Source organism: Notamacropus eugenii, chromosome 5, assembly GCF_028372415.1.
Source record: "Notamacropus eugenii isolate mMacEug1 chromosome 5, mMacEug1.pri_v2, whole genome shotgun sequence".
Lineage (NCBI taxonomy): Eukaryota > Metazoa > Chordata > Mammalia > Diprotodontia > Macropodidae > Notamacropus > Notamacropus eugenii.
Genome location: NC_092876.1, coordinates 6,961,795 through 7,029,594, shown reverse-complemented (window position 1 = coordinate 7,029,594; position 67,800 = coordinate 6,961,795). Strand labels below are relative to the sequence as shown.

The 67,800-nt window shown below is 37.3% G+C and overlaps 1 protein-coding gene and 1 pseudogene across 1 annotated transcript; both read right to left on the bottom strand.

The window, feature by feature from the left end:
- Positions 1-28,506: 28,506 nt before the first annotated feature.
- Positions 28,507-53,835, bottom strand: LOC140507304 (vomeronasal type-1 receptor 1-like). The gene is made up of 2 exons (XM_072615422.1): positions 53,810-53,835; positions 28,507-29,431 (listed from the first exon to the last, which is right to left on the bottom strand). The coding sequence occupies exons 1-2, from the start codon at positions 53,833-53,835 to the stop codon at positions 28,507-28,509; spliced, it is 951 nt and encodes a 316-aa protein (XP_072471523.1).
- Positions 53,836-67,068: 13,233 nt separating this feature from the next.
- On the bottom strand, positions 67,069-67,682 carry LOC140508267 (receptor expression-enhancing protein 6 pseudogene; annotated as a pseudogene).
- Between the last annotated feature and the right edge of the window lie 118 nt (positions 67,683-67,800).

The following is a 67,800-nucleotide window of genomic DNA, read 5'->3' as shown; positions in this document are numbered from 1 at the left end:
TGATTTTGCTTGTTTCCCCCCTTGTATCCTGAGCCCTTAGCCCAATTCCTCGAAAACAAGAAAAAGTTAGCAATATTCTTAAAATTGAAATTAATCCCCAATGAAAATGTCATATCACATCACCATTCTATTGAGTACAATTAATGATTATGCACTACCTGCCTGTCACCTACGTGTGAATCTTAGGCTCTATCCTTGAATCACTTCTTACATTCATTCCTATATCTAATTTGCTACCAATTCCACTCATTTCCCTTGGCTCATTTCTCCTATCCTACACCTTCTGTCATATGACACTGCCAAAACGTTGGTATTTGCACTAAAAATGTCACATGAAGAGTATTTGAAATAGCCTGCTGGTTAGTCTCTCTATCACAAATTTCTGTGTACTTCTATTCATCATCCACTAGACTTTTAATATGATTATACTAAGTTACAAGTCAGACCCTATCAAAACAAGATCAAAGAATATTTTCTTTGACTTGTAAAGCGTGCTTGACTCCTTTTCCACCTTTCCAGTGTTCTCATATCTTTATTCCCCCATTTCTACTCGGTAAGCTATTATCACTGGTCTCAGTTCTTTTCCTTATACTCCATCTTGCAAAAGAGAGTACTTCCCCTGAAGTTTCCCCATGTCTTGAATTCTATTATTCAAGAAGACATCTACTTTAGATCAAGATTCCCATAGTGGTGGTGAAATATGAAAAAGTCAACCAGGAAGTTCAGAAATAAGCTATTTGAAAATTTGTTAAAAAGGTTTAGTAATAACCTCAATCAATTACAATAATTTTAAATATCTTTATTGCTTATATTTTTTTCCAATGTGTGGCAATAAAAGTCTTTTTCAACAATGATTCATATAAAACACACAATACATATACATATATGTATACATATACATATACACACCACATACATGTGTGTGTATTTATTTATGAGAGTTCTCACATTACTCATACTTTCCCTATTTTAGTGACACTGGTTATTTTGTGCCCCCATTCAGACAATAAACAGGTATAAAGCACCTAATATATGCCAAGAACTCTTCTGATTGCTAAATATACAAAAAAGGAGTCAAAATATATTCCCTCCCCTCCAGGAACACACAATGAAATAGGGAAAACAACCAATATTTATTTTGAAACAAATTATATACAGAGTAAATACGAAACAATTAAAAGATGGGTGGAGTGCTTAAGAAAATCTTCCTACCTACATAGTATTTTATTTAATACTTAAAGGAATTCAAGGAAAACATAGGTGGAATTAAGGAGGGAGGGCATCTCAGGCATGCAGTTAGAGACAGAAGATAGAAGAGGTGGAGTGTTTTCTTTTTTTGGGGGGGGGGGATTCAAGTGGGTCAGTGTCACTGAATGTGAGAGTACTTCCAGGAAGAAATGGGAAAGACTATAAAGCTTACAGGAAACTAGAGTTAATATTTGATCTTTGAGGTGAGAGGTGATATGGTGAATCATGTGCTTTAGGAAAAAAGTAGCTGAATACGAAATGGATAGAAGAAAATAGCAACTTGAAGGAAGCAGACTCATTAACAGATTCTTCCAGTAGTCCAGGTGTGAAATGAAGATGGCCTGCATCAGACTGAGTACAGTATCAGAAGGGGAGAGGAAGTTATTTGTTCAGTTTCAGTTTGAATACACATACACACACGTTATACACATATACAGACACACGGAGATCAGCAGAAAGATTAGGCAAGATAAGAATATTTGAGCATCTTCAGCATGGAGATGGTCATTACTTTCTTGGGATCTCATGAGATCAGCATGACACAAGTTATAGCGGAAGAAGAGAAGAGGGTTCAGGAATGAATCCTGTGGGACACATCTGATTAGAGAGATTGATCAAGATGAGCATAGAAGTATCACTTGAATTGGTGGGAGCAGAACCAGGTGGTGGTGGTTCCCTGACAGGCTAGTGAGAGAGAGTATCCAGGAAGAAAAGGTGATTAACTATATCAAAGTCTGCAAAAAGATGAAGGAGAATGAGGATTGAGGAAAGTCTGATATCATTTTTGCTATTCCTGCCTTTTTTACTGGACCAGAAGAGTAATAGAAGTGTTTTCAACCCTTACCTTATTTCGGCTTTCCACTCTGTTTCAAATGTTTCTATTTTATTTTATATTTATTGTATTTTAAGTATTTATTCATTTTTAGTTTTCAAAATCCACTTGTATAAAGTTTTGAATTCTACATTATCTCCCCCTCCACTCTTGCCTCCCCAAAACAGCATGCAATTTGATATAGAGTATACATGTACCATCATATTAAACATATTCCAACATTAATCATGTCATAAGGAAGAATTAGAATGTGAAGCCAAGATGATGGAGTGATCAAAAATTCCTATCTCCTGGTTGACCTTCATGAGCCCAGAGAATATCTCTCCGGGAAAAAATCTGGAACAGTGGGAGCAGTAGAAGGGTCAGCTCATGAGGCTAGAAAGATAGATAAGGAGGATCCCTTTTGCTGTAGCTGAAGGCAACCAGTGCAGGATCAGAGCTGTCCCAGACAGCAACACCTAAAGAAACTGGGAGAAGATCCTGAATCCCAGGGTGTTGAAGCCAGCAACTGCCAACAACAGGACCCCAGGCATGCCTCAGGACCCCAGGGAAATCAAGAAGACACCAGCACATACAGCTGAGCTTGCTATGCTCTACCTCAGCAGAGAAACCTCCAGCACCAAGACCACCCCTCCCTGACACTTAACAAGCTAGTTCCAGGGTAACTGCAGAAAAAACCCAAAAAGGCCTCATCTGACTTTTGCTTTCAAACACCAGCCAGCTCAGCACCAGATAAACTGCAGCATTTTAGGTTCTAACTGAAATAACCAGAGGTTACAACACACAAGTGCTCAAGTTTTAGTCACAAGACCTGTGGCAGAGAGCTCCCTGTATCACAGACACAGAGATCTTCTTTAAAAGCCAGGAAAAGGGCTATTATCATGAGTAAGAAACAAAGCAGAAAAAAAGACCACGGAATTTTTCTGTGGGAAAAGGAGCAAAACGTAAATGCCAAAGAGATCAACAATGAGAATGTATTCCTATCTGAAACTTCAGAAAGGAATGTGAAATGTTCTGAAGGACAAAGAGCCTTCTTGGAAGAACTCTGGAAGGATTTTAAAACCCAAATAAGAGAAATAGAAGAAGAACTGGCCAGTGATTTTAAAAATCACTGAAGAGAACAGTTCCTTAAAAAGGAAAATTGGACAAATGGAAAAGGAAGTACAAAATCTAACTGGTGAAAATAACTCCTTAAAAGGAAAAATTGGACAGACGGAAAAGTAGATGCAAGAGTTAATTGAGGAAAACAATTTGATAAAAAATAGAATCAGGAAAGTATGAAACATCAAGAATCAGTCAAAGAGAATCTAAAGAATGAAAAGATAGAAGAGAATGTAAAATATCTAATTGCAAAAACAGCTGACCTGGAAAATAGATCCAGGAGAGAAAATCTAAGGATTATTTGTCTACGAGAAAGTCATGTTGGGAAAAAGAGCCTACACAATATCATCCAAGAAATCATCAAGGAAAATTTCCCAGAAGTCTTAGACCCACAGGGCAAAATAGTCAATGAAAGAACCCACTATTCACCTCCTGAAAGGGACGGCAAACTAAAAACACCAAGGAATATCGTTGCCAAATTCCAGAAGTATCAAGTGAAGGAGAAAATAATACAGGCTGCCAGAAAGAAACAAGTCCAATATAAAGGAGCTACAGTCAGGATCACACAGGACCTTGCATCTTCTACATTAAAAGATCCAAGGAATTGAAATACGATATTCCTTAAGGCAAAGGAGATGGGACTACAGTTAAGCCTCAATTACCCAGCAAAACTGAGCATAATATTTCAGGCAAGGAGATGGACATTCAATGAAATAAGAGATTTCCAGACCTTCCTGATGAGAAGGTCAGAACTCAACAGAAAATCTGATCTTCAAATATAGGCCTCAGATGAGCATAAAAAGGTAAACAGAGCAAAAAAAAAACCTGTTTTACTCAATATGGGCAACTGTTTACATCCCTATAAGGGAAAATGATACTTGTTAATCTTGAGAATTGTATATTTATTATGATATATAAAAGGGATATACATAGATAAAAGGAGGGGTATAAATTAAATGATATGATGATAACAAATGTGATTTAAGGGTACAAAGATGTGAAAAGGAGGCAGAAAAAATAAATTACAACAAAGGAAGAGGCACAAAAACATATTGCAGTACAGGGAAAGAGGGGAGGGAGATGAGCACTGTTTGAGAGGTACTCTCATCTGATTGGATACAAGTAGGGAACAACAAACTCAGTTCAGTATAGAAATATAACTCGCTCTATAGGCAGTAGGAGGGGAAAGGGGAAAGAAAAGAGAGGGGAGGCTAAAAAGGAGGGAAGTAGTCATAAGGGAAAGGGGGATTAAAAGGGAGGAGGACTGAAAGAAGGGAGAGAAGACTGAGGGAGGCAGTCGTCAAACATTTAAACTCTATTGTGAAGGGGAAGGGAGAAAGGAGAACTAAAAGCATAAACAAGGGGAAAGGGGATGGAAGGAAAGATACAGATAGTAATCATAACTGTGAATGTGAATGGGATGAACTCTCCCATAAAACAGAGATGGATGCAAGAATGGATTAAAAACCATAATCCAACAATATTTTGTTTACAAGAAATACATTTGAAAGGGGGAGATACACATAGGATAAACGTAAAAGGTTGGAGTAGAATATATTGTGATCTGCTGATGTAGAAAAAGCAGGGGTACCAATCCTAATTTCAAACAAAGCAAAAGCAGAAATAGGTCTAATCAAAAGAGATAAGGAAGGAAACTATATCCTATTCAAAGGCACCATAGACAACAAAGAAATTTCATTATTTTACATATATGCTCCAAGTGGCATAACATCCAAATTCTTAGAGGAGACGTTAAGGAAGTTACAGGAAGAAAGAGACAGCAGAATTCTACTAGTTGGGGTCCTCAACCTCCCCCTCTCTGAACTTGATAAATCTAACCTCAAAATAAACAAGAAAGCAGTTAAGGAGCTGAATAGAACTCTGGATAAGGTACATATGATAGATCCCTGGAGAAAATTGGATGGGGATAGAAAGGAATATACATTTTTCTCGCGGTAAATTGCACATACACAAAAATTGACCATGTACTAGGCCATAAAATCCTCCTAATCCAGTACAGAAAGGCAAAGATAGTAAATGCATACCTCTCAGATCATAACTCAATGAAACATATGTACTCAAAAGCCATGGAAACATAAACTAAAAACTAATTGGAAACAAAATAATCTGATCCTGAAGAATGAGTGGGTTAAACAACAAATTATAGAAACAATCAACAACTTCATTCAAGAGAATGACAATAATGAAACAATCTACCAAAATCTATGGGATACTGCAAAGCAGTTCTTAGCACTTTAAGTGCCTACATGAATTAAGTAGAGAAAGAGGAGATCAAGGAATTGAGCATGAAGCTGAAAAAGCTCTAAAAAGAACAAACTGAAAATCCCCAAGTAAATACCAAGTTAGAAATACTGAAAATCAAAGGAGAGGTTAATAAAAATCGAAATTAAGAAAACTATTGAACTAATAAATAAAACTAGGAATTGATTTTACAAAAAAACCAATAAATTTTATAAACTTTGGCCAATTTGAGTAAAAAAAGAAAGAAGAAAACCAAATTACCAATATCAAAAATGAAAAGGGTGAACTCACCTCTAATGAGGAGAAAATTAAAACAATAATAAGAAATTACTTTGTCCAATTGTATACCTATAAATTCAACAATCTAAATGAGATGGATGATTATTTTAAAAGATACAAATTACCCAGACTAACAGAAGAGGAAGTTGAATACCTAAATAACCCCATCTCAGAAAAAAGAAATGGAACAAGCCATCAATGAACTCCCTAGGAAAAAATCTCGTGGATCAGATGGATTCATAAGTGAATTCTATCAAACATTTAAGGAACTGTTAATTTCAATACTATATAGATTATTTGGGAAAACTGGGAAAGAAGGAGTCCTACCGAATTCTTTTTATGATACAAATATGGTTTTGCTACATAAACCAGGAAAAGACAAAACAGAAAGAAAATTATAGACCAATTTCTCTAATGAATATAGATGCAAAAATTTTAAGCAAAATTTTACCGAAAAGAATGGAGCAACTGATCATGAGAATAATACATTATGATCAGGTAGGATTTATATCAGGAATGCAGGGCTGGTTCAACATTAGCAAAACTATTAACATTATTGATCATATCGACATCAAAACTAACAGAAACCAAATAATTGTCTCAATACACGCAGAAAAAGCTTTTGACAAAATACAAACCCCATTCCTATTGAAAACACTGGGGTACATAGGAATAAATGAAACTTTTCATAAAATAATATGACAGACCAAAAACTGATGAACATAATCAAGAAACTATGTAGTGCATCCAAAGCCAGAAAACAAATTGGAAATCAAAAGCATAAAGAGATCTTCTTGAGGGAAAACAATAGAAAAAGGAAAAAAAAAAGATAAAAACACATCTAGTGCTGCAAACCGAATAAAAATGGTGGTTAAATACTAAAATTACCATGACAATCAGTAAATTCTAGAATCGACAAGGAAAAAGATTTCAAATAGAAAGGAAATTTGATATAAACATCAGATATAGAGAATGTTTATTAATGATGTCACATTTTCTTTTAATGTTTTTTGACTGGCATGTCTCTGGTATTTTCTCTAATTTGTGGGCAATACCTCTTCCCGAAGAGATATAACACACACACACACACACACACACACACACACACACACACACGTGTGTGTGTGTGTGTGTGTGTGTATAACTATGTATGAAATGCAACTTTTTGTTATATTATTTCAGACAAAGTTACATCATTTTGCATAATTGTACATCATGTCATGTCACCACATAACATCTCATGACATATGAAATTATATGTATTATTATTCCATGTTATCCTATATTATTTGATTCTTAAGTCCCTTTCAAAGGTGCAATAAAAGGAGACTGAGGCTTTCAAAATATTTTATTTGTTTTCAGTGTTCCACAATCGCTTCCAAATAACTTAGATTTTTCATCCTCCCTCCTCTTAATTCCCCCCTCCCTCCCCTCTCCCTCCCTGAGACAACATACAATTTTATGTAGATTCTACACATACATTCCCATTAAATACATTGTCACTTTATTCATGTTGCATAGAATAATTAAAATGAATGGGAGAAATCATAAAGCAAACCAAAACGTAATACAAAAGAAAATGATCTGCTATATTCTGCTATTGAATTCCATAGATTTTTCTTTGGATGTGGAAGGCATTTTGCCTTAAGAAACCATTGGGAATTTCTTAAGTCCTTGCATTGCAATGAAGTACTAAGTCTGCCAGAAAAAAACCCTCTCACACTCTGGTTGTTGCTGTGTATAAAGTTCTCCTGGCTCTGCTCCTTTCACTCAGCATCAGTTCATATAAGTATTTCCAGGACTCTCTGAAGTCTTCCTGTTCATCATTTCATACACCACAATAGTATTACATTACATTAATATGCCATAATTTATTCAACCATTCCCCAACTGATGGGCATCCCCTTGATTTCCAGGTTTTAGCCACCACAAAGAGTGCTGCTATAAATATTTTTGTATATGTGGGACTCTTTCCAATTGAAATCTCTCCTCTGAGCAGGAAGCACTGAAAATGAGCTGATGCTGGCCTTTTATATGATTTCCCCCAGGGATCTCTTGCCACGTCTATTGACATCAAGAAGTTGTAAACTCCCATCCACCAACTGAATGGCACAGGAGAAAATATCCTTCTGTTCCCTTCACCCCTTCTTCAAGATTCACACCTCAGTGCTCTCTTCTTTACCACCCTACTCCCACCTTCCACAATGATCTTCTGAGCACTACTGAATGACTTTTTGCCTTGAGCCACTTTCCAAAGATATCCAACAGTTCCCACCTCAAAAACAGTTACTCTTGTTCTCTTAGTCTCAGGAGTCCCATGAAAACTGTTCAAGTGTCCAGGCACTAGAGACGGAAGGATTCCTGTCTTTGGGCATTTAAGAGGGCTTTCACATCAATTGTTCACTGATATCCCTGCCAGCCTCACAGTAGCATGCCAACACACGTGGAGAATTCAGTTAGGGCTTTACTTTACTTTACAAACTTTACTTCTGCTTAACTTTGGACTAGACAACTCACACTTGCTGGATAGAGGGAGGGAAATCATCCTTAGTCATCCCAGTCCCAGAACCCATACTTCTTTCTGTTCACAGAGTGCAGCCATGGCATCAAGAAACATGCTGCTAGAGAGTCAGCCAGAAAGAAAGCGGCTTCCCTAGGCTTAAGATGAATGCTTGAGTGTTTTGCCTAGGTCGAAAAGAAGTTTCTAGGAGAGGTGAGGGGATTCCACAGAAATGAGTAATTTACCTTGATTTCTAGGAAGCTAGGGAACAGTCAGAATGAATGGGACTAGGCCTGAGGGTGTGCCTTCTGCTAAGTGCCTTGATGATCTTTGATATCCAGATTGGGGAAAAGACCATGGAAACCACCAAGAAATGAAAAACATAAACTCCACTTCCATGAAAGGTGGAAACCTGGTCATAGTGAGCTCTTACAACTCCTGATTCTGCCACTGAGTAGGAATTTGGATGCTGTCATTAATGAAAGCCATAGTGGGGACACATTACCAATATGTGACTATTACACAACCTTCTGTTTCAACCTTTACCCATCAACTTTTGCTTTACATGCATGTTTGGAAATGAGCTTATGACGAAGAAGAATTCACAAATATGCACCAATTAGTAATGATGTGCTCCATAGTTCTTCCTCCATTCCTCTATTTTCTATCATTATCATGTGGCCTCTCTGGGCTATCTAAATGGAAATATTTGCATGAGATTGAGATGTTTTTTTTTTTTTTGGTTTTGGTTTTTTTGGTCTGGGAGTCACTTCAAATTGGTACTTTTGATTTATGCAATTCTGTTGATTCAATGGCTATTTCTGATAATCAATCAGCACCACTCAGGCTCCTTGTTGATAACCAAATTGACTCCTCTAATTAGGTATGTGGAGAATATCCCAGTCCATGGGAATATTGACATTTCAGAAGGTAGAGAATTCCCAGACAGGGGAATTCTGGGCCTTGCATTGGGTGTAGTCATCTGAGTACAAGAGAAATGCCCAAGGGAACAGGCCAGAGAGAAGGGCAAAGGCCTGGATGATCTATGACCTCCATGTGCATCTGGAGGTGGTGGCTATGCTGTTGGACATCTGTGGGACAGAAAGTGAGTAGGGGAATGCTAAAAATGTACCAAAATGTGTCTGTTTCCTAAGGTTTGGGTAAGAAGGGAAGAGGATAGTGGTAGATGAGGTTTGGTCCCTTCTCGTAGCATTGAGGGAAGCCGCTATCAAAATACTAGAATCAGAAGTTGAGATTACTAACATGCCAGATGAGGTGCATTTAGACAGGAAAATGTGAAAAATAACTGCTCTCCTGGCTGCAATTTGAGTGATAAGGTGGAACAAAAGCAAGAGCATGTGGAAACTAAGGAGAGCAGGGTCCTCAGGCTGGTTAGCTAAGAATGTTGACAAAATAGGTGATAAGATGTGTTATTGTGAGAGTGGAGGTAGACCCCAAGGCGTTGGCTCTCAAACAAGAGGAGGGAGGATGATATCTAGGAAACAGAGCCTTTTTTTTTTTCTCTTTCTCTCCTTCCATCCCTGCCTGAATTCATGCAGCCTTGCTGGGTGCATGGGGGACAGAGAACAAGAAAATACACCCAGAGCAGAGAAGACAATTTGAGTTATGATTGGTATAAGCAAGAAGGATGTAGGAAGAAATCACATTTTTGATCCCCAAAAAACAAAACAAACAAGAAACTTGGCTGGCCAAACTCTTTTTGTGTAAATTAATGGAAACTGTTATATGTTTTCAAAATGATTCTTTCCTTTTCTCTACATTTCTGAACTTTGGCCAGGATCTGAAATGTAGAAGGACAAAGGAAGGTTTATTTAACTATATAGCCAAATATTTTGACATGCTATGCCAAAGATGTCATTTAGGGGACTGGTTTCTATAATGCTTGTCCTTATGAAGCATATATGGAAGTGTTTGAAGTCTTTCAGGGAATTCACTTTTGCAATCTATAACAATTCTCTTTGTACTTCTATTCATCTTCCACTAGACTATTGATATAATTGTATTAAATTACAGTTCAGACTCTATCAACAACAGGATCAAATAAAAAATACTTTCTTTGACTTTTAAAGCCCTTCCATGCTTGACCCCTTTGCCATCTTTCCCGTGCTCACATACTTTAATTCTCCTTTTTTTACTCTGTAATCTATGACCACTGTATTCCATTCCTTTCCTTAAACTCCATCTTGCAAAAGAGAGTACTTCCTCTGAAGTTTCTCCATGTCTTGAATTCTATTACTCAAGAAGACATAGACTTTAGATCATGATTCCCATAGTGATGATGAAATGTGAAAAAGTCAACCAGGAATTTCAGAAAGAAGGTATTTGAAAATTTTTTTAGTTTAATACTAAACTGATTTTTTTTTTAGTTTAGCAGTAGACTGAATCATTTACAGCCATTTTAGACATCTGTATTGCTTATAATTTTTCCCAGTGTATGGAAATAAAACAGTCTATTTCATATACGATTCATCTCATATACACAATATATATGTATATATATATATATATATATATATGTACCTGCAGACATTTACATATATACAAGACACACATGCACACCAACACGCAAGCACATACACATACACACACATATATACATTTTTTTATTTATGAGAGTTCTCACATTACTCATACTTTCCCCATTTTACTGACACTGGTTATTTTGTACTCCCAATCAGTCAATACACAGGTCTTAAGCACCTACTACTTGCCAAGAACTATTCTAATTGCTGAATAGACGAAAAAGAGGCAAAAGATAGTCCATACCCTTCAGGATCAAACAATAAAATGGGGAAATAACCAAGATTTATTTTGAAAAATGTATACAGGGTAAATTGGAAACAATGAAAAGATTGGTGGAGTGCTTAAGAAAAATCTTCCTGCATAACATGGTATTTTATTTAATATGTAAAGGAATTCAAGGAAGCATAGGTAGAATTAAAGAGGGAGGGCATCCCAGGCTGCAGGTAGAGCCAGAAAAATGCACAGAGCCACGAGATGGAGTGTTTCTTTTGTGGGGGAATTCAAAGGGGTAGGTGTCACCGGATGTGAGGGTGCTTCAGGGGAGTAATGGGAAAGACTGGAAAGGTTGGAGGAAGCTAGAGGAGTTAATATTTGATTTTTGAGGTGAGAGGTGATATGGTGATGAATGTGCTTTAGTAAAATTGCATTAGTAGCTGAATAGAAAATGGATGGAAGAAAATAGAAACTTGAAGGAAACATCAATTAACAGGTTCTTTCAATAGTCCTGGTGTAAAATGAAGTGGGCATGTGCAAGACTTGGGACAGTGTCACAGGATGAGGGGAACCTATGAGTCCACTTTCAGATATGTTGAATACACATACACACATACATAAACACATAAAGACACACACAGACACAGACACACACACACACACACACACACACATATATATATATATATATTTCATGTATTTGAAGATTTCTGAAAAGCAGTTAGAAACTTAAGATTGGAGATCAGCAGAAAGATTTGGCAAGACAGGAAGATGTGAGAATCTTCAGTATAAAGATGGTCATTACTTTCTTTGAATTTCATGAGATCAGCAAATGACACAAGTACAACGGAAGAAGAGAAGAGAGTCCAGGCATGAATCCCTTGGGACACATCTGGTTAGAGAGACTGATCAAGATGAGTATAGAAGTATGAGAAGTAGCATTCTAATTGGTGAGAGCCGAACCAGGTGATAGTGGTGCCCTGATAGGCTACTTAGAGAGAGTACCCAGGAAAGAACAGTATAAGAAGCTGCAAAAAGATAACAGAGAATGAGGGTTGAAAAAAGACCTTCGGTTATGCTGACTAAGAGATCTTTGGTTGCTTTGTAGAGAGTAGTTTCAGTGGAATGATAAGGTCAGAATCCAGATTGCATGTGTTGAAAAACAGAATGAGAAGGAAAGGGGGACGGACTTTTGAAGGATTTTATCCATGAATGACGGTTTGTGATTATCTCTGAAAATATCTTCATGACCACGATCCCCTTGGCTTTTCTAGATGGAAGGCTCTCTCCAAATCCCTGTGATCCTGAAAGTCTAAACTCAGCTGTTAGTCTTCATGATTTGATTGTCTCTAAGTGGAAGAGATGCTCCTCTGCAAATAGCTACTAGAGAGTTGGAAAATTCTCGTTCTGAACAAAGGGCACAGGAAAAACAACAGACCGACTTCCTATCATGTTTTCTTTTTTCTCCAGTATTCAGGGACACAGCATTCCTTGCACACGGATCATACTGATTACCCTTTCCACCAATCTGCCCTCCCTTCTAACACTCCCTCTCCAAGAGTGTTTACTTCTAATTGCTCCCTCCTCCCATTTGCCCTCCCTTCCATCATCCTCCTCACCTCACTTTTCCCCTTCTCCCCCACTTTCCTATAGTGTAAGATAGGTTGTCATACCAAATAGAGTATGCATGTTATTTGTTCCTTGAGCCAAATGTGATGAGAGTAAACTTCACTTTTTCCCTCTCATCCACTCCCTTTTCCTCTCCATTGAAAAATCTTTTTCTTGCCTTGTTTATGAGAGACAATTTGCCTCATTCCCTTTCTCCCTTTCTTCTCCCAATATATTCCCCTTTCACCTCTTAATTATATTTTTTTAGATATGATCCCTTCCTATTCAACTCACCCTGGGCTCTCTGTCTATATGAATGTGTGTGTGTGTGTGTGTGTGTGTGTGTGTGTATAATCCTTCCAACCACTTAAATATTGAGAAAAGTTTCAAAACTTACAAATATTATCTTTCCATGTAGGAATATAAACAGTTCAACGTTAATATGTCCCTTATGACTTCTCTTTCCTGTTTACCTTTTCATGCTTCTCTTGATTCTTGTATTTGAAAGTCAAATTTTCTATTCAGCCCTGGTCTTCTCATCAAGAATGCTTGAAAGTCCTCTGTTTCATTAAATGATCATTTTTTCCATGAAGTATTATACTCAATTGTGCTGAGTAAGTGATTCTTGGTTTTAATCCCAGTTCCTCTGACTTGTGAAACATCCTACTCCAAGTCCTTCAGTCCCTTAATGTAGAAGCTGCTAGATCTTGTGTTATCCTGATTGTATTTCCACAATACTTGAATTGTTTCTTTCTAGCTGCTTGCAATATTTTCTCCTTGACTTGGGAACTCTGAAATTTGGCTACAATATTCTTAGGATTTTCTCCTTTTGGATCTCTTTCAGGAGGTGATCAGTGAATTCTTTCAATATTTATTTTGCCCGCTGATTCTAGAATATCAGGGCAGTTTTCCTTGATAATTTCATTAAAGATGAGGTCTAGGCCCTTTTTTTGATCATGGATTCCAGGTAGTCCCATAATTTTTAAACTGCCTCTCCTGGATCTATTTTCCAGGTCAGTTGTTTTTCCAATGAGATATTTCACATTATCTTCTATTTTTACATTCTTTTCAGGGTTTTTTTGTAAGTTCTTTGTTTCTCATAAAGTCTTAAGCTCCTATCTGCTCCATTCTAATATTTAAAGAACTATTTTCTTAAATGAGTTTTTCAACCTCCTTTTCCATTTGATTAATTCTGCTTTTTATAGCATTCTTTTCCTCATTGGCTTTTTGGACCTCTTTTTCCAATTAAGTTAGTCTATTTTTAAAGATGTTATTTTCTTCAGTATTTTTTGGGGTCTCCTTTACCAAACTGTTGACTCATTTTTCATGATTTTCTTGCATTGCTTTCATTTCTCTTCCCAATTTTTCCTCCACCTCTCCTACTTGATTTTAAAATCCTTTTTGAACTCTTCCATGGCCTGAGACCACTGCATATTTATTTACTTTGGAGGTTTTGGAAGTCTTGACTTCCCCTAAAGGTGTGCATTGTTCTTGCTCATGTGAAAGGATTAGAAAAAAAATACCTGTTCACCAAGAAAGTAACCTTCTATACTCTTATTTTTTCCCCTTTTTTGAATGTTTTCCTATATAGTTACTTGACTTTTGAGTTCTTTGTCAAGAGGAGAGTATACTCTGGGGACCTGTAAGTTCTCAGTTCTTTCTAGAGAAAGAACTTTACTCCTTTACTCCTCTCCTGGCCTGCACACTGGTCTGGGAGCAACCAAAACCTTTTCTGCCCAGCATCTGCGAGTAGTAGAATTCCCTCTCCACAACCGCCTCCAGTTCCACCAAGCTAGTCTTCCTCCTCACCCCAGGACAATGCTCAGGAATGAGACTCAGATCAACTGTACTATTCCCCAAGGGACTTTAGGCTAAAGATTTCACAAATGGACACTGCTGCTGCCACTCCACTTCTGCTTCCCGGGGCTGGGGCTAGGGGAGGACCCTGCTGCTTTCTCACCCAGTTGAAAAGGCCCTCTCACTGACCTTTGGGGTTTGTGGTGTGAGGGATATGAGAACCTTCACTGCTGCTGCAGATTCCTCCTGGAGCCCTGTTCTGATCCTGTTCCTCCCAGTGCTGTGCAGGCAAGGCTAAACTGCGTTCTGCTCCTCGTCCAGTGAGATAGGTCTTAAAATAAACAAGAAAGAAGTTAAGGAGGTGAAAAACTCTGGATAAGCTAGATATGATAGATCTCTGGAGAAAAGTTAATGGGGATAGAAAGGAATATACCTTTTTCTCAGAAGTACATGGCACATATACAAAAGTTTGCCATATTCTAGGTCATGAAAACCTCACAGTTCAGTGCAGAAAGGTAGAAACAGTCAATGCATCATTCTCAGATCATAATGCAATAAAAACTAAAAAAAAAAGGCCATGGAAAGATAAACCAAAAATTAACTGGAAACTAAATAATCTAATACAAAAGAAAGAGTGAGTAAAACAACAAATCACATAAACCATCAACAACTTCATTCAAGAGAATGATGATAATGAGAAAACCTACCAGATCTTATGGGATACTGCAAAAGCAGTTCTTAGTGTAAGTTTTATATCTTTGAATGCCTACGTGAGTAAAATACAAAAAGAGGAGATCAATGACTTGGACATGCAGCTAAAAAAGTTAGAAAAAACAAATTGAAAATCTCCAAATAAATACCAAATTAGAAATACTGAAACCAAAAAGAGACAAATTAAAAATATTATTGAACTATGAAGTAAAACTAATAGTTGGTTTTATGAAAAAGCTAATAAAATTGATAAAACTTTGGTCAATTTTAATAAAAAAAGAAAGAAGAAAACCAAATAACCAATATCAAAAATGAAAAGGGTGAACTCACCTTCAATGAGGAGGAAATTAAAACAATAATTAGAAATTACTTTGCCCAACGTTATGCCCATAAATTCAACAATCTAAATGAGATGGAAGAATATTTTTAAAAAATATATAAATTGCCTAGATTAACAGAAGAGGAAATTGAATACTTAAACAACCTCATCTCAGAAAAAAAAAATTGAAAAAGCCATTAATGAGCTCCCTAGGAAAAAATCTCCAGGGTCTGATCGGATGGATTTAGAAATGAATTTTTTCAAACAATTAAAGAACAGTTAATTCCAATATTACATAGACAATTTGGGGAAATTGGGGAAGAACAAGTCCTTCCAAATTTTTTTTATCACACAAGTATGGCTTTGATACCTAAACCAGGAAGTGCCAAACCAGAGAAAGAAAATTATGGATCAATTTCCCTAATGAATATAGATGCAAAAATTTTAAATAAGATTTTAGCAAAACCAATGCAGCAACTTATCACAAGAATAATACATTACGATCAGGTAGGATTCATAACAGGAATGCAGGGCTGGTCAAATATTAGGAAAACTATTAGCATTATTAATCATATCAACAATAAAACTAACAGAAAGCGTATAATTATCTCAATATTTGAAGAAAAAGCTTTTGACAAAATACAACACCCATTCCTATTAAAAACACCGGAGAGTATAGGAATAAAGGGAACTTTCCATAAAATAATAAGCAGTATCTACCTAAAACCTTCAGCAAGCATTATATATGGTGGAGACAAACTAGATGCATTTCCAATAAGATCAGGGGTGAAACAAGGATGTCCATTATCACCACTGTTATGCAATAAGGTAATAGAAATGTTAGCTGTAGCAATTAGAGAAGATAATCAAACTGAAGGAATTAGAATAGGGAAAGAAGAAACTGAGTTAGCACTCTTTGTAGATGATATTATGATATATTTAGAGAATCCCAGAGATTCAAGTAAAAGCTATTTGAAATAATAAACAAATTTGTCCAAGTTGCAGTTGACAAAATAAACCTGCACAAATCTTCTGCATTTCTATATATTGCTAACAAAGCCCAACAGCAAAAGATAGAAAGAGAAATCCTATTTAAAGCTAAGGCAGACACTATAAAATATTTGGGAGTTTACCAGCCAAAAAAACCCAGGGACTATATGAACACAATTACAAAACACTTTTCACACAAATTAAGTCAGATCTAAGTAAGTGGAAGAACATTAGTTGCTTGTGGATAGACCTAACCAGTATAATAAAAATGACAATTCTACCTAAGTTAATTTACTTATTTAGTGTCATACCTATCAAACTACCAGATAATTATTTCTAGACCTAGAAAAAATAATATCAAAATTCATCTGCAAGAACAAAAGGTCCAGAATATCAAAGGGACTAATGGAAAGAAATGCTAGGGAAGGTGGCCTAGTGCTACCACATCTGAAATTGTGTTATCAGGCAGCAATTATCCAAACCACTTGGTATTGTCTAAGAAACAGAAGGGAAGATGAGTGGAATATGCTAGGTACTCAAGACACAGTAGGCACTGAATATAGCAATCTACTGTTTGATAAGCCCAAGGACTCCACCTTCTGGCATAAGAACTCATTGTTTGACAAAAATTGCTGGGAAAACTGGATAATACTGTAGTGAAAACTAGGCATAGAACAATGCCTGACACTGTACACAAGAATAAAGTCTAAATGGCTACATTATTTGGGTATAAAGATTGATGCTATGGACAAATTAGTGCAGCAAGGAATAGTGTATTTATCATATTTATAGAGAAGGGAAGAAATTTTGACTAAAGAAGAGATAGAAAGCATTATGAAGTGGAAGACGGATAATTTTGATTACATTAAACTGAAAAGTTTTTGCACAACCAAACCAAATGCAACCAAGATTGGGAGGGATGCTGAAAACTACAAAATATTTTTTTTCAGCTAGTGTCTGATATACAGGTCTCATTTCTAAAATATATAGAGAACTGAGTACAAAATACCAGTCATTCCCCTACCGATAAATGGTCAAAGGACATGAAGAGGCAGTTTTCAGAGGAAGAAATGAAAGATATCTGTAGTCACATAAAAAATGCTCTAAATCACTATTGATTAGAAAGATGCAAATCAAAACAAATCTGAGGTACCACATCACACCTATCAGACTGCCAAGCATGATAGAACTGGAAGACGATAAATGTAGAAGAGAATGTGGGAGAGTTAGAACACTAGTTCATTATTGGTGGAACTGTGAGCTGATCCAACCACTATGGAGAGCAATTTGGAACTATGCCCAAAGCTCTTCAAAAATATGCATTCCCTTTTACTCAGCAATATCGCTTCTAGGACTGTATACCCAAGAGATCATAAGAATGGGAAAGGGCCTCACATGCACAAAAATATTTATAGCAGCACTCTTTGTAGTGACCAAAAACTGATGCCCATCAATTGGTGAATGGTTGAATAAATTATGGTATATGAATGTAATGGAATACTACTATGCTATAAGAAATGATGAACAGGAAGACTTCAGAGACACCTGGAAAGACTTATATGATCTGATGCTGAGCAAAAGGAACAGAACCAGGAGAACTTTGTGCACCCCTATGACCACAGTGTGTGAGAGTTTTTTTTTTTTTTTCTGGTAGACTTGGAACTATGTAATGAAAAGACTTAAAAAAATTCTCAATGATCTTTGAAGCCAAAATGCCTTCCACATCCAGAAAAAGAACTATGAAATTCAATCGCAGAATGTAGTAGATCATTTTCTTTTGTATTACATTTTGGTTTGTTATATGATTTCTCCCATTCGTTTTCATTCTTCTACACAGCATGACTATAGTGAAAATATATTTAATAAGAATGTATGTGTAGAACCTATATAAAATTGTGTGCCATCCCAGAGAGGGAGGGGGAATATATGGAGGAGAGGGGAAAAAATCCAAGTTATATGGTAGCTATTGTAGAACATCGACAATGAATAAAATTAATAAAAAAATTTGAAAAATAAAAAATGGTAAAATGAGCTGGAGAAGGAAATGATGAGTTTTTCTAGTTTCTTTGCCAAATTAGAAACTCAAATGGCTTCATGTACATGCACTTCAAATGAATCAAGAGCAATGATGTGACATAATTATGAGGATAATTTGACATCCCTTACTCTAATCAACTGTTCCTCACTTTATAGTGATTTGATAGATACCAGTGATTGTATTACTGACTTAAACAGAATAGGATGAAGGTTAAGTTAGTCATACATGTTAACACTGCCATGATAAGAATGATATGTTAAGACCAAATAACTTGTTTTTATATTTGTGATATTGCTATTATATATTAGTGCAACAGCAAGCACCTCAACATACAAAGAGAGGCTAGCTATCAAAAGTTCTTTGATTTACTTTTCTAAAAGCCAAAGCAGTTTTTGAGGGGTTAACAATCTCTTTTAATCAAGCACATATATCATTCATCAATGGAGAAAAATACAAGAGAAGTAAAGACAACTAGACAGGCTTTCAATTGTCTGACCATTACATACATACAGAGTTACCAGAGAGGGAAGCAGCAACATCTGGGTTTTCAAAGTCGGGGAGCTGCTTAACAGCTTCCAAGAATCTCATCTAGCACACAAACATTCTTCCACAAACTATGGCCCAAAGTAAAACCGCACTTCAGAATCTTTATACACTTTTTAGAACCAACAAGCATCACAATCCTTGAGAACCAATTCCTCCTTAAGGAAAGTTGTGGGCCTTCCTAAGAATCTTCCTAGGCCCATTAATGGGTGAAGAAGACCTTCTTTAATCACATTATTCAGTCAGAAGACATCATGAAATTGATGTAAATTGCTGATGAACTTCCCCGGGCAACCCAATTTGACATAATTTTTCATAACTAATTTCTCACAACTAGCAATATCAAAAGCCTTGGTCAGACCTACAAACATTGTGTGCAGACTTCTGTTCTGCTCCTGGCATTTCTCCTGGAGCTATTGGACAGCAAACATCAAATCGACTGTTCCTCAACCCTTTCTGAAGTCGCACTGGCTCTCAGATATATGACCATCTTCCAAGTGAAGGATCAGCCTATTAAAGAGGACTCTAGCAAAAATGTTGCCAGCAATGGCTAAGGGAGAGACCCCCTTTGTGACTGTTGCAGGGCAATCTATTTCCTCATTGGTGTTGCATCTCTAGGGGTATCTGTCTTTAGAGTTCTTAGTGTTTCCATATGTGAGATATTTGGCATGTTCAGTGCATTAACAGGGTAACCTTAAGTACCTTGGTTTTATTTTCCTAGTTGGTCGTGGCTTATAGTGGGTATCTAAATACCTTGCAAATTATGGATAAAATTCTCTTATCAGGTACCAGTAGTGTATGAGATGCTATAGGTGCAATGGCAATCAAATTAGGATCTTTTGCCTTTTTTGTTTTACTAAAAGTGTCTCTGATTGAATAATGTGATTGGGGAGGATTTTCCTGCTCATTGTGGGAAGCTTGATTAGGGGAGTTTTTTGTAGGAGGGTCATGCCCTCTGACTCTGAGGGTGAGGTTTTACTTAAGGGCTTACTGACTGGAAGTGTTTCTTTGATTAGAGAGACTCTGGGGAAGCCCTTAAGGAACCCCCTGTCTTGGATGTTTCCCTCTCTGGCAACTGTTTATGTATGCAATGGTCACACATATTTGTATATGTAATGGTCAGGCAGTTTGGAAGCGCTGTCTGTTGATTTATCTTTTACTTCTCTGAAACTTTTATTTTTATTTTCTCTGATACCTGTGCTTGATTAAAAGGATTGTTGGCACCTCAAAAGTGCTACTTTATGTACAACTAATTCATCATCAATCCTCTCAGGAACATATTATTCCTCTTTAACTGATGAAGAAACAGTAGCACAAGCTTTACTGACCTAAGGTCACACTGTACAGCCCATAGCAAAATTGAGAACCAAAATTTGACCCTTAAGTCTGCTACCTTCCAATTCAGAACCCATACTACCCAGAGAGAAAATATTTTTCTTGATTTTTCTCTTTATCGTGTTGTAAAGATTGCTCCTCTTTGAGGAAAACAAAATTTGAAACGAAAAAAATAATTAAAGCTATCCATTTTGCACTTCAGTGATGGCCTCACCTTATAATATATTTTAAGGTCTAATACTACTACATCTCTTTCCATTACATCTTTTCCCCTCATTTCTTTGAAATTCCTGATGTTGCAGTAATCCATATAAATGTTTTGTTATTTTTTCTAACTCAATAAGGTGACTATGAAGAAACAGATTAATTAGTTTTTTTTTTTAATTTTTATACTGGCTTTACCTGTCCATGAGCAATAGATGTTACTCTAATTATTTAAATTTGACTTTCCTTGTATAGAAAGGGTTTTATGTAGTCCCTTTATCTGTTTTGTCAGGGATACTCACAGGCATTTTACACTACCTAATAATTTTATATGGTCTAAAATAATATTGGATAATATAGGTGAGATATAATGTAGTGACCACATTTTTCTCTTTTGATTCAATCAGTTTTAGCTTTAACTATGTCTGAGATCATGATAACCATGACTACATTTTTACATAAGTATTCTACTCCAGTCGTTTATTTATCGTTGTGTATGTCTCTCATTTTATGTTGTTTCCTGAAAGCAACACATTGTTGAATTCAAATTGTTAATCTTCAGTCCATTTCCGTTGTATGAGTAAATTTGTCCAGTTCATATTCTGAGCTACCATTTTTGTGGGATATTTCCCTTCTTCCAATTCTTCCTCACTGTGCTTTTTACGGTATTTTCCCTATCTGTGCTCACTTCCATTTATTTCTATCCATCCCTTTTTACTCCTATTCCTTCATCTCCCCACCCTCTGAAACTCCTTTCCTGATCCTCAACCCCACCCTCTTCTCTTCTTGTTTCGTTCTGAATTGGAAGACTTTTACAAGCTTCTAGAACTATGTATTTTTCTTGCTTTAACCCATTCCCATTGAAATTTAGGATCCAGCACTACCCACCTGCCTCCCTCCTGGCTTTTTCTCTATCAATTTCCCTTTATATGCACTTTTGTATAAGACAATTATTCCTTTTTTTCTCTACCTACCCAATTTTATGTTTTCTAATTACTCAATCACACAGCTTAGCCCAAGTCTTTCTTTCAAGCTACCTGAATCATGAGTACCTTCATAAGAGTGCCAATAACATTATCACATAAAAGAAGTAAACAATTTGACCATACTGAGACACTCAGGTATACTAGGTGGAGAGTCATGTACCTGTCAACTCACAGACAAACATTGCTAAGGCATCATATTCAAAAGCAAAGATTAAGCAAGATTTTCCTTTTCCTAGAAAAAATTCCTGGGAGCATCACAAATAAAATCTATAAAATATGATGATGTCTCTATTCCAAGGAGTTTTTCTGTTGTTGTTATTTTTTCCTGTTCTCATATTCCTCAAAGGGTAATGTCCTTTAATTCTCAGTCCCTAAATGTCAGGAAGATTGTTATTCTTCTCATGGTATAATTCTTCAAAGACTACTTTATTTTAAAAAAAGACCTGTAAAGGAATACACTGTGATGTGTGTGGCTAGCTTAGGGCACTGGAGTGAGAAATTAGTAAATGGAAGGAAATACAATTCTGATTTAATTCATTCAGAGAGAAATCTCCGAGAGATTGCTTCTGGTCACCCAGGTATTATAAGAATGGCCCTTGCAAAGTATCTGTCAGTTTGTACTTTTTCTAGTATAAGGGACATTTGGAATAGTCTGCATGTAATGTCGGGGTAACTTTATAAGACCTCAGTTAAAAGTCAGTACATGGGAAGTAAACACCTTGGATTCCAAGAGCATGAGTGTTTCCATGCTTTCTGCTGGAACAATGTGGGGGGAAACCCTCCACTTTCCCCCAGTTCCTGACACTGTCTCTGTCATCTCACACAGACTTCTACCCAATGTAGTATCTGTCAACTCAGAGTCATTGTAGGAATCCTGATTTTTGACATAGGGTCACACAGGCTGGGGTACAACTATGGTTCAAGTCAAATTCATGGGAATCCTCCCTTCTTCCTAAGTGCACTGCTGATAATACCTGGACAGGTAAAGAGAAAAACATGTTTATCACTCAGACATGGGAAGTCAGGTGCAGAGCCCCAAAGAAGGATGGTCCCAGAGCACCCATTGGTTTTGCTTATCCTCATTGCACTAGGGGTAAGAGGAGGAGAGTGGTAAGGATCCATCTCTTACAACAAATATGCCTGATGCAATAGTTATGCAATATCAGATACTAATAAATAGCCCCTGCTTCTTTCTTGCCTTGGTCAAGGATCTGAATCATTTTCCATTTGTCTTCATAAGTGTCAGGAAGAAAAGTGGAATTCAGATTTTAGAAAAAAAAGAACATTTGTCCGCAGAAGAGTTTTAGCATTAGAAAGTTCTTCACAATCCTAGTTCTACTGTGACCAGGGCTGACCTAGGGTACAGACCACCTTGGTCTGTCTGCTCTTTGTCCAACTGTTAGAAGTGGAACAGAGGTGTTCCTGATGCTCCTTTCTTTTTCCTATTTTTGTGGCTGGAACTTTCTCAGTCTATGGGTCATAAAGAAACCCCTCTCTGTTTCATGAAAAGAGATTTAGGTCCCACCCACTACAGGGATGGGGATCTTATTGTAGGGGTTTTCCCTTTAATTATATGTGAAATGAGCATACAATAGAAATGGAAATATTTTTATACTCATTTTGAGAATATGCTGAAGGATAACAAGTAATTTTTTATTTTCATTTTAAGAAGCATTTTTCAAGGAGAGTATGATTAACAAGAACTTTTAAAACATTTGCATGGACAGAGTTTCATTTCCTGTCCTATTTTCTGCTTTTAATGCCTTCAGCGTCTCAGACCATTACCTTTTAAAATTGTATTGAAAAGTCTCTCTTTCCTCTCCCCCACATAGACATATACACACACTCTCACCCACAGAGTAATCAACCAGGTTCTTACTTCTTTTTTTCTGTTTCTGTAAAGGTCCTGACAGAGGACAATTTGACTGCTCTTTCCCTTGTGAAGGTCAAGTTCCATCTTCCTTCCCTGTCCTTACATTAGTAACTGTTGATGTTTTGGGAGAAGTTGGAGGCCAGGTAAATGCTCTGAATATATCATTTATTTTCATTTCATTCCCATGTGGATGCTCTGAAGAAGGCCGTACAATTGTCATTCACTATAGCTGTTTAATTATGCCATGTGGTCTATAAAACATACAGAGAGAGCCACATGTGTGTATATTTTATGTGTATGGTTACATGTGTATACATATATATATATATATATATACAAAAATATATGATTGTATCATCTCATATGCAGTTATTATATAGTTACAAATATTTGATAGTTATGATGTATTTATTTATAACTATATATTAACAATTTCTTATTAATGTATATAAGTATACATGATACAATTAAAGGTAACTATTTATTACATATAAGTTGTATTGCAGTATGATCTAAGAAGGATGCATTGACTATCTGCCTTTCTTCAGTGGATTGTGAGGTTTTTATGGCCTAGCACATGGTCAGTTTTTGTATATATGCCATGGACAGCTGAGAAAATGGTGTATTCTTTTCTATCTCCATTCAATTTTCTCCAGATTTCTATCATACCTACCTTATCCAGACTTCTATTCACCTCCTTAACTTCTTTCTGGGTTATTCTGAGGTTAGATTTATCAAGTTCAGAGAGGGGGAAGTTGAGGTCCCCAATTAGTACAGTTTTGCTGTCCATCTCTTCTTCTAACTCCCTCAAATTCACCTCTAAGAATTTGGATGCTATAGCACTTGGAGCACATATGTTTAGTAATGATATTGCTTCATTGTTTATGGTACCTTTTAGCATGATAGTTTCCTTCCTTAAATCTTTTGATTAGATTTATTTCTGCTTTTGCTTTGTTTGAGACTAGATGGGTGCTGAGATGCCTGGTGTGAGAAAGTAGTGGCCAGGTGAATTCTTTTTTGTGTGTTAACTTTTGCATCTCTTTTTCATCTGTCCAATTTTTCCTTTCAAGGAGTTAGTTTCTCCAGTTAATTTTTATATTTCCTTTTCCATTTGTCCAATATTCCCATTTAAGTTTTGTGCTTCCTTTTCCATTTGTCCAGTTTTCCTTTTTAAAGAGTTCTCTTCTGTGAATTCTTTTTTTCATTCTTTTAAAATCATTGGCCGATTTTTCTTCTATTTCTCTTATTTGGCTTTTAAAATCCTTCTTCAGCTCTTCCAACAGTGCTCTTTGTGCACGCGACCAGTTCACAGTCCCTTCTGAAATTTCAGATGGGAGTACAAAGTCAGTGCTGACCTCTTTGGTATTTGTGTTTTGTTCCTTGTCCCCATAGAAAGATTCTATATCTTTTTCCCTGCTTTGCTTCTTAGTCATGATTATTACACTTTCTGTATTATGGCCTCTTGTTCTTTCAGCTAGAAGCTAAAGAAACAGGTGTTGAGATGGTTGGTGTGAGGAAGCAGTGACCAGGTGAATTCTTTTTTGTGTGTTTCCTGAGATTAGCCCTGGAGCAAGCTTGCTAAGTGTGAGATGGGGTGGTCTGGTCACGTGAGATATCCTCAGCTGAACTAAAATTCACTCATTCTTTAAGATTAGTTTGTTTAGTTTCCAATTAGTTATTGATTTATATTTCCATCACCTTTGATTACACATAATTTTTATTGCATTATGATCTGAGAAGATGCATTGACTATCTGCCTTTGTGCTCTGGATTGTGAGGTTTTTATGAACTAGTACGTGGTGAATTTTTGCATATGTGCCATGTACCACTGAGAAATTTCTTTCTTCATTCAATTTTCTCCAGAGATCTTTCATATTTGCCTTACTCAGAGTTTTATTCACCCCCCTAACTTCTTTCTTGTGTATTTTGAGGTGAGATTTATCAAGTTCAGAGAGGGGGAGGTTGAGGTCCTCCAGTAGTATAGTTTGGCTATCTATTTCTTTCTATAATTCCCATAACTTCTCCTCTAAGAATTTGGATGCTATACTACTTGGAGCATATATGTTTAGTAATGAAGTTGCTTCAGTGTCTATGATACCTTTTAGCAGATTTTAGTTTCCTTCTTTATCTCTTTTAATTAGATCTACTTCTGCTTTTGCTTTATCTGAGATTAAGAGTGCTTTTTTTACATCAGCTGAAGCATAAAATATTCTGCTTCAACCTTTTACCTTTACCCTCTGTGTACCCCTCTTTTCAAATGTGCTTCTTGTAAACAACATATTGTTGGATTAATGTGTTTTTAATCCTTTCTGCTCTCCGTCTCTGTTTTATGGGAAAGTTCATCCCATTCCCATACACAGTTATGATAACTATCTGTGTATTTCCCTCCATCCCTTTTCCCCTTTTTTATGCTTTTAGTTCTCACTTCTCCCTGTCCCTCCACAATTGAGTTTTAATTTTTTTGCCACCCTCAGTCTTCCCTCTCTTCTTTCAGCCACGCTAACTTTTAATCCTCTTTTCCCTTCCTATTTCTTCCCTCCCTTTTATCCTCCCCTCCCTTTTCTTTCTCCCTTCCTCTCCTACTGCCTATAGAGCTAGTTGTATTTCTATACTTAACTGAGTGTATTACACTCTCCTTAAATCCAATCAGATAAGAGTACCTCTCAAACAATGTTCATCTCCCTCCACTCTTTCCTTCTACTGTAATATATTTTTGTGTCTCTTCCTGTGATGGAATTTATTTTTTTCTGCCTCCTCCTTTACACATCTCCCATTACAATCCCTTTGCACCTTTAAATCAAATTTGTTATCCCATCATTTACCCACTCCCTCTATCTATGCATATTCCTTTTACATTTCATAATAAATATACAATTCTCAAGATTAACAAGTATCATCTTCCCTTATAGGGATGGAAATAGTTTGCCCATATTGAGTCACAAGTTTTTTTTTCTCCTGTTTACCTTTTTATGCCTCTCTTGAGATCTGTGTTTAAAGATCGAATTTTCTATTGAGTTCTGGCCTTTTCATCAGGAAGGTCTGGAAATCCTTTCTTTCATTTAATGTCCAACTCGTTGCCTGAAATATTATGCTCAACTTTGCTGGGTAATTCATTTTTGGTTGTGGTCCCAGTTCCTTTGTCCTACTGAATATCATATTCCAATTCCTTTGATCTTTTATTGTAGAAGCTGCAAGTTCCTGTTTGATCCTGACTGTAGCTCCTCCATATTTGGATTGTTTACTTCTGGATGCATGTAGTATTTTCTCCTTAACTTGATAGTTATGGAATTTGGAAACGATATTCCTTGGTTAGTTTGGGGTACCTTTCCAGAGATGAACTGTGTATTCTTTCGATGACTATTTTGCCCTCTGGATCTAGGACTTCTGGGCAATTTTCCTTGATAATTTCTTGGATGATATTGTCTAGGCTCTTTGCTTCATCATGGCTTTCTGTTAGACCAATAATTCTTAGATTTTTTCCCCTGGATCTATTTTCTAGGTCAGTTTGTTTTTCCAATTAAATATTTTATATTTTCTTTTATCTTTTCATTCTTTAGATTCTGTTTGACTGATTCTTGATGTCTCACAGATTCTTTAGTTTCTACTTGCCTGATACTAATTTTTATTATGTTGTTTTCTTCAGCTAACTTTTGTATCTCCTTTTCTATCTGTGCAATTGTCCTTTTAAGGGGTTATTTTCTCCAGTTGGGTTTTTTTTTTGCTTCCTTTTCCATTTGGCCAGTTGTCCTTTTAAATTCTTCTCTTTTTTATTTTTAAAATCATTGATCAGTTTTTCTTCTATTTTTCTAATTTGACTTTTAAAATCTTTCCTGAGCTCTTCTAAGAGGGCTTTTTGTGCTTCATACCAGTTCATTTTCCCTTCTGAAGTTTCAGATGGTAGTAGGGTCTCAATGCTGACCTCTTTGATATTTGTGTTTTGGTCCTTGTAACCATAGAAAAATGATCTTGTCTTTTCTGCTTTGCTTCTTGCTCATCATAATCACTCTTTTCCCAGCTTTTAAAGTAGATCTCCAATCTGGGGCACACGAGGTTCAGTCCCCCAGTTCTTGTGCCTAAAACTTAAGGCTTTGTGTGCTGTGGCCTCTGGTTCTTTCAGCTAGAAGCTAAAATGCTGCAGCTTTCAGGGTGGTGATCTGGCTGGTGTTAGAAAGCAGCGGCTAGGCGAGGTCTTTCTGGGTTTCCCCACAGTTATCCTGGACCTAGTTTGTTAAGTGTGGGGGAGGGGGCTTTCTGGCCACAGGAGATCTCCTTTGCTGAGCTAGAGCATAGGTAAGCTCAACTGTCTGCACTAGTGTCTTCCTGATTCCACTGAGGTGCTGAGGTATGCCTGGGGTCCTGGTGTTGGCAGTTGATAGCTTCTTCACTTCCCTGAGACTTAGGATCTTCTCTGGTTTGTGAAGGTATGGTTTTCTTGAACAACTCTGATCCTGCACTGGTCCCCTTCAGCCGCAGCAAGAGGGACCTTCCTTAGCGATCTTCCCAGTCTCATGTGCTAAGAGTCTGTTTACCCCTTCAGCTGCTCCCATTGTTCCAGGGTTTTTCCCAGGGCGATATTCTCTGGGCTTGTCAAGTCAACAAGGGGAGGGAGATAGCAATTACAGATCACTCTGTAATCTTGGCTCGAAGAACCATAAATCTAGACATTATTTTTCTTTGTAGAGCACATGTGAAACAAAATTTGTCCCTTACTTAATATGTAGAAGCAATTGATAGACATTTCTCAGTGCCACTGTCAGCATATGCTCTTTTTCTCAATGTTTCATTCAATTCCATGACAAAAATAATTTCTCAAACAGAATAAGCATTTCAAGTATGAAAGTACAAAATAGTCTGAAGCAAGGGAGATAGGGAACTAAAGGATTAAAGGATGCCAAGATAGACTCAATGGAGCTATATGCATTTTTCAAACTTTGAAGTTCTATACAAATGCTAGACATGATGATTATGATGATGATTATTGTTACCATTAACGTCCCTTCTAGTTTCTAAGCCATATGATTCATTGATCCTCGTGTGTCCTGACTGCTTTCATCAGCTTCTTAAAGATATCTGTTTGTAAGAGTGGAAATAAAATAGTGGACAGGTAAAAGAGAATCTTGAGATCAATTCTTTCCCCAGAGTGAGTAGAAAAAATGGAGAAATTTGGAATCCTGGCTAATAAGCACAAATGGGCTGATGGCTGGAAAACATGCAGCCAAGAAGGCTGATGTGGGAGTCAACCACTGATAATATTTATCAAAAATAAAGAGAAAAAATGACAAAATAGAATTGACTGAATAGAAAGAGACATAGGTGCTCACCAAGACTAAAATGGTGTGGGTGGCTCTAATTTCAGGGGACCTTCTTGACAATTGACCAGAGGTGTGAATATACTGAACTTGCTGATGGTGTCTTTGCAGGAGAAGTACCAGGTGTCCACTGGCCATGACCATAAAACCCACACACAGGAAATCAGGAATGTTGTACAAAATTACAAATATGGATAATTTGAATGATGCTGGAATGAAATTTGAACAGAATCCTGTATTCCATATCCTTGTCTTATCACTTTTTTGCACAATCTTCTGCATATTCACAAGCATGAAGGTATTTTTCAGTATGTGAAGGATCCAGCAAGAAAGACATAAGAATATAATGTAATCTGAGGCTAGAGTTTTGAGTCTTGACCATCTGGAAAAGATAGTGGGACTGATGGTGATAATCTGAAAACCACTCAGAAAACAAGTGATGGCAAGAGAAACTTCACGGACGACTCGGTGGAGGAAAAGAATCAGTCTACATTCAACCTGAAACAGGAAACTTTTCAGCCCCAATCCATCCATTGCCTGAGGAACTCCTTTGGAAACTAGGACTATGGAGTTGGCTAAGGCCAAGTGGAAAAAAATGGAGTCTATGGGCCGCAGACTGTTCCTATTTAGGAAACTGGTAGTGTAATGGCAAAGTAGAAGGAAGTTTCCCAGTATACCTGCTACTGTTTGGATGAAGAAGACAATACCTAGAACTAAATCAAGAAAAATAATTTTCTCACTAAATCAAATAGAAGTGTTATTAGAGACAGAAAGAGAAAAAGAAAGAAAGAAGGAAGGAAAGAAGGAAGGAAGAAAAAAGAAAGAAAGACAAAAAGAGTTTTCCAACATTTTTCCTGGAGATGATTTGCTATTGAGAAATTAAGAATAGTCATGCTCAACCTGATTGTGCTTCCTGAATTTTCCTTTGGTAGTCAGCAGAGAACAGATACCCAAAAAGTTAATAATAATAATAATAATAATAATAATAATAATAATAATAATAATATGGTTGAGGCATTACAATTTACTTAGGCCATCAGGAGACCTTTTTTTCAGTCACTAACAGTGATCACTGAGGCTTGAAAAATGGATGCTCAATTTCAATAGAAAAGTCCTGAATGGAATGAGAGTTAATGAACTCTACTATTGAAACAAGCTAAAATTCAACAAAATTAAAATGGACAGACCTGAAAAAATTATTAAAGAACTAGGTCTAGCATCTATATAATAAAAATCTTAAAGGAAAGAAAACACATCATTTAAGTAAAGATGAAAGAAAAATATGCATTATTCATATACTGGGACTAAAGTATATAGATTTTTGGGTTGGTTGTTCTTCTTCTTTGAAGAGCACCAAAATGACATCACCATGATAAAGTGAAATTTTAGTGTGTCCGACTGTGGCTGACCAGACTAATAGAAGTGTGGAATGCTCTACCACAGGTTGGGGACAGATGGTCTGTGTGTATATTTGGGGAAGATATCCCAAATTTGTGCATCCTGCGTTTAATTTGTGCTGTCTCAATTCTACTTTGCTCAAAAAGCACAGCACCCTTTCTCATGTGGGCACGCCATGCTGAGTAGTCCTGTGCCAGTATCCCTCATGTTGCACAGTCAAATCCAAAATTCTTGAGAGAGATCTTGTGTCATTTCTTCTGGCCACCATGTGATCGCCTGCCCCATGCAAGTTCTCCATAAACTAGTCTTTTTGACAAGTGTACATTTTGCATTCGAACAATGGGGCCAGCCCATGAGAATTGTGCTCTCTGAAAGATAGTTTGAACACTTGGCAATTCAGCTCTAGCAAGGACTTCAGTATCTGATACATTATCCTGCCAGGTGATCCTCAGAATCTTCCTAAGATAGTTCAATGGCAGCTATTCAGTTTCTTGACATGGTGCTGGTAGACTGTCCATATTTCACAAGCATATAACAATGAGGTCAGCACAATGCCTCTATAGACCTTCAGTTTGATAGTCAGTTTAATACCTCTTCTTTCCCAAACTTTTCTTTGGACCCTCCCAAACACTGAGCTAGCTCTAGCAATGCGTGTATCAACCTCATTGCCCATGTGTACATCCCTGGAAAGTACACTACCAAGGTATGTGAATTTATTCACAGCATTCAAAACTTCTCCATTTGTTGTAACTAATGGCTCCATGTATTAATGGTGTGGTGGTGGCTGATGGAGCATGTGTGTTTGCTCGGTGTTAATTATTAGGCCAAAATCAGCATAGGCAGCAGAGAACTGATCCATACTTTGCTGCATCTCAGATTCAGAGGCTGCATTGAGTGCACAATCATGTGCAAACAGAAAATCATGGACCAACACTCCCTCCACTTTGGTCTTAACTTGTAGCCTTTTCAAATTGCCATCAGTGCGGTAGTTGACCTTGATGCTGTGTTCATTCTAATTGAAAACACTTGTCAGCATGGCTGAAAACATCATGATAAAAAGCATGGGAGCGAACATACAGCCCTGTTTCACTCCATGGGTGACTGGGAATTCACGAGAACATTGTCCATTATCCAGAACCCAGGCAAAACATGCCATCATGAAATGGAGGTACATTTTGCATTGAACAAGGTGGTCACCCCATTTGAGTTGTGCTCTCTGAAACATAGCTTGAATGCTTGACAGTTTAGTTCGAGTAATGACCTCAGTGCCTGGTACCATATCCTGCCTGGTGATCTTTAGAATCTTTCTAAGACAGTTCAAATGGAAGTGATGAAACTCTCCCATAAACAGAAGTGGATAACAGAGTGGATCAAACACCAGTAACCTACAACATGCTTCTTACAGGAAATATACCCTAAGCATAGAGACAGACACAGAGTAAAGGAAAACCTGGAAAGACCTAAACTTATGCAAGGTAATACGAACAGAACCAGTAAAATACTGCAGATAGTATCAGCAACATCATGTGATGATAAGTTATGAGTGATTCAGACTTCTTCAGCAACACAGTGATCCAAGACCAGTACAAAAGGCTCATGAAGGAAAATGCTGTCCATATCCAGGTAAAGAACTGATGGACTCCAAATGCTAAGTAAAGCATTTTTTAAACTTATTTTATTCTTTCTCATTTTTTTTTAAAAGTTACATCTGTTCCTTCTCCCACAACTGTGATGTTTAGGGAAAAATATTTTACCTGATAGCATATGTATAAAATATCCTCCTTTTTCAGAGAAGCAGAGAGGAGGGACAGAGAGGGAGAAAAATTTGGAACTCAAAATCTTGTAGAAATGAAGCTAAAATTTTCATGAATTGCAATTGTGGGAAAAAATGAAATACTATTATTTCTCAATGAGAGCAAGGAGGGAGAGAGAATTTGGAACTCAGGATTTGAAAAAAATAATTGCTTTCACATGGAACTAGGGGAAAATAAAATGTTAAATAAGCAAAAATAAATAGTAAAATAAACTATATTATACTGTTAGCTTTCTAGAGGTACCATACGTCAAAAAATTACTAATAGCTCCATCTGTAGATGGAAACTGAAGGTTCTGATGGATCTTCAGGTCATTTTACCATTGCCATCGTGGATCTAAGTTCACCTGAATTCAGTAAAGAACAATTTCAAGACAAAAATAAATATTATGTGCTCACAAAACACATGCTGACGTAGGGTAAGGGTAGCTGCTCAATATTCCCATTCAAAAACAGGGCACCTTTAGTCATTGCTAAGAAATGATCTCTCCATTTGGCTTCAAAATTTCTTAAAACATTAGTCCTACTGATCCCTTAACCAATTAGAAAGAGGTTTTGTATTTTGTTTGTTTTTTGTTTTGTTTTGTTTTGTTTTTTTACCACTAGCATGCTACCTTCAGCTACACAATATCTAGAAATAAGGTCCCCAAAGCTCCACTTTTTGGAATGAAGACAGGAGGGGGATTTCAGTGCAATATTTCTATAAACACCAGGAAGGGAAGATGTGAGTTTTTTCTAAGGATGGGACTACATTGGCTAGTATTGTTATTACTATTCTTAAAAATTGTGTTGGATTATATATGGTGGGGAAAATAAGGTGTCTTAGAGCTTATTTTTTTTTAAATGGTCTGTGCATCATACCTACAATATACTATATTTGATGAATGATAATCATTTTTTGAAATAAACAATTTCAGTTTCAGAAAGGAAAATATTTTACTATCACATATTATACTCATGGATTTAGAAAATAATAGATTTAATTTTGCAAAATTACATGTATTTAAAATACTAATATATAAATATTGGTATATGTGAGCTATTAAATTAGGAGAGATAAAAGCAAGAAAGAAAAAGTGAAGAAAGGAGAGAGAAAAAGGAAGGAAAAAGCAAGGAAGAAAGAAAGAAAAAAAGAAAGAAAGAAAGAAAGAAAGAGAAAGAAAGAAAGAAAGAAAGAAGGAAGGAAGGAAGGAAGGAAGGAAGGAAGGAAGGAAGGAAGGAAGGAAGGAAGGAAGGAAGGAAGGAAGGAAAAAAAGAAAGAAAGAACAGAAGGAAGAAAGAAAGAAGGAAGGAAGGGGAAAAAAGTTATATAGCATTGTAGGAGAACATTTCCTATTGAGAAATTGAGACTTGTGTTGCTCATACGGACTTCCTGAATTTTCCATTGGTAGTGAGCAGAGGGCAGATACTAAATACTAAAGAAGTAATAGAAGGGGAGCACCACAATTTACCTAGACCACCAGGAGACTTATTTTTCAGTCCACTGACAGCAATAAATGAGATTGGGAAACTGAATGTTCAGTTTTAACCTAAAAAGACAGAACTGAAAGACTGTTAAGATAGTATCATTCAAAGACTAAAGTTCAACAAAAGAGAAATTAGACAATGGAAGAATACAACATATAATTAAAGAAACTAGATCTAAATACATATATAAATTTTAATGGAAAAAAATATTACCTAATATGGAGAAAAAGATATGCATTAATCAATGCTGAGGCAAAAGTATATAGATATATTTAGGAACAGAAAAATCATATTCCATATTTAGATATTATTGCAATAAATAAAGAATGGGAGGGGGGCAGAGTCAAGATGGCGGAGTAGAAAGACGCACATACACTAGCTCCGAACCCACAGCCCATAGAATATCTGTAAAAAAGAACTTCCAGCGAATTCTGGAGCAGCAGAGGTCACAGAACAGTGGAGCAGAGGAGATTTCTGTTCCAGAGAGCCCTGCAAACCTCTCGCAAAGGTCCTTCCCTCTGAGGACCTGGAGGTGAGCCCAGCCCTGCCTCGCCCTTGCAGCACCAAGAAGAGCGGATCCGAGCAGGCTTTGGGGATGGAATCTCCAGCTGCCGCATGGGTCCCTCCACCCATAGGTGATGGGGGTCGGTGAGAGGGTCTCTTTGGCTGGTTGAGAGGGGAGTGTGGTGCCCCCATAACTCAGGCCCCCTTGGGAGGCAGCAGCCAAGGCAGCGGCAGACCGGGGCTCCCCAAGCAGGCAGAAGCCAAGATCCATTGTGGAAGGTCTCTGCATAAACCCCCTGAGGGAACTGAGCCCGTGAGGTGGCCCTGCCCCCACCTGAGCAGCTGAACTTGATCTCAGAATGAATAGCAGCCCTGCCCCTTCCCAAAGCCCTGAGGCTGGAAAGCAGTGTTTGAATCTCAGACCCCAAGCGCTGGCTGGGAGGATCTGGAGGCCAAGTGGGTGTGAAGAGAATATTAAGAAGTCAAGTCACTGGATGGGGAAATGTCCAGAAAAGGGAAAAGAAATAAGACTATAGAAGGTTACTTTCTTGGTGAACAGGCATTTCCTCCCTTCCTTTCTGATAAGGAAGAACAATGCTTACCATCAGGGAAAGACACAGAAATCAAGGCTTCTGTATCTCAGCCCACTCAATGGGCTCAGGCCATGGAAGAGCTCAAAAAGGATTTTGAAAATCAAGTTAGAGAGGTGGAGGAAAAGCTGGGAAGAGAAATGAGAGACATGCAGGTAAAGCATGAACAACAGGTCAGCACCCTGCTAAAGGAGACCCAAAAAAATGCTGAAGAAAATAACACCTTGAAAAATAGGCTAACTCAATTGGCAAAAGAAGTTCAAAAAGCCAATGAGGAGAAGAATGCTTTCAAAAGCAGAATTAGCCAAATGGAAAAGGAGATTCAAAAGCTCACTGAAGAAAATAGTTCTTTCAGAATTAGAATGGAACAGATGGAGGCTAATGACTTTATGAGAAAGCAAGAAATCACAAAAGAAAACCAAAAGAATGAAAAAATGGAAGATCATGTGAAATATCTCATTGGAAAAATGACTGACCTGGAAACTGACCTGGAAAATAGATCCAGGAGAGACAATTTAAATATTATGGGCATATCTGAAAGCCATGATCAAAAGAAGAGCCTAGACATCATCTTTCATGAAATTATCAAGGAAAATTGCCCTGAGATTCTAGAACCAGAGGGCAAAATAAATATTGAAAACATCCACTGATCACCACCAGAAAGAGATGCAAAAAGAAACTCCTAGGAACATCGTGGCCAAATTCCAGAGTTCCCAGGTCAAGGAGAAAATATTTCAAGCAGCTAGAAAGAAACAATTCAAGTATTGTGGAAATACAATCAGGATAACACAAGATCTAGCAGCTTCTCCATTAAGGGACTGAAGGGCACGGAATAGGATATTCCAGAAGTCAAGGGAACTAGGACTCAAACTGAGAATCACCTACCTAGCAAAACTGAGTATAATATTTCAGGGGAAAAATTGGTCTTTCAATGAAATATAGGACTTTCAAGCATTCTTGATGAAAAGACCAGAGCTGAAAAGAAAATCTGATTTTCAAACACAAGAATGAAGAGAACCATGAAAAGGTGAACAGCAAAGAGAGAAGTCATAAGGGACTTACTAAAGTTGAACTGTTTACATTCCTACATGGAAAGACAATATTTGTAACTCTTGAAACTTTTCAGTATCTGGGTACTGGGTGGGATTACACACACACACATGCACATGCACATGGACACATACACATAGAGACAGAGTGCACAGAGTGAATTGAATAGGATGGGATCATATCGTAAAAAAATGATATCAAGGGGGCGGAGCCAAGATGGCGGAGTAGAAAGACGCACATACACATAACTCCGAACCCACAACCCACAGATCGGCTACAGGGGAGCAACTCACGGTGAATTCTGCACCCAGAGGCCACGGAATATTGGAGCGAGGGAGATTTCTGTTCTGGAGAGACCTGCAAACCTCTCGCGGGGGGTCCTTCACGCTGCAGACTGGGCGCCAGAACTGGGAGCAGAGGGCAGCCCTGCAGCGGCCGGGGCACCGAGAGGAAAAGATCCGAGCGGGCTTTGGGGACGGGATCTCCAGCGGCCACGCAGGTCCCTCCACCCACAGAGGGACCTGCAAACCTCTCGCAAAAGGTCCGTCGTGCTGCAGAAGCGGAGCCCAGCCCAGCCCAGACCTGATGCGGCCATAGCACCAAGAGAAACAGACCCGAGCAGGCTTCAGGGACAGGATCTCCAGCGGCCGCACAAGTCCCTCCACCCACAGGTGACGGGGGTCAGTGAGAGAGTCTCTTTGGCGGGTCGAGAGGGGAGTGGGGTGCCCCCATGATTCGGGCCCCCCCCGGGAGGTAGAAGCTGAGAGGCGGCTGCAGACAGGGGCTCCCCAAGTGGGCGGGAGCCTGGATCCATTGTGGAAGGTCTGTGCATAAACCCTCTGAGGGAACTGAGCCTGAGAGGTGGCCCTGCCCTGACCTGACCACCTGAACTTAATTCTCACACTGAATAGCAGCCCTGCCCCCGCCAAAAGCCCTAAGGCGGGAAGCAGCATTTGAATCTCAGTCTCCAAACGCCGGCTGGGAGGACCAGGAGGCGAGGTGGGTGTGAGGAGAATATTCAGAGGTCAAATCACTGGCTGGGGAAAAGGCCCAGAAAAGGGAAAAGAAATAAGACTATTGAAGGCTACTTTCTTGGAGAACAGACATTTCCTCCCTTCCTTTCTGATGAGGAAGAACAACGCTTACCATCAGGCAAAGACACAGAAATCAAGGCTTCTGTGTCCCAGCCCACCCAATGGGCTCAGGCCATGGAAGAGCTCAAAAAGAATTTTGAAAATCAAGTTAGAGAGGTGGAGGAAAAACTGGGAAGAGAAATGAGAGAGATGAAAGAAAAGCATGAAAAGCAGATCAGCTCCCTGCTAAAGGAAAACCAAAAAAATGTTGAAGAAATTAACACCCTGAAAACTAGCCTAACTCAATTGGCAAAAGAGGTTCAAAAAGCCAATGAGGAGAAGAATGCTTTCAAAAGCAGAATTAGCCAAATGGAAAAGGAGATTCAAAAGCTCACTGAAGAAAATAGTTCTTTCAAAACTAGAATGGCACAGATGGACTCTAAGGACTTTATGAGAAAGCAAGATATCACAGAACATAGCGAGAAGATTCGAAAAATGGAAGATAATGTGAAATATCTCATTGGAAAAACAACTGACCTGGAAAATAGATTCAGGAGAGACAATTTAAAAATTTTGGGACTACCTGAAAACCATGATCAAAAGAAGAGCCTAGACATCATCCTCCATGAAATTATCAAGGAAAACTGCCCTGAGATTCTACAATCAGAGGGCAAAATAAATATTCAAGGAATCCGCAGAACACTGCATGAAAGAGATCCAAAAAGAGAAACTCCTAGGAACATTGTGGCCAAATTCCAGACTTCCCAGGTGAAGGAGAAAATATTGCAAGCAGCTAGAAAGAAACAATTCAAGTATTGTAGAAATACAATCAGGATAACACAAGATCTAGCAGCTTCTCTACATTAAGGGATCGAAGGGCATGGAATAGGATATTCCAGAAGTCAAAGGAACTAGGACTAAAACCAAGAATCACCTACCCAGCAAAACTGAGTATAATACTTCAGGAGAAAAAATGGTCTTTCAACGAAATAGAGGATTTTCAAATTTTCTTGATGAAAAGACCAGAGCTCAAAAGAAAATTTGACTTTCAAACACTAGAATGAAGAGAACCATGAAAAGGTGAACAGGAAAGAGAAGTCATGAGGGGCTTACTAAAGTTGAACTGTCTACATTCCTACATGGAAAGACAATATTTGTAACTCCTGAAACATTTCAGTATCTGGGTACTGGGTGGGAGTACACACACACACACACACACACACATGCACACACGCACACATACATAGAGACAGAGTGCACAGAGTGAATTGAAGAGGATGGGATCATATCTTAAAAAAAAATGAAATCAAGCAGTGAGAGAGAAATATTGGGAGGAGAAAGGGAGAAATTGAATGGGGCAAATGATCTCTCATAAAAGAGGCAAGCAAAAGACTCATTAGTGGAGGGATAAAGAGGGGAGGCGAGAGAAAAACATGAGGTCTACTCTCATCACATTCCACTAAAGGAAAGAATAAAATGCACACTCATTTTGATAGGAAAACCTATCTCACAATACAAGAGAGTGGGGGACAAGGGCACAAGCAGGGTGGGGGGGGAAGATAGAGGGGAGGGCATGGGGAGGAGAATGCAATCCGAGGTCGACACTCATGGGGAGGGAAAGGATCATAAGAGAATAGAAGTAATGGGGGACAGGATAGGATGGAGGGAAATATAGTTAGTCCTATACAACACAACTATTATGGAAATCATTTGCAAAACTACACAGATTTGGCCTATATTGAATTGCTTGCTTTCCAAAGGGAAGCGGTGGGGAGGGAGGGAGGTAAAGAAGTTGGAACTCAAAGTGTTAGTATCAACTGTAATGTTCTTACCACTAGAAAATAAGAAATACAGGTTAAAGGGTAAAGAAAGCTATCTCGCCCTACAGGAGAAAAGAGAAGACGGAGACAAGGGCAGAGAGGGATGATAGAAGAGAGAGCAGATTGGTCACAGGGGCAATTAGAATGCTTGGGTCTGGGGGGGGAGGGGATAAAAGGGCAGAAAATTTGTAACCCAAAATGTTGTGAAAATAAAAGTTAAAAGTTAAACAAAAAAAATGAAATCAAGCAGTGAGAGAGAAATATATTGAGAGGAGAAAGGGAGAAATGGAATGGGGCAAATTATCTCTCATAAAAGAGGCAAGCAATAGACTTATTAGTGGAGGGATAAAGAGGGGAGGTGAGAGAAAAACATGAATTTTACTCTCATCACATTCCACTAAAGGAAGGAATAAAATGCACACTCATTTTGGTATGAAAACCTATCTTACAATACAAGAAAGTAGGGGATAAAGGGATAAGCAGGGTGGGGGGGATGATGGAAGGGAGGGCATGGGGAGGAGGGACCAATTTGAGGTCGACACTCATGGGAAGGGACAGGATCAAAAGAGAGAATAGAAGTAATGGGGTACAGGATAGGATGGCGGGAAATATAGTTAATCTTATACAACACAACTATTATGGAAGTCATTTGCAAAACTACACAGATTTGGCCTATATTGAATTGCTTGCCTTCCAAAGGGTAGGGGTGGGGAGGGAGGGAGGAAGAGAAGTTCGAACTCAAAGTTTTAGGAACAACTGTCGAATACTGTTCTTGCTACTAGGAAATAAGAAATACAGGTAAAGGGGTATAGAAAGTTATTTGGCCCTACAGGACAAAAGAGAAGATGGAGACAAGGGCAGAGAGGGATGATAGAAGAGAGAGCAGATTGGTCACAGGGACAATTAGAATGCTCGGTGTGTTGGGGTGGGGGGAAGGGACAAAAGGCGAGAAAATTGGAACCCAAAATTTTGTTAAAATGAATGTTAAAAGTTAAATAAATAAAAAAATAAAAACAAATAAAGAATGTTTCAAAGGATACCAAAATAATTCATGAAGAGACTTTTAAAATCAAATTACATCAATCATCAGTGATACACGTACCAAATATAAAGATTCTTAGAATGTTGTGAACATGTAAAAGTGAGTAAAATTTATCACAGTGAAAACTCTTGCAGATAATAAGAAATTCAACAATGAGAATTTTGTTAAATATTCTTCAAAAATTGTTATCTTCAGTGAACTTTTGAACCTCCTCTTCCATTTGACTAATTCTGTTTTTTAGGGGTAGCTAGGTGGTGCAGTGGATAGAGCACCAATGCAGGAGTCAGGAGGACCTAAGTTCAAATCTCACCTCAGACACTTGACACTTACTAGCTGTGTGACCTTGGGCAAGTCACTTAACCCCAATTGCTTCATCCTGGGTCATCTCCAGTCATCCTGATGAATATCTGGTCCCTGGATTCAGATGGCTCTGGAGGAGAAGTAAGGCTGGTGACTAGCACAGCCTTTCCTCACTCAAAACAAGGTCAAGTGCAAGTCATGTCATTATTTCTTTCATGGCATGATCTTCTTCAATGAAGGATGAACACACAATTCTGCTTTTTAAAGCATTCTTCCCTTCATTGGTTTTTTGGACCTCTTTTGCCATCTGGATTGGCCTGTCTTTAAAAACGTTATTTTCTTCAGCATTTTTGGGTCTTCTTTAGCAAACTGTTGACTTGCATTTCATGATTTTCTTGCATCACTCTCATTTCTCTCCCCAATTTTTCCTCTACCTCTTTTACTTGTTTTTCAAAATCCTTTTTGAGCTCTTCCATGGCCTGAGACCATTTTTTGGAGGTTTTAGATGCAAAAGCCTTGACTTTTATGTTTTCCTCTGATGGTATGCTTGGTTCTTCATCTGAAAGGATGGAAGAAAATCTCTTTTCACCAAGAAAGCAACCCTGCATATTCTTGTTTTTTCCCATGTGGGGGCATTTTCCCAGTCTGTTACTTGACTTTTGAGTCCTTTGTCAAGTGGAGTGCCTAGGGACTGGTAAATTCTCAGTTCCTCCAAGGTGGCACAACCAAGGGAAGGGAGTTTACTCCTCTCCTGGCCTGCGTTGTGGTCTGTGAGCAATCACAAGCTTTTCTGCCCAGTATCTGCAAGTAGAATTACTTCTCTAGAGCCTCCACCAGCTCCACCAGTCCAGAGTTCCTCCTTGCCCCAGGGCTGCCATTCAGGGCTAAGATTCAGATCTGTTGCTTGATTCCCCTAGGGTTTTTAGGCCACGGGCTCCAAAAGTGGAGGCTGTGTCTTAGTGGCTGCTGCTGCCCTGGGGCTGGGGCTAGGGCTAGACTCTGCCCCCTCTCGCCCAGGTGAAAGAGCTTTGTTACTGACCTTTGAAGCTGTCTTTAGCATTTGTGGGTTGAGAAATCTGGGAACTGCAGCTGTTGCCTATGATTCCATGCCCTGAGGCATGTTCTAGTCCAGTCCATTTCTCATTTTCCATGTGGCCAAGGATGGGTTGTGCTCCACTCAGAGTCTGGTGTGATAGACCTTTTCTGTCAGCCTTCCAGGCTGCCTTGGGCTAGGAATCTCTTCCACTCTGTCATTTTGTGGCTTCTGCTGCCCTAGAATTGGTTTAGAATCATTTTTACAGGTATTTTATGGGCTATGGGGGAAGAGCTTATACAGGTCTGTCCTTCTACTCCCCCATCTTGGATCTGCCCCTTAATTTTCTTAAATATCAAAGAAACAGAGTGATATACAGACATAAAATGGGACAGAGAAAACCAACCAAGGAAATGTAGAAATTATGCCAATACAGGAAAATAAGGCAATTTAAAGAAAAGTAAGAGAGTTTCTGGTTGCAGGAGCCAAGATGGCAGAGTGTTCAGTAGCTGCTATCTCCCTCCCCTTGCTGACCTTGACCAGCCCAGAGATAATTTCCCTGGAAAAAGCCCTGGAACAGTGGGAGCAGGGGTAAACAGACTCTCAGAATGGGAGGCTAGAAAGATTGCTAAGGAGTGTTCCTCTTGCTGTGGCCAAAGGTGACCAGTGCAGGATCAAAGCTGTTCCAGAAAGTCTCACCTCAAAAAACCGGGGGAAGATCCTGAACCACAGGGGAGTGAAACCAGCAACTGCCAACACCAGGACTGCAGGCATGCCTCAACACCCCAGTGGAATCGGGAAGACACTAGCACACGAAGCTGAGCTTACCTATGCTCTTGCTTACCAGAGGAGCCTCCAGTATCCAGACCACCCCTCTTGCACACTTAACAAACTACCTCCTGGATAATTTCAGGGAAACCCAAGAAGACCTAACTGGCCTCTGCTTTTGAACACCAGTCAGTTCAGCACCAGGTAAGCTGCAGCATTTATTTTCTAGCTGAAAGAACCAGAGAAAAGGGAGGGAAGATATAATAATGGAGAAGGGGATTAAAAGGGAGGGAAGCTGAAGGAAGGAAAGAAAGAGTAAGGGAGGCGGCAGTCAATAATTAAAACTTTGTTGGGGAGGGGAAGGGAGAAGGGAGAACTAAAAGCGTAAATATGGGGAAAGAGGATGTAGGGAAAGACACAAAAAGTAATCAAAACTGTGAATGTGAATGGGTTGAACTCTCCCATAAAACAGAAATGGATAATAGAATGGATTAAAAACCATAATCCAACAATATGTTGCTTAACAGAAAAACACTGGAAAAGGGGAGATATACATAGAGTTAAGGTAAAAGGTTGTAGCAGAAATTATTGTGCTTCAGCTCATATAAAAAAAGCAGGGGTAGTAATTCTAATCTCAGACAAAGCAAAGGCATTAAGAGATCTAATCAAAACAGATAAGGAAGGAAACTATAACCTGCTAAAGGCACCATAGACCATGAAGCAATTTCATTACTAAACATATATGCTCCAAGTGGTATGGCATCCAGATTCTTAGGGGAGAAGTTAAGAGAGTTACAGGAAGAAATAGACAACAAAACTATACTAGTGGGGGACCTCAAACTCCCCCTCTCTGAACTTGATAAATTGAACCTCAAAGTAAACAAGGAAGACGTTAAGGAAATGAATAGAACTGTGGATAAGGTACATATGACAAATATCTGGAGAAAATCGAATGACGATAGAAAGCAATATACCTTTTTCTCAGAGGTACATGACACATACACAAAAACTGACCATATCTAGGCCATAAACACCTCACAATCCAGTGCAGAAAGTCAGAGATACTCAATGGATCCTTCTCAGATCATAATGCAATAAAACATATGTAATCAAAGTCCGTGGAAACATAAACCAAAAAGTAATTGGAAACTAAACAATCTAATCCTAAAGAATGAGTGGGTTAAACAACAAATTATAGAAACATTCAACAACTTCACTCAAGAGAATGACAATAATGAGACAACCAACCAAATTTTATGGGATAGCTACAAAAGCAGTTCTTAGGGGAAGTTCCATATCTTTGAATACCTACATGATTAAAATAGAGAAAGAGGAGATCAATAAATTGGGCATGCAGCTGAAAAAGCTAGAAAAAGACCAAATTGAAAATCCTCAAGTAAATACCAAGTTAGAAACACTGAAAACCAAAGGGGAGAGTAATAAAATTGAAATTAAGAAAATTATTGCCCTAATAAATAAAACTAGCAGTTGGTTATATGAAAAAATCAATAAAATTGATAAGCCTTTGGTAAATTTGATTTAAAAAAAGAAAGAAGAAAATCAAATTAGCAATATCAAAAATGAAAAGGGTGAACTCACCTCCAATAAAGAGGAAATTAAAACAACTAAAAGAAATTCCTTTGCCCAAATCTATGCCCATAAATGTGACAATCTAAATGAAATGGATGATTATTTTAAAAGACACGAATTGCCCAGATTAACAGAAGAGGAAGTTGAATACTTAAATAACCACATCTCAGAAAAAAAATTGAACAAGTCATCAATGAACTCCCGAGGAAAAAATCTCCAGGGCCAGATGGATTCACAAGTGAATTCTATCAAATATTTAAAGCACAGCTAATTCCAATAATATATTGACTATCTGGGATAACTGGGGAAGAAGGAGTCTTCTCAAATTCTTTTTATGATTCAAATATGCTTTTTAATACCTAAACCGGGAAGAGCCAAAACAGAGGGAAAAAGTTATAGACCAATTTCTCTAGCGAATATAGATGCAAAAATTTTAAACAAGATTTTAGCAAAAAGAATACAGCAACTAATCACAAGAATAATACATTTTGATCAGGTAGGATTTATACCAGGAATGCAGGGATGGTTCAATATTAGGAAAACTGTTAACATTATTGATCATATCAACAACAAAACTGACAGAAACCACATAATTATTTCAAAAGATACAGAAAAAGTTTCTGACAAAATACAACACCCATTCCTGTTGAAATCACTGGAGAACATAGGAATAAATATAACGTTGCATAAACTAATAAGCAGTATCTACCTAAAATCTTCAGCAAGCATTATATGCAATGAGGATAAGCTAGATGCATTTCCAATAAGATCAGGGGTGAAACAAGGATGTCCATTATCACCACTATTATTCAGTATGGTACCAGAAATGTTAGTTGTAACAATAAGAGAAGAAAAACAAATTGAAGGAATTAGAATAGAAGAAATAATAACAATATTAATAATAATATTATAATATATAATAGTAATAATAAATAGAAGAAACTAAGCTATCACTCTTTGCAGATGATATGATGATATACTTAGAGAATCTCAGAGAATCAATTAAAAATTAATTGAAAAAAAACAACTTTGGCAAAGTTGCAGGTTGCAAAATAAACCCGCACAAATCTTCTTCTTTTCTATATATTACTAGCAAAGCCCAACAGCAAGGGATAAAAAGAGAAATACCATTTAAAGTTATGGTAGACACTATAAAATATTTGGGAGTCTACCTGCCAATACAAACTTAGGGACTATATGAACACAATTACAAAACACTTTTCACACAGATGAAGTCAGATCTAAGTAAGTGGAAAAACATCAGTTGCTCTTGGGTAGGCTGAGACAAAATAATAAAAATGACAATTCTACCTAAATTAATTTACTTATTTAGTGCCATACCAATCAAACTATCAGATAATTGTTTTGTAGGGCTAGAAAAAAATAATGTCAAAATTCATCTGGAAGAACAAAAGGTCCAGAATATAAAGGGAACTAATGAAAAGAAATACTAGGGAAGGTAACCTAGCTCTACCATATCTCAAATACTCTTATAAGGCAGCACTTATCAAAACCACTAAGAAACAGAAGGGTGCACCAGTGGAATAGGTTAGGTACCCAAGGCAAGGTCGTCAATGAATGTAGTGATCTACAGTTTGATAAACCCACGGACCCCAGCTTCTGGGATAAGAACTCATTATTTGACAAAAATTACTGGGAAAACTAGATAACAGTATGGGGGAAACTAGGCATAGATCAATGCCTGACACCATACACAAGAAGAAAGTCCAAATGGGTACATGATCTAGGTATAAAGACTGATACTATAAACAAATTAGTGGAGCAAGGAACAGAGTATTTATCAGATATATAGAGAAGGGAAGAACTTTTGACTAAACAAGAGATAGACAACATTATGAAGTGCAAAATGGATAATTTTGATTACATTAAATTGAAAGGTTTTGCACAATCAAACCCAATACAACCAAGATCAAGAGGGAAGCAGAAAACTGGGAAAGAGTTTTTGCAACTACTGTCTGTGATAAAGGACTCATTTTTAAAATGTATAGAGGATTGAGTCAAATGTGCAAGAACACAAGATATTCCCCAATTGATAAATGGTCAAAGGATATGAACAGGCAGATTTCAGAGGAAGAAATCAAAGCTACCTATAGTCATATGAAAAAATTCTCTAAATCACTTTTGATTAGAGAGTTGCAAATCAAATAACTCTGAGATACCACATCACACCTATCAGATTGGCTAACATGACAAAACAGGATGATGGTAAATGTTGTAGAACACTTGGGAGAGTTAGAACACTAATTCAGTGTTGGTGGAGCTGTGAGCTGATTCAGCCATTCTGGAGATCAATTTGGAACTATGCCCAAAGGGCTACCAAAATGAGCATACCCTTTGACCCACCAATACTGCTTCTAGACCTGTGTCCCCAAGAGAACATAAAAATGGGAAAGGGTCCCACATGTACAAAAATATTCATAGTAGTACTGTTTGTGGTGGCCAAAAACTGGAAATCAAAGGGATGTCCATCAACTGGGGAATGACTGAATAAGTTGTGGTATATGAATGTAATGGAATACTATTGCACTGTAAGAAATGATGAACAGGAAGACTTCAGAGAGTCCTGGAAAGACTTATATGAACAGATTGTGAGGGAAAGCAACAGAACCGGGAGGATTTTATATGCAGCAACAACCACAGTGTGTGAGGATTTTTTCTGATAGACTTAGACCTTCATTGCAATGCAAGGACTTAAAAAATTCCCAATAGTCTCTTAAGGCAAAATGCCTTCTGCATTCAGAGAAAGATCTATGGAATTAGATCGCAGAATGTAGCATATCATTTTCTTTTGTACTATACTTTGGTTTGTTTTATGATTTCTCCCATTCATTTTAATTCTTCCATGCAACTTGACTAGGGTGAAAATGTATTTAATAGTAATGTATATGTTGAACCTACATTAAATTATTTGCCAACTCAGAGAAAGTGAGGAGAAGGTGGGAGGAAGGAGGGGGAAGGAGGGACAAAACAATCTAAGTTATATGGAAGTTATTGTAGAATACTGAAAACAAATAAAGTAGTACTAAGGAAATGGTAAAAAAAAATGAAATAACATTCTAGAGTCAAAAGTTAAGTACTTAAATCAGTGAGGAAATTGCCTAGTAATATTATTGTACATAAGGTGAAGCTTTTGGCTACCACTGGGAATTTATTTTACTAAAATATATTATTGATTTCCTGTGTAAAAAAAATTAAAGAAAAACAAGAGCGAATTAAGGAAAAACAACATGAAATGATGGATAATTATCAAAAATAGTTTTCTTTTTAAAAATGAAATGGCCAAATTTTGAAAGTAGGAAGTGTGATTTAGAAGAAGATTAAAATAAAAATTATCCAATATGTTTTCTATGAAATAGGATAATTTAAATAAGTTTAATAGTTTTAGAGTTTCAAAATGTAAAATTAACTTCATAAGAAGTAGTTGACATAAGTAGGCTGATCCTAGAGCATGTCCAGATTAAAAAGTTTCATATATTTATTTAACATTCAAAAATTATTAGGCTACTTGATGAACTAAATAATGTCATATGAAAATTCCTATAAAAACAGTGGACAGGAGTGTCAAGAAAATATAAGGAAAATGGAACTTGAGTAGCTTTATTTCTTTTACCAAGTCTTTAAAAGTGTGTAGTAGTAAGCACTCCAACATACAGAGGGGGGCCTGCTATCACAGGTTCTTAGATCTGCATTCATAAAAAAAAGCAACTTTTAAGCGGTTAACAATCACTTTAATCAAGCACGTGTATCAACATTTTAATCAAGCATATATATCACTCAGTTAATTCAGGGAGTTAGCACCCTGAATTTCAAAGAAAATACAGACAAATCAAAACATCAGTAGACATGGCTTCCTCTGCCTGAATTCAACAGACATTTGGACCTCAATTGCCTGACCATAGTTACCAGAGAGGGAAGTATGACATCTGGGTTCTCAAACCTGGGGGTGCTCCTTAGCAGCTTTCTAGAGTCCTCATCTGGCATTCAAACCTTCTTACCAAAAACTAAGCCCCAAAATAAAACCTCACCCTTAGAGTATTTATGCCTTTTTTAGAGACAGAGGGAATCCCTATCCTTGAGAACTAGTGCCTCATTAACAAAAGCTGTGGGTGCTCCTACAAATCTTCCCTAATCAAACTCCCCTTAAAGGGCAGGCCGATTAATGGGTAGGAAAGATCTTTAATCACATTAACAATACAAATATAGATAGATAGATAGATAGATAGATAGATAGATAGATAGATAGATAGATAGATAGATAGATAGATAGATAGATAGATAGATAGATAGATAAATAGACAGATAGATAGATAGATAAACAGATAGATAGATGGATGGATAGATGGATATGTGTGTGTGTGTGTGTGTGTGTGTATTTGATTTGTAGTTAAAGAAACTTCTAAAGACTCTGGATTGATAAAGGCAAGATTCATCCAGAGGTATTTGGTTATATTAAAACAAAAAGTGCAAAAGATCCTATTTTGATTGCCATCACAAAACATAATATGACAATATGTGTTAAAATAATTGAGGGAGCAGTGGGGTGCCATGGACAGAGTGACTGCCTAGGCAATCATGTTTTCAAGTTCAGTCTCCGACACTTAGTGGCTTTGTGACTTTGGGCAAGTCCCTCCCCTCTCAGCATGCTAGTCACCTCTTTTAGACCCTAACATGTCATGGTATCACCTGCCTGATGGTTCTCTTAAAGAATGAAGGATAAACAACATAAACTGAAAAGGTACTGATCTCTGGTGGATGGTGATAAAGCAAGTTTTCTTTTTCTTTGGGTCTGTGTTTTCTTTAACAATATAACAAATATGTTTATGCATTGCATGATTGAGCATACATAAACTATATTAGATTCCCTACCGTCTCAGGGAGGTGAAGGAGGAATAGAGAGAATTTGGCTCAATGTTTAAAAAAATGAATGCTAAAAATTGTGTTTACATATGAGTGAGGAAAATATTTTTTGAAAAGCAAAAGGAGTTTGGCACTCATACCCACACACATGTTTGGAGGAGTTTTGATTAAATATTATTGTCTTCATTGCAAAAATAGTAATAAGTAAAAGAATCCATATTATACAGGTACTTTTCCAGAGGCACTACTACACCTAAGGACTCTGATAATGACACCATTTGTATTTGGGATCTCTGACGTTTCTGATGTATTTTTCCATTGCCTGACCATTGCCTACTTAGACCTAAGTCTAGTAGAGCAAATATAAGATAAATAGAAAATTTATATGCTCACAGAAGACATGTTGACATGAGGGGACAAGAGCAGTTGCCTGATCTTCACATTCAGCAACTCATAGATAAAGCTATTTCATTCACTGTTGTTAAAGAGTATCCCTGTTTTATGTAAACCCTGTTTTTATCCAAAGCTCTTGAGTCCTTGGTCTTGCTCATTGCTCAACTGCTTAGGAGGCTTTTGTCCACTAGTACCTTCTGCCCTTAGCTGTGCAATGCTTAAAAATAATCTCCCCAGTTTAACTAATTGGAATGAGATCAGGCTTTAGATTTCAGTGCATTCTTTCCATAACCCACATGCAGGGAAGATGTTACAGTTCTCTAAAGATAGAGCTTCATTAGCTAGCCTTGTCATTAGAACTCTATTTTTTCTTTTGTTAAATTGCGTATGGTGGGTAAACAGGACAGCTTAGAGATTTGATTAAAAGGGTTTTAGTCTGTCCATCATATGTGCTATAAGTTCTATTTTGTAAATGATCTTGACATCTTCATTAAATAGTTATAATCACATAGTTCTTAATTTCAAAGAGGGAAACCTTTTTCTCTATCAAAAACTATAGTTGTGTAGATAGAAAGCAGCATATTTAGCTGAAAAAGTTAGATTGTATAAATATACTAATATTTGTATAGATATTGATACGAATGAAATATTAGAGAGAGTAAACAAGAGGAAATGAAGAAAGCATACAAAGAGAGATAGGAAGAGAGAAAGAGAGATTTAGAAGTAAATTTGTATATAGATTTTACCCTCTTGGTTTTTTACACTTCTAGGAAGGAAAACTGCTGAATTAAACATTACACTAAGATATTTCAGTTCAAGAAAAATATTCAAAAATACTCAGAATTATAATTCAAAAAATCACATTGAATAGACAAAACTTGAGTCAAAATACAATCACTATAGCGTATAGTGTCATAAATTTCTACAGAATGGGAAAGAGAATCCATCTGTCACTGTTTCTGTCTGTCAGTTTCTGCTTGTCTCTCTTTCTGTGTCTCTGTCTCTCTCTGAGTCTGACTCTCTGCCTCTCCCTCTGCACCATAGATAGAATTAGGAATAGAGATACAGTTATAGCATACAAAATCTTTTTTCTTCCACATACATATATATACATATATATATATATATATCACACATACACATATATATAGATATATTCACATACATATATGTAGTGATATGTGCATACATATACATCTATACACACATATATACATATATATGTACATGCATACATATATATGTATATATCTCTGTGTGTCTGTAAATGTGAATGTATAAACACATATTTTCCCAAAGAGATTCTACTGGTAATCTTTTCATGTTGGTGAATATCTCTTTCTTCCTCTCTCCTAACTCATGTATCTTACTTCTACCTATTTCCTTGCCCTCTTATTACTTAACCTACCCCCATTTCAGCAGTCCTTCCTCTATCTTCCCATTCCCCTAAATCTAAACACTCTTTTGTACACCCCCTTTGACCTATTCTTTCTCCCTCTTCTCTAAACCTCTTTCTCTTATACTCCCATTCCACTAAATCTAAACACCCTTGTATATCCCACTTTTGACTTTTCCCTTACCTTCCCCTCCAAAATCCTTCCTTTTTTCTCTCTCCCTTCTCTATCCCCTTAGCATGTTATTTACTTTAAAATGTAGAAGACATTTATACTCTCCTAGATGTATATGTACTTTCTCCTCTTAAATTCATTATGAAATTAGGTTTCCAGAACTAACAGCCCCCCTCCCCCATCTAATTCCTTTGTATTGGTTCTTTCTCTTACACTTCATTTGTATAATTATTCTTTAGCTCCCCTTGAATCGTTTTACTTGTTAAAGTCCTATCATACTCAGGTCGACCCCAGTCTTTCTTATTAACTATAGAATTGCTAGCAACAATCTTAGACGTAGGTTTTACATTTTCCACACATAAAAAGTTAGAATTCTATCCTTATTTAGTCCCATGTAATTGGATATTGGTTTGCACCTTATATTTGTCGTAGCTCTTGTATGTCATATCATCTATTGAGTTCATAGTTTGTTTTGTTTTTTTTAAAGAGTCCTGAAAGTTTGACAGTTGATTGCATGCTCATTTTTTCTCATTATGAATTATGCTTAGAATTGTTGGGTATGATATTTTTGGCCAGGCAAAGATATTTTAAAGGGAAAATGATACTTACTACCCCAGAGGACAAAAAGTCTTGAACTATGAAGTCTGACAGGAATAAGAAACCTTACCTAGGTGGTTCACCTCCGATGTACTGGTATAATTTTCATCCATATGAATCCATCATTCCTCAGAGGAATTCCTATCATTCCATTTCTAAATTGTTGGATAAATTTTAACTTTGGTTCCAGGACAAAGCAGGGGAAATCTTACCACCAGCTGGATCTATTAGCTGTAAAGTAATGATTTTAGAGACTAACTGAAAGAAAGAAAGAACAAGATTATTTAAAAATGCTTTCAGAGCCACTCACTGGAAAATGAATCTCAAATAAAAGAATTTCTTTAGATAGAAATTTGTCCAACAAGAAGCATTCTACATGGAATGCAGTCCAGTAACAATAGCAGCAGCCAAAGAGAAAGCATATAATAAATAAGATTTTCTTATGCTGAAATAATTTTTAAAACTTTGCTTTTTTTTGAGTTACAAGAACTGCACCATGACAATATTACTAGAGATTGCTTCTGATCCTGATTTAATTTGTTGTAATTTCCTATAAGTCAGTTCAAAAGTATATATTATTTAATGTCTTGTACATGACAGGCAGTCCACTAAATTATAGGGAAAAAACGATAAAAGTCTTTGTTTTCAAGAAGCTCATAGTCTATTGAGGGAGAAAATATGAAAACATATTTACAAAATAAATAATTATAGTAATAGTACAGATAGATATAATAAATAGAGGGAAAGCAAAGGTATTGAAGCAATCAGGAAAGACAGGAGAAGAAGGTGGGAATTTAACGATAACCTTGATGCAGTTTGGGGCTACTGGGAACCCCAAAATATCAAAGTACAGGGCAGCATCCAGCGGGAATGAATTCACACACTTAATCCTTCTTCCAGTCAAGGAGCACTTTATAGTAAGGCCAATAGAAGTGGGCACAGTTCCTAGTGAACCAACAACTGAATGGGGGCATGATTGATACTTATCTAGAAAAAAAAGGATAGAAGAAGATCTGGATGGGATGGAATTTTCAATTGCCTGAAGTCGGCCGGGGGCAATAGTGGAAGGTAGAAGTGGAAGATAGTGGAAAGTAGTCTGGATGGGTCCAGAGGACTGTGAAGGAGTATTAAGTGGACTGGGATGGGTCTAGAGCAACTATGACTGTCAAGTATCTAGGTGGGCTGATATTGGCCAGATGGCTTGGGCTAAATGCCAATAATCTGAGCGGCTGAAATGTATGGGCAAATACACATTGCATTACTTTCAAAGACATGTTCTTGTCCTTTTAGAGGTCCAGTCTCATCACCCCATCAACTTCAGGTGTGAGAAATAATGAATAATAACCAATAATTTGGGGAGAGTTTCAGAGCTCTCCTCTACTCCTGAAGTCCTTTAAAAGTGCAGTTCTTCAGAAGGGCATTACTGATAATGAGATTTCATTAAATATTTTCAGTCTTGGTCAGACTCTTTTCAAACTTAAAAGAAATTTAATCTAAGGTGGGGAGGTCCATAGTTTTCTACTCAGAGTGGGGTATACATCCTTTGAATTAATAGCTTAAGTTAATCAATCAATAGCCTAAGTTGTGAGTGGTTTGGTATTTGATTTAGGGATACTTTCCTGACCCTAAAGGTACTCAGCCTTTTATTATAAAAATGGCCTACCTCTAATCACTTTAACCAATTATTGGACCACTTACTGTTTAGAAGGGTATATGAACTGAATCTGCAAAAATGGCTGTCTTTTCTCTAAAGGCAAAAACCAAATTACCATCTTTATAGTAGTAATTTGCTGGTTTTATTAATAAAATGACTGATGTACCCAGAAATTATATGTCTTGAACATTTTCAAGAGTCACAAGAAGCAGAGAAAAAAACAGAGGAAAGGAGAACATTAACAGAAGAGAAAAAAGTCCCAGAGGTTCTTCAAAGCAGAAATATGAGAAAGGTAATAGCTATCAGAGAAGCTCAAAGCAGAGATAGAAAGCCTATAAGAAGAAAGGAGAGAGCAAAACGAGGGGAGATGAAGAGCAGGGAATGGAAGTTAGCAGAACTAAAAGTGTCAGTCTGCCAGGAAAGATATAATAATCAGAATGCAGGGAAGATAGGAAAAGGGACTTGAAAGACTTATACAAGTCAAAAAGACCAGGGGAGTCATGTCAGGAAAGCGGGGTTTGGGAAGATGCCACTGCCAACATGTGCTGAATAACAGAGCTCTCAAGTCAGGGACAACACATAAGGGACATTGAAAAATCACCTGTAAGACTCAGTGACACATCATGGAGGAGGAGAGAGATTCTCAGTAAAGACAGGGATTCACTAAGAGACCAAGGAAAAATTCCAAGCCCTGTGCCACTGTCTTTTCAAGGTCTCTTTATTTCTTCCCAGGCAGACAGGGCCTGAACAACCCTCTAACTCTAATTGTCTCCTGGAAGAACTTTCCTAAGCCCTTAGGTGTAAAACTGAAATATAAGAAGATACTCACCTGATTGTTCTCTGCTTCTAAAGTGGAGGGAAAGACTGCACCAAACAGATTATGTCCCTTTGTAAGTGTGTTGCCACAGGCAGAACATAGTTATAAGCCTATCTGTCTTGAGGACTGTGATTATCCTGTCGCAGGCAGGACTAGTGACATTAATCCACAAAGGGGGAAAGGGATGTGTCTAAAAGTGTGAACTTCGGTCCCACAAGAAAATGTCACCAAGGAATCCTACTGACTGAGAATTCCCTATCTTCAATTATTATTGAATAATGACAATGGCCAGGTCATCAAGTAAACTCAGAGGACATGTCATCAAGAATTTCTACTGATTGAGAATTCCTCATCTGCAATTACTGTTGAGTAATGACAATGCCCAAGTCATCAAGTAAACTCAGAGAGAAACTTTTCTGGGCTTCAAGAGACCACGGGAGCAGGTATTAAAGAGTTTGTTTAGGCAAAGGAAAAAGAACTAAGACTTTATTATGGGGACTTCCATTAGTAATTTTGGCTTGTCCTGAGGGATCCCAGGTATTGCATACACACTTTTCATCATTCAAGTTCCAAGCCTCCTAAATGAAGCGTCTAAACAGGAATTCCTGCTTGAAGCTAATATTCCTAAATGTGGTAGTAGTGCCTTTTGTTGTCTTCACATTTTTTGTACCATTCCTAGGGTCTGATGACCTCATCTCTCCTCCCCCAAATGATCACCAGCAAGAAACAGACTTTATTGTTGGTAACAAAAGTTACACATACCTCAATAAAGGTTCAACTTTCTTCATTCTCTCATGAAGTCCTTATTTCTTGAAGAGATTGTAATTCAGTCAAAAGAGTAATGAAGTTGGGGTTCCTACATTATAGTTTTATCTCTTTAAAAATTTATTATTTTATTTTCCCCAGTTATATATAAAAACAATTTTTGACATTTGTTTTTAAAGTTTTGAGTTCCAAATTCTCTCCCTTCCTGTCTCCCCATTGAGAAGGCAAGCAAATCAATATAGGATATACATGTGTAGACATGCAAAACATTCCCATATTAGACATGTTATGAAAGAAACCATGCCCCCCCAAATTAAAGAAAAATAAAGTAAAAAAAATATGCTTCAATCTGAATTCAGACATCTTCAGTTGTTTATGTGGGGATGGATAGCGTTTTTCATCATACATACTTCAAAATTGTTTTAGATCTTTGTGCTGCCAAGACTAGCTAACATTCACAGCTGATCACCTTACACTATGCTGTTAGTGCACACAGTATATTTCACTTTGCATCAGCTCATGTAAGCCTTTCTAGGTTTTTCTGAGAGTATAGTCTTATGTCTTATGTAATGCGGCATGTGTGTGAGTATGTGCTTGTGTACATATATGTATTATATGCACACAAATATGTGCATGTGTGAAAATAAATACATGTATATGTGTATGTGCAGGTATATGCATATATGTGTGTGAATATATGTATAAATGTTTGCATGTATTGTACATGTATATTGTGTATGTGTGTGCTTGTGTATGTGTTACAAAATGATAGCCAAATATTAACTGACTCAGTGTAGGACAAAGGACGAATCACTAAGAGAAATTATAAACAGATGTAAAAAGAGAGAGATGCTAAATATGTACTATGTCACAACAATTTAAATAGCAAAAAAGATATAAAACTAAATCTCAATTTTGTGTGCAATCATCTTTTTTTCTTTTCTACTCTGTTATGGAAATGCTTGTTTTATTTCTTTAATAAAGAATAAAAGAAATAAAATTTGTGAAAAAAAAAAAAAGCAAGAAGGTTGTGGAATTTGTTCTTTCCTATAATTGGTATTCATGAGAAAAAGAATACACAAAGATAGAAGAAAGTAATGGGGAAAGGGAATTGAGGAACCTCACTCTTATCTGAATTGGACAAACACATAAACAATTTGGGGTAGAAATACCTCACTCTCAACAGTCAAACAAGCAAGAATGTTGAGAACCTAAGAAGAAAGAAATAGTCATAAAATTAAAAGAAAAAAATTCCAACCAAGGAAGGAATGGGACACATAGACAAGAGAATGGAAGGTGTGGAGAGGGTTGGCAAAGTGAGGAGAGATGAGGCACTAATCTAAGTTAGAAACAAATTTTGGTATAAGAACAAAATGTAATATTATTGCTCCCCGAAAAAAAGTGGCAACAGAAACTGTGTCCAAAAACTCTAAAAGAGAAAACTAATACAGAGAAAGCAGGAGAGGGTGAAGGGCTGGTAAATTTGGAAATTTATTCTCATCAGGGTTGAGGAAGTAACAATGTATACCTTGGAAGGTGGAGTAGATGGATAAGATAATAATAGATAAGAAACACACTTTTACATGGGTAGGTAAAATAAGGAATAAGAAGGAAAAACAAATAAGAAAGTTAGAGTGAAAAGAGAGGCTGAGAAGGAAAATAGTGAGTAAACATAACAGTGCTTAGACCAATATCTTATTCCATTTACCAAGATAAGGTCAAAAGGTTGTATGATCTAAATGTAAAGAAAGATTTTACAAGAAAATTAGAACATGGAACATATTACTTATAAGATTTATGGATAGGTGAACAGTTTATGAATATGTAAGAGATAAAGAGCAAAGTCCACTGCAAAATGGATAATTACAATTACAGAAAATTTTAAAATGTTTTGCATAAATAAAACAAGTATAGCCAAGTGCAGAAGGAAAGTAGCAAACTGTAAGTTGGAGGAATTATAGACAGTTCATCATATAAAGGTCTGATATGTGAAAAATATTTTAAAACTGTTAAATCTATAAGAATACAAGTGATTCTACAGTTGATACATGGATAAAGGATAAAAATAGATAGTTTTCTGGTGAAGAAATCAAAACAATTTATAGTCGTATGAAAAAGATTCCTTAAAGCATTACTGATTAGACACGCAAATTAAAACAACTTTGAGATATCATTTTTACCTAGCAGATTGACCAAAATGAAAGCAGAAGAAAGTCACAAAAGTGGAATGGGATGTGACAAAATTTGGACACTAACTCATTGCTGGTGGAATCTATTTATAAGATAATTAGGGGGGAAATAAAAGATCCTGTATGTTCTAAAATGTTTCCAGCATGTCTCTTTGTGGTGGCAAAGAACTGGAAATTTTAGGCATGCCCATCAATTGGAGAATGACTGAACAAATTGTGGTGTGTGATTGGGAGGAAATACTACCATGATGTAAAAATTCATGAGCTCAATGATTTTGGAAATGCATGGAAGAATTTGTACAAGGTGTGAAGCTCAGAGTGAGCACAACCAAGAAAATATTGTATTCAGTAATAGCAATATTGTTTTAAGAATGACTTTGAAGTCGATGGAGCCAAGATGGCAGAGTGAAAGCAGGGACGTCCTTGAACTCTCCCTTAAATCCTTAAAAATACCTGTAAAAATGACCCTAAACAATTTCTAGAGCAGCAGAATCCACAAAATGACTGAATGAAACAAATCTCCAGCCCAAGACAGCCTAGAAGGTCAATAGGAAAAGTCTGTTGTACCAGACTGGGAGAGGAGCACAGCCTAGTGTGGGAACCCATATAAGATTGTATGCCCTCTTGGTGAAGGAGGGGGAGGGAATTCAAAACTTATGGAAGTGATTTCTCAAAACTTAAAATAAATTAATTAATTTTTTAAAAAATGATTACTTTTATGTAGTTTTCACATGGAGAGCATTATTAAGTAAATACAATAAATGTTTATGTCGCTCTTTTTATGTCACTGAATGACTATAATCTTTATTTGCTGTTTCATGATTGGAGAACTGAAAAGAAATGAAAAGTCAGTTTGTTGTATTAGGAGGGGTATTACCAGGAGAAAGTACTGAACCTTTGCCAGTGGTCCACATTAAAATATATTGTCCCTAGTAGATTCTTTAGTTAAGCAAGACTACTGTCATGTCATCAAATTTAGTTTCATTATAAAAGTCTCTTACCTTATAAAAACATATTTCATCTTGAAAAAAAGAAAGAGGTACCATAAATATTTTAGTATATATAGTTCATTTTTCTTTTATCTCTTTGAGATAAGAACTAGTGGTGGTATTGCTTGGTCAAAGCATATGCATGGTTTTTGTATGCCTTTCAGCATAGTTTCAGATGTTCTCTAGAAGAGTGGAATTAGCATACAGCTTCATCAAAGAGAGGAGAAAAGAGGATCAGCTGAGCTGCCCAACTGCACCAGGCCAACTGGGTCCCCAATAGGGTAACTTTGATGACTTAAAATTTGTGGTTTGTCTTTCATTCTTGAAGAGGACCACAACATCAGGGATACAACAACATGACTCGCAATTGAATTTTATGTGAGTAGGGACGATTGTGTAAAGTCACCAGTTTTCCTTTCTCCTCCAGAGCCATTCAGGTTCAGTGGCCAGATATCAACATAGATGACTGAGAAGACCTTGAAATAAGAGTTGGCAATTATATACAGAAGAACCATACGAGATTTCAACATCACTTATAACCGCAATTGTGTGGTTACTGATCTAGAGCCAAACATCCTGGAGAATTAAGTTAAGTGGACCTTGGGGAGCATTGTTAATGATAATGCTAGTGAGGAGATGAACATCCAGCTCAATTATCTGAAAATCTAAGCAGAGATACTGGTAAAGTATTGTACACAGTATGACAGCACTTTTGGAAAACTCAACAAGGGTCAGTGGATTGGAAAAGATCTGTCTATGTCCAGTCCTAAAGAAGCAAAATGCCAAAAAATGTTCAAATTACCAAACAATTTCACTCATTTCCAATGCCATCAATATCAAAGTTATATTGAAGATTCTGCAAGGTAGTCTTCAGCATTATGTGAACCTGGAAGTACCAGAAGTGCAGGCTAGTTTTTGAAGAGAGAGGAACCAGAGGCCAAATGGCCAACATTCACTGAATTATAAAGTTAGGGAGTTCTTGGGAGGTGGGGAAGTATTCTGCTCTACTTCATTGACTACACTAAAGTCTTTGACTGTGTGGATCACAAAAAAAAAATGTAGCAAGTCCTCAAAAAGATGGGAATGCCAGATCATATTAATGTTTCCTGAAGCACTTGTATATGGGTCAAGAAGATACAGTCTCACTGAATGTGGAACAACCAACTGGTTTAAGATTAGGAGAACAGTACAAAGCTATGTATTGTCACCTCATTTATTTAATTTATATGCAGAGTACAACTTGCAAACTGCCATGCTGGATGAATCAAAAGCCAGAATTAAGGTTGCTGGGAGCAATATTAACAGTCTCAGACAGACAGATGATATGACTCTGTTGATAGAAAGTGAAGGAAAATTAAGAAACCTCTTGATGAGGGTGAAAGAGGAGAGTGTAAAAGATGCCTTGAAGCTTAACATTTCAAAAAATCTGTGATTATGGCAAGTGGTTCCATTACTTCCTGGCAAATAGGGGAGAAGAAATGGAAGCAGTGACAGATTTTATATTTCTGGACCCCAAAGATTACTGCATCTGGCAACTGCAGCCATGAAATTAAAAGACATTTGCTTTTGGCAAATAAGCTATGGCAAATATGGACAACATACTAAAAAATAGGGGCATCACTTTACTGATAAAAGATATGTATGGTCAAAGGGATGTTTCTTTCATTATAATGGTTATGCTACAATCATTGAACTCCAAGGAAACCTGAGCTCCACAGAATTGACACTTTCAAATTTTGGTGCTAGAAAAGACTTTTAAGTTTCCCTTAGGCAACAAGCAGGTCACATCAGCCAATACTGTAAGGACAAATATTGAAACTTAAATATTTAGACCACAGAATGAGCAGGCAGGCCTCATCAAAAATGACCCTGATATTGGAAAAAGTTGAAGGCAAAAAGAGAAGGGGATGTTCAGGAGAAGAGATGGATAGAGTATATTAGTGAAGCAACAAACATGAGCTTGAACAGACTTTGGTAGGTAGTAGAGGATAGAAGGACTTGACATGCTGTTGTCTATTGGGTCATGAATAGTCAGAAATGATTGAACAAAATACCCCAAAAGAACCATTTTTCATGCACCCTTCACAAACACTTTGTCACCAGGCCACTTTTGCCATTGGTGAATTATCTTTGTTGCCTCCATTTTCAAGAAATGCTATTGTTAAGATTGTAAGTTTTGCTGAGAGGACCATTTTAGCTGCATCTTAGAAATATAGCAAGTCAGCTGGCATTGTAGACTTAGTGTTGGACAGGAAGTCATGATGACCTGAGTTCATTTTTTGCTTCACATACTTAATATATGTATGACTATAAACAAATCACTTTAAGTCTCTGCCTCTTATACTCTGTCAACTCCCTCATCTGTAAAATGAGATTAATAATAGCATCTACATCTCAAGTTTGTTGTGAATATCAAAGGAATTAATACTTGAAAAGTATCACACAAACCTTAAAATGCTATTTAAAAGCTCGTTAAAATTAGTATTATTAGAATGGAATTTATTTGGACCTAGCATATTTGTTTCTTGACAAAAGCATCACTTGATTTTTAGTAGTGATATATAGCTACTTTCACAGGAAGCACCTTAAGCAAATCCATGGTTCTGCTTTTGTGGTAGGAACCACTTCAGGGTAATTCTTTAGCCAGAAAGAAAAAAAATACTAACATATTTAGACATGTATGTGTGTATCAATATTTACACAAATATGACATGTGTATAATGTGTGTATACAGTTTAAATATCAGTTCATTTGCAGATTATTCATTGCTTATCAGTTGACTTCCTGGGTCTTTGTTTTCAAAAGCTACAATAGTATTTCACTCATTTAATGTTTTCCAGAATTTAGTATTGTATTTTTTTACACATTAGATAATGAAGAAATACTTATTGATTAATTAATTGACTGATTGATTGAATAACTCAAAATGTGGACAAGTTGGCCCCTCCTTATCTCAATTTTATTGTAAATGAGACAGCTAGGTATTACAGTGGATGAGCACCAGCCCTGGAGTTAGCAGGACCTGAGTCCAAATCAACTCTCAGACAACTGTGATCTGTGTGACCGTGGGCAAGTCATTTAATCTTGATTGCCTTTTTTTTTTTTAAAGTAAAGAAATCTCTTAATGGCCCTTCTTTAAAATAAATAGAAATTCTGCAACATTTATAGCTCCACAACCTCACTAATTCCCACATTGCTATGCCCCTTCTAGTGTCTAGACTATTTGAATGACAAGCCTCTTCAAAGAATTTCCACCTCTTCCAGACTCCCAGCTCTGTGTGCAGTGAGAGCTGTGGCCCTGGATATCAGAAATCTGCCCGTGAGGGAGAGTCTATATGCTGCTTTGACTGTATCTCCTGCCCAGAGGGGGAAATTTCCAACCAGACTGGTAGGTATTTGAAGAGATGAGCTTCCTTTCCCTATCTTACAAGAAAGAGTCATGTATATGGCGGGGGATGGGAGTGGAGGGGTAACAACTGCTATAACAATTCTCAACATTCGTTTCCAATACTTTGAATCCCAACTTCTCTCCCTTCCTCTCTCCCCATCTATCCCCACTGAGAAGGCAAGCAATTCAATACAGGATATATATGTGTCATTTTGCAAAAGACTTCCAAAATAGTTATGGTATGTAAGACTAACTGTTTCCCTCCGTCCTACCCTGTCCCCCATTTATTCCATTCTCTCATTTGACCTTGACCCTTCCCAAAACTGTTTAATTCTAATTACTCTCTTCTCCCATTTGCCCTCCCTTCCATCATCCCCCTCACCCCACTTGTCCCTTTCTCCCCTACTTTCTTGTAGTGTAAAATAGATTTTCAAACCAAATTTAGTGAGCCTGTTATTCCCTCCTTAAGCTACATATGAAAAGAATAAACTTCACTTTTCCCCTCTCACCTCCTCCCTTTTCTCCTTCATTGAACAAGATTTTTCTTATCTCTTTTATGAGTGATAGCCTGCTGCATTCCATTTATTCCATAATAATGGAAATATATCAGTTTAAGGAAGAGATACTGCCCGTAAGTTACAGAGAATACCACTGGGATGTCAGTCAAAAGATACTGAAAGGAAAATTGGAGTCATTAAAAAGTTATCAGTATCTGATATTTTTGTAGCCACTTTCCTTTCTATGTAAATGTCTTTCCCCTTATTGATTCTAGAATTTGCTCATTGTCATGGGAATGTTAAAATTGTCTTGATTTTGCAGCACTGAGTCTGTTTTTGATTTTTTATTTTATTTTCTTTTGTTTTCTTTTGACAAGGTCTGTGAATGCTTTTGATTTCCAATTTGTTTTCTTGGTTCTGACACACTGCAAAATATTTGGGCATTATTTCTTGATTGTGTTATCATTTTCATCTATCATATTCTTCTGGGAGATGTGTCATTCAAAAGTTGCATCTCCACACACTAATTGTGAAATCAATATATTTTGATTGTACAGAGATCATGTTTTCTGCAAACATTATTTCATTTCCACTGAAAAGGTCCTTAATTCTCTGTATTTATAAGTCTGACCAGTTTTTTTTTCTATTTCAGGTTTTGGAGAAATATGACAGTGGAAATTCATGCTTTTCTATGCTTCCAATTATTTTGATCATTAAGAAAACACATTCTACTTTAACTATTCTTGTTTCTCCCTTGATTTAGAAATACTTGCTGTGGTTAAATGCTCTCTCAAAACTATAACGTACTCTGGCTCATGAAATAGTAATACAATTGTTCTTGCAATATATATTTGGTGTTGTTGAATTCATTAAGTTCACCAAATGGCCATCTTCCCTTAGTTTTCATATATTTTCCTGTTGTTTTAAATGCTTATCCTCCAAGATTTTAAATGAGTTTTCTTCTTCCTGAGATGCTGGTTGATTCAGGCTGTTCTCCTTATATTCTTCTATCACTCCCTTTCTTACTTTTTCCCATTTTGTTGTAAATCACCTAAGGATTGGACCTCAAAGCTGACTCTCTCTCTCTCCCTCCTCTCAGACTTGGGGGTTCATTTTTCACCAGTCTCAGTCTCTGCCATAAGGGAATTTGAGGAACGGGAGAATTGAACTTAACTGAGCTGAACGTCAGTTCTCTTTCTTCCAAGTTTGGCTTCTGACTCAGAAGTGTTTGACACTATGCCACTAAGAAGGGTACCTTGTTCCCTTTATTTGGCCCTCCATCAACCTGTATTTTTTTCAGCTCACTTTTGTGTGTTCTTTTTCCCCATTAGAATGTCATACCATGAAGGGAAGAACTGTTTGTCATTTTTTGGTATATGTGTACCTAGGCCTTAACACAGTGACTGTCAAGCTTGTTGACCACCTGCCATTGTAACGTGATTATTTTAAGAGACATTGTGTTCAAAGACATGAAATAATTTATCTGTCAGAAGATTTTAAATATTGAGCTCTTTCAGAACTAGAAGGACCAAAGTTTCTCAAGTATTAGTGATAATATATTGGAGGTAGTCAATGTGTAAAAATGTAGTGTGATTTCTCAGAATTAGAGAGGGGAGAGAGGATGGGGGGGAGGGCATTGTTTTCAGGAAGTCCACGTTGAAGAATTCTATTCCCCTGTGCCAGGGATAATGAAGACTGAGTGAACTTGAAATATTTAGAACATTTTAATTCTCTTTAGATATGGACCAGTGCATCACAAGTCCTAAAGAAGAATATTCAAACAAAGAGACAAGTTGCTGTCTCCCCAAGATGATGACCTTTCTGGACTATCAGGAACCTCTGGGCATGACTCTGGCCTGCACGGCTCTGGTCTTCTGTCTCCTGATAGCTATGATCACTGGGGTCTTTGTGAAGCATCAGGACACCGCTGAGGTGAAAGCCAATAATCGGACTCTTAGCTTCCTCTTACTCTTTTCCCTAAGCCAGTGCTTCCTATCATCGTTGCTCTTCATTGATAAGCCTACCTCAGCCACATGTCTGCTTCAACAGATGATATTTGGAATCACTTTCACTATGGCCATCTCCTCTATTTTGGCTAAAACAATCACGGTAGTTGTAGCTTTCAAAGCCACAAAACCAGGAAGCAGGAGCCGAAAATGGGTGCCAGAGCATCCATTTCTATTATTCTGATCTGCTCCCTGGTCCATCTGATTCTCTGTGGTATTTGGCTGTTGGTATCTCCCCCATTCCCAAATACAGACTCACACTCTGAACCTGAGCACGTAATCCTGGAGTGCAATGAGGGCTCTCTAATCGTGTTCTACTTTGTCCTTGGCTACATGGGATTGCTGGCTTTGGGGAATTTCACTGTGGCTTTTTTGGCTAGAAATTTGACTGGCACCTTCAATGAAGCCAAATTTATCACCTTCACAATGCTGGTATTCCTAAGTATTTGGATCTCCTTTCTCCCCGCATACCAGAGCACCAAGGGGAAAACTATGGTGGCTGTGGAAGTTTTCTCCATTTCGAGTTCTAGTGCCGGTTTACTGGGCTTCATCTTTATTTCCAAGTGCTATGTGATCCTTCTGAGGCCACAATGGGTATGATCCACTTAGGAATGGGTAAATCATAAATCCTATGCAAAGGGAAGGCATCATTCTAAAGCATTTCCTCATGATTCCCAGCAATGTTATGAGATGCCTAAAAAATATTGCCCAAATCATACCTGATGTAAAATATCTGTTCACACATGAATCTCTATCATCTTATCTGAACAAGCCCTTTGTTAATCTTCCTTTACTTCTATTGTTACCGCCACCTTTGTGCCAACTACTGCATGGACTTCTAAATTTTCTTTTGATTGTCACTTCTATATTCACCATCTTTTTTAATACAATATATTTCTACCCATCATCCTTCTACCATTTCTGCATTTTAAGCTAAAGTCATTTCAGGTGAGTCCTGGGCCATCTTGAGTCATCTTGGAGCCAGACCATTGGACCCAGATGGCTCTGGAGGAGAAAGTGACATGGGTGACTTTGCATAGCCCTCCCTCACTCAAATCAAAGTCAATTGCAAGTCATGTCATCTCCATGATGTCATGATCTTCTTCATGTCCTTCAAGAATGAAGGACAAACCACAACCACAATATAATTTCTACAAGCACTGTTGTTTCCACCTCTTTCTTCAGCAATCATCCAAATCTTGTTTTTCATCAATTTATACTACATTACTGATAGGGACAATCTTTTTTCCCTCTTTTCCCTTGATTTTATGTCACTATTCCTTTTGCTCTGACAGAATTAATGGCATTCCTTCAGGTTAGGGACAAATTTATCTTTTATCTTGGTATCTCAGTACCTACTTCAGTTCCTGACAAACAGGAACAATTTAGAAATGTTTATAAAATTAAAATGAACTCCCAATGAAAATACGTCCCACCAAATCATCATTTTACTCGGTATGAGGGGGGTTATGTACAACTTTCCAATCACTGAGGCTCAAATTTCGACTCTGTCCTTCAATCATCACTCACTCTCACCCCTTATCAAATCTCCTACTAATTCTGCTCCTATATACCTTGAATTGTTTCTCCTATCCACCCTCTTCTCTCATTTGACACATCCACCATCCTAGTTTTTGCCCCAAAAACCTCACATTGAGATTATTGTAACAGCCTGTGGGTTAGTCATTCTGTCTCAAGACTCCCTGTACTCTTATGCATTTTCCACTCAACCTTTGAAATGATCATACCAAATTGCAAGTCTGACCATGTCACCCACCCTTACACATAACACCCACACACCAAATTCCACAAAGTCCAGTGTTTCCCTATCACCTCTAGGTGCAAATAAAAACATTTGTTTGGCTTTTGTTGTTTTTTCAGGTAATGTTCAACTCTTCATGATACCTATTTAGTTGTATAGGTGTTTTCTTTTTCTTTTTTCTTTTTGGCAAATATATTGGAGTGCTTTATCAGTTCCTTCTTTAGCTCATCTTACAGGAAATTGCAACAGAGTTATTGATTTGCCCAGGATCAATCAGCTAGTAATTATTTGATGCTGGATTTGAATTGAGTTCTTCCTGAAGTCAGACCTAGAGTTTTATCCACTGCACCACCTGATTTCTTGGCTTTTAACACCTGATCCCTTCTTATCATTCCTTTACTCTTATACTTTTATTCCCTTTCATTATACAATCCATTGACATAGGTCCCCATTCTGTTCTTATACACAACACTTCACCTACCAACACAAAGTATTTTTCCATGAGTTTCCCCATGTCTGGAACTCAGTTACAAAAGAGTCCATTTGAAATTGAGATTCTCAATGATCATCATTCATTGATCACCAGATCAAATGTGAAATAGCTAACAAGTAGACTCAGAAAGGAGCTTTTTGAACATTCTTGTTTTTAGATTTATGGTTTTATTTTTCCCCAGTTACACCTACAAACAATTTACATTTCTGTAATAGTCACACTGTGAAAGAAAACCCCGCAAAAATATCTCAAGAAAAATTTAAAAAGTTAAAGCATTCTGCCTCAATCTGTATTTAGACAACTCCAGTTCTTTCTTTGGGGATGGATAGCATTCTTCAACATAAGTCCTTCAGAATTGCCTTGGATCTTTGATGGGCCCAAGGATAAGAACAGCTAAGTCATTCACAGCAGATCATCATACAATTTTTCTGTTACTTTGTACACAGTAAATTTCACTTTGCATCAGCTCGTGTAAGTCTTCCCAGGTTTTTCTGAGAGCATTCTGTTCATTTCTTATAACAATTTTCCAGCATAATCACATATTACAATTTGTTCAGCCATTCCCCACTTGATGGCATCCCCTCAATTTCCATTTGTTTGCCACCAGAAAAGAGCTACTATAAAAATTTTTATGCATATATGTCTTTTTCTTTTTTGTTTTTTCTCTCTTTTGAGATACAGACTTAGTAGTGTTATTGCTAGGTTTAAAGGGTATGCATGCTTCTAGAACCCTTTGGGCATAGTTCTGAATTGCTTTAAAGAATTGTTGACTCAGTTCATAACTCCACCACCAGTACAATAATGTCTCATTCTCTCCATTTCCTCTCCACCATTTGTCATTTTCCTTTTCTTTCCTAATTACCAATGTAATAAGTATGAGGTAGTACCTCAGAATGGTTTCAATTTTCATTTTTCCAATCAATAGTGAGTTAGAGCATTTGATTATATGCTTACAGATGGCTTTGATTACTTCATCTGAAAACTGTGATATCTTTTGAGTATCAATTGAGGAATGGTGCTTATTTTTATTTTTTATGTAAATTTGACAGTTCTCTGTATGTTGGAGAAATGAAACCTATCTCAGAGAAGCTTACTTCAAGATTGTTTTCACAGTTACTATTGCTAATTGTACTTTCCCCCATCCTATTTTCTGTTGACCTTTTTATGCTTCTCTTAAGTATTGAAATTGAAAGTCAATTTATCTCTTCAACTGCTTTTTTTCATCAAGAATGATAAAAATCCCATATTTCATTGAATGTCCATTTTTCTCCCTGAAAGATGATACTGTTTTATGGGGTAGGTGATTCTTGGTTGTAATTCTAGCTCCTTTGCCCTTGTGAATATCATATTCCAAAGACCTCTGATCCTTTGAGGTAGAAGTTGCTAACTCTTTTTTTATCTTGAGTGTGACTCCATGATACTTGAATTGTTGCTTTCTGGCTGCTTGCAATATTTTCTCCTTGATCTGGGAACTCTGTGACTTGGCTATAATATTCCTTGGAGTTTTCACTTTGGAACTGCTTTCAGGAGGTGATCCGTGGATTCTTTCTATTTATATTTTACCCTCCCATTCTGGAATATTGGAGCAGTTTTCTTTTTTGCCTGTGTAGGACTTTGTATTTTAAAACTACATGGGCAGTTCAATGTCCAGGACACATCGAGAGTCCTGTGGGAGGGTCAATGATGGGTAGAGGGGATCAGAAGCAGATTGTTCGTGGTATACTTAGAACACTCTGAGTGCCAGCATGGCCTTTAGCAGATGCTGGTAGATCCTAATTGAGAAGAGGTTCCCCCTACATCCATCTCAGCTCCCAGCCTGGGGGGATATCTCTAATGCTTTAATATCAAAGGGGGTCGAGTAGGTTGGAGTCATATGGCTGGGAAGGATCATCTGCCTACACATGGACCAGGACTGGGAGCCATGATCTCTGATACTGAGGGGACTGGGAGGAGGGTCTCCAGTCAACTGAAGCCTCTGGTTCGGGGGTGATCTCTTCACTTATTTTTCTGGAAGTGAATCATGCCTGTTTTTCTTGCATCCCAGATCGAATTAGCTACTGTGTCCAAGTTAGTCACCAGGTTAGACAGCTGTCCATGGAAACCTAGTGCCTCAGGAAGATGGGATGGATCGAGTGATGATACAGGATCTGAGAATCATTGCAGACCACTGAAAGCATGGACTATAGCAAGAAGGCACACCTCCCTGCATAGTAGAAGAGGAACCAGAAAAGGAAGATGTCAGAGAAAAACTCAACCAGGCCAAATATGCTAGATACCAGCCAGTAGGTTAGCTGGATGGTATCACCATCTTTGTTGGGACTTTCCATGGCCTTAATGGAAGCATATACTGGGTAGATCAATCTGATGAGATTACAGAAAAGGGTAGTCCCATAGCCAAATATGACATGGAGGGCTAGGAAGGCAATGGAACCTGTATCCAAATAGTACTTTTTGACACCAGAGACCTCCTCCAGCTTTCCCAGGACATTGGTGACAATGCTTTTGTGCTCCAGGAACCTCTGAAAGTGGTGCTTCAAACTTCCCATGATTCTTGGGACTGAGGGTAGAGGAGAGGCTGACAGAATAGTTGCATGAATAAGATAAAATTACAAAATCAGTAAGTTGTTCAATAAATAAATATTAAGAACCTCCTCTATTCAGACA

What these genes read in the sequence shown, in the direction of transcription:
- LOC140507304 (XM_072615422.1), bottom strand. Translation starts at nt 53,835, where the DNA reads ATGAAGAAAGTTGAACCTTTATTGAG. An exon ending in AAAGTTGAACCTTTATTGAG is followed by an intron (nt 29,432 to 53,809) that starts GTATGTGTAACT and finishes TATTTGATTTAG; the next exon opens with TGAGAAAATTATTTTTCTTG.